This window comes from Papaver somniferum, chromosome 7 (genome assembly GCF_003573695.1).
Source record: "Papaver somniferum cultivar HN1 chromosome 7, ASM357369v1, whole genome shotgun sequence".
Classification (NCBI taxonomy): domain Eukaryota; kingdom Viridiplantae; phylum Streptophyta; class Magnoliopsida; order Ranunculales; family Papaveraceae; genus Papaver; species Papaver somniferum.
In genome coordinates, this window is record NC_039364.1 from 135,138,789 (window position 1) to 135,210,877 (window position 72,089).

The 72,089-nt window shown below is 38.3% G+C and overlaps 2 protein-coding genes across 8 annotated transcripts; one reads left to right on the forward strand and one right to left on the reverse strand.

The window, feature by feature from the left end:
• Nucleotides 1–30,000: 30,000 nt before the first annotated feature.
• On the forward strand, nt 30,001–35,975 carry LOC113298502 (probable E3 ubiquitin-protein ligase ZFP1). 7 transcript variants are annotated; one of them, XM_026547269.1, is made up of 9 exons: nt 30,002–30,110; nt 30,220–30,297; nt 30,715–30,889; nt 33,414–33,562; nt 33,657–34,451; nt 34,592–34,992; nt 35,162–35,260; nt 35,357–35,494; nt 35,604–35,975. In XM_026547269.1, the coding sequence occupies exons 4-9, from the start codon at nt 33,463–33,465 to the stop codon at nt 35,739–35,741; spliced, it is 1,671 nt and encodes a 556-aa protein (XP_026403054.1). In that variant the 5' UTR covers nt 30,002–30,110; nt 30,220–30,297; nt 30,715–30,889; nt 33,414–33,462; the 3' UTR covers nt 35,742–35,975. The 7 variants fall into 7 exon arrangements, with proteins under 7 accessions (XP_026403055.1, XP_026403054.1, XP_026403050.1 ...); XM_026547265.1 differs by adding an exon at nt 31,406–31,562 and having other exon boundaries at nt 30,020–30,297; XM_026547266.1 differs by adding an exon at nt 31,420–31,562 and having other exon boundaries at nt 30,020–30,297.
• A 465-nt stretch (nt 35,976–36,440) lies between these two features.
• Nucleotides 36,441–38,891, reverse strand: LOC113298504 (probable ubiquitin-conjugating enzyme E2 C). The gene is made up of 6 exons (XM_026547271.1): nt 38,494–38,891; nt 38,363–38,390; nt 37,694–37,924; nt 37,502–37,565; nt 37,357–37,416; nt 36,441–36,942 (listed from the first exon to the last, which is right to left on the reverse strand). Exons 1-6 carry the CDS (start codon nt 38,616–38,618, stop codon nt 36,887–36,889), a joined length of 564 nt encoding a protein of 187 aa, XP_026403056.1. The 5' UTR covers nt 38,619–38,891; the 3' UTR covers nt 36,441–36,886.
• Between the last annotated feature and the right edge of the window lie 33,198 nt (nt 38,892–72,089).

A 72,089-nucleotide genomic window follows, 5' to 3' on the forward strand; every position in this document is an offset into this window, starting at 1 on the left:
CTGATTTAAGATTCAAGCTAATATCTTTCCGCCGTTAGATGGTTTTAGCTTGTTACACAGAAATCAAATATACCTTCATTTAGATATGGGTAACCATACCTAAACGTGTATACTGAGTTGGCTCAATAACAATCAACCGAAGTTATCCGTATGAACACTTTTGTCTTAACCATGTTCATCTTAACACTTCCATAAAAAATGATAATCAAATGAATCTAATTGTGTTACTCATAGAGTTGTTCAATTGTTTATATTCTCATAGAAGTATACAAGACACAATTGAAGCAAAGTCGGATTGATTCAAAAGAATCAGATCATGAACATTTTAGCCACGGATTGCAAAGATTGCATTCCTTAATTTATAAATGTATTTTTTCATAAGTATGAAATCATACTTAACTGATTTTAGAACTTAACCACATGATTTCGCAAACGGGTATGCAAACTTAAGTTCCAGACTTTGATCTTTTTCGACAGTTCGCAAACGGGTACATATACTGTCGTTCCAGACCGAGTTCAAGTGAAACAGTTTGCAAATGGGTACGCAAACTTAGTTCCCGGACTTTCACAGTTAAAACCGTTCGCATACGGGTATGCATGCTTGGTTCCCGGATCTGAATTATACTTACAACAGTTTGCATACGAGTATGCATATTGTGCTATATCCAGAAAATGATTAATTATTCTAAACTCCCATTCAATCATTGAAACATTCTTAGAAGACGATGATAGCCGTCTCACTAACTTCCTATTGTCTGTTTGTCACTGTGATAATAACTTCAGGGTTATGGTGAAAGATTTCATCAGAAAAAGAAATGATTTAAAATCTCAAATTGTTTTATCTTTAGAAGAAATATCTCACTATGAAAAAATGTTGTCTCTAAAAAGAACACTTTGTATGGACTGAAAAGAGAACTTAGTGAGTTAACTAATATTTTTGAAGATTTGGAGGAATTGAATGATCCCATTATCAATGGGTTTTTCAATAATGAGAAGGAATTCTCAGTAGATGCCCTGAGAAATCTCTACAATGTCTAGGAAACTTCTTATGAGAATTTATTCATGTGTTCTTAAGAAGGATAACTAGGGTTTGGAATATCAATTATTGTGAGTACACATAGCTATTGCCAACGTTTTTATCTTGCAATGTTTTTATATTTATTTATTTAAATTCTAAGTTATTTGGAAGATGATTTTTGCAGTATTAATCTTTATGGTTTTATATATTGCAAATTGTTATGGGATATGTTGTTTACATCCGTGAACCTTGACTGTCCCATATTTGTTCAAAAGTTAACTCTATTATATGTCGGTATGAAAGTATCGATAAAAGATAGTGAACTTTTGACTACAAAAGTTAAGCCTATTATGTCATTATGCAAATATTGATGGAAGATAGGGTGAACTTTTTTTTCAAAGATTAAGTCAATTATATGTCATTGTGCAAATAGTGATGAAAAATAGAATGATTCGTCCGCAGTATTGGTCTTTCCCCGACCCACATCTTTGTGTATGTATTGTGCGGCTCCCTAAGTTCTCTTATGTTAAGAATGGCCAATTGAATTGATCATTCTCCTTGTGGTTAATTCAATTGAGATTTTTGGATATAAATTCATGTTCATGTGATTTGTTAATGTCCAAATAAATCCTTCTTTTCTTGTGAAAGTAAGGTCGCTCTTGTTGTTCTTTCGGGAATGACATTTTATGGGGGAGAGTTCCTAATTGAACTTGTACTTAATTTCCAAATCTTTGTGGGGAGTGCGGCTGTGGAATATTGTAGGAGTTATCTTGTATCTTTATAAACTCCTTGATAAACACACTAAGTTTTGACTATGTGAAATCATCGAAACAAGTTGGTATGTTGTTCTCTTTTGGTCATGAAGTATCTCTATGAAAATTTCATGAGGATCCCACTAGTTTTCGTACCTTTTCCAATTTATATTGACAAAAGGGGGGAGAATTAATGTGTAGTTCACACTACAAATACATATGGTTTACAGATCATTATGTAAGGGGGAGTGGTTTCATGTTGAGATGAAGTATTGCCTAAGGGGGAGTGATACATATCACCATAGTATTGTTGTCAAAGTTGTGATACAATTGAACTTTCATGCTGTGTAATAATATTATGAACCTGTATAACAATGATTGAGAGCTACTGTTTTCTCATTGTTATAGCTAAGGATCTTCAACAACTATGATGCTGAGTTGAACACATTTAGAATCATTGGAGTACTTGGAAGTGACGAAGATTTCGAGTAATGTTGAAGAACCAAGGAGATAAGGCATTTGGATGAGAAGCTACAAAGTTTATTTATTTTTTAATCCATGTGTATTGATAGTTTTGTCACTAAAATTGGCAAAGGGGGAGATTGTTAGAGCACTGCTCGGTCGAACTCGGAAGCATTGCTATCTCAAGCTTGTTTGTGAATGTTAGTGATCAAAACTATAAGTCTTGATTTCTTGTCTACTTATAGGAATGTCTCGGACTAGGATAGATTGTGTAGTTGAGCATTAGACTTCACGACGTTCATCAATTGAAGACGAAGAACTACTAAGGAGAGCTTGTGGAACTACATTAACAAAATGTATGTAGAGACTAAAACTCATCTATCACTTGGAATTCTATTTCGACTCTACCTTCTATATTGAGACAAAAGTCGTATTACAATTTTGTATTCGATTATGCACATTTGAGATTTCGAGCTGAGTTTAACTCGCTTACGTATTTCTCGAAATATGTGTTGGTAAGCTTTCGCTTCAACCAAGTTCATATTATATTCTTGACGAAAGTCAAAATATGATCTTGTAAAAATCGCTGAGTAACATCTTACATGGTTTGTGTGATACAATCATTTGGTGTAGACTTGGAATGTTTCGTTATGATTATTTCAATAACTTAAAAATTGCTTTGATGCTAATGGTGTATGAAAACGGCTATTGTCATCCTCTAAAAAAGTTTCAATGATTGAAATAGAATTTAGAACACTTAACCAACATTGGATTATAAACATGTTATGCACTCTTGCGTATATGTAATCCATGTCCGGGAACCATAGTATGCAAACACGTATGCATACCAATTGGTTTGAGAAGTCCGGAAACCTAAGTACACGTACCTGTACGCAAACTGGCATAAGGTTCGTGTCCGGGAAATTTTGCTGGGTTTAGAGGTATGCGTACCCGTTCGCATACTGGCGAAAACCAAACTTGATCCGTCTACTTAAGTATGAATACCCGTTTGCATACTTGAGTGTTAAAGTTTTAAAATCGGTTGTGACATGAACTAATACATTTATATAATAAGAAAAGCATTCTTTGCAAACGTGGCTATTTTCATGAATTGATTCAAGTGAATCAAACCGATTTTGCTTCAGTTGTGTTCTCTTATACTGCTATGAGAATATAGAAATTGAACAACTCTTTAACTAGTTTCATGTGAGTCATTTGAACTAGTTGTATGAATAAGGTTGATATGAGAGTGTTCATATAGATAACCTCGGTTAACTACTGTTGAGCCAACCTAGTGTACACGTTTAGGTAAGGTTACTCAAACCTAAATGAAGGTACATTTCATTTGTGTATAACAATGTAACACCCCAATTACTTATATGTTAGTGATTAGACTGCCCTTATAAGAAACTTATGTTTGGATAACACATATATATATGTATTAGCTTAGTTGAATAAAAAAAAAAAAAAAAAAAAAAAGAAACCCAGTTCTTGTTCGTCTAAAGAGAAGAAGAAACCGGAAGGAAGAGGGAAGCAGGAAAACCAGAGGAGATTCTAGGATTTTATCTCAAGTCAAAGGCAAGTTTATTCTTTCTTTATCATTTACTATTAATAGTATTAAGTTTCAATTGTTAATCCTCTTGAAAACCTAGGTTAAGAGTTGAATTTCTAAGTTAAATTTCGAGTTAGGGTTCTTCTGCCACATAAACGAATGAGTACTGTTTGAACCGTTAATTAACATCTAACCATTAGATCTTTGTGAAGTTTGATATGTTATACCTTTAACTGTCATATAGTGTCTGTAAAAATTTCAGGACGATCAGAATTGAAGTCATGATAGAAATACTTGTAGTTCAAAGAACTTTTCTGCAGAATTTATGAATCCGAACAATTGTGAAAACCTAAGTTTATATAGTTCTACTTCTTAGAATTATCTGAAATTGTAATATGAGCAACCCATTCAGATCATTAGTTTTCTGTAAAAATTTCAAGTAAAGCTATGTTGTAGAGGTATCTCAACCAACAAACATTTTGTAGTTATGCCTATAAAATTCAGATAGGTTTAGCGAATAGAATATATCATAATATGATATTTCATCGTTAGTTTTCTTTAAAATTCTTACATAATGTTCTTGAGATTATTATGGTTGTATGGTAAAAATTTCGTTATGATTAGATTAGTATAAATGGTGTATTTGATATGTACAATAGAGTTATAGACATGTGTTTGCAGGGTAAATTATCGAATTGACCTAGTATGTGGTTGGAGTTTGAATTGAGTTGTGTGTATGAGTTTGAAGATTACTATGTACTGATTTCAAGATGATTTAAATGGTCTTTTATGTGTTGGAGTATTGTTAAGATATAAATCCTTATTTGACGGTTCGTTACACTTGAATACTAATTCTTATTTATCTACTTGCTAAGAGGTCAGGTCCGCAAAGCTATCAGGCTTGTGAGAACCTATGAGCAGTAGATGTGTATGTTGATATATGTGTTGAAATTTATATGCTGAGATCAGGTATCATAATATCTATCGCGCTTATGAGTACCGGTGTGGCCACAATAGCTATCATGCTTGTGAGCATACACCAAATATGGGGTTGTCGTAGAGTTTGCCGAGTTCAGGGACATCACTGTTCAAAAGTGTGTCACGGTGGGAAGTACATGCAATTGTTTAATTTGTGGTATGTGTGTGTGTTTTTAATGGTTGGTGAAAGACTGAAAGTGAGTGTTATGTTATTTGATTTTAAAACTTAGTGTCCTGATATTCTTACTGCCACAATTTAGATGTTTATTATTAGTTGATATTTTTGATACTTATATGCTTATCGGTGTATATGATGGATTAAGAGTGAACTTGCAATTCAAGGCTCTGACCTTGTGTTGATTTTTTCCCTTTCAGGTAGCAGAATAAGTAAGTGGGTTAATCGTGGGGTTTTCTTGAGTTTTCGCTGCAGTATTTGACAAGATGTGAAATATCTTCTTTGATGTAGTTTTATGTTGAATTTGTTTTCTCTAAATCTCAACAAGGTTATCACATTGATATTTCCTTCCATAGTTTGATCATTTTAATTTTGGTATTTAACCATTTAAGTCTTTTGAATATTATATATCTATTTAGTAACGTTTATTGGATTTTCTTTCGTAGTTCTAAGTTATTCTTATTTTAAAAATAAAAATTTGGACCTGCGATAGTGGCACAGCGGGATTCTAGACTCGGTTTTGGTGCTATAATTCTCGGGTTGTTACAGTTGGTATCAGAGTAGGCTATTTGCGACGAGTCACCCGATTTATTGTCTCCACGTATTAGACCCAACGAGCCTACACGTGAGGGGGCGTGTTGAGATTATTTGTTTAGACCCAACGAGGCTACACGTGAGGGGACGTGTTGAGATTATTAGTCCCACATTGTTGGGAAGTCTAAGATCCTGTGGTTTATAATTCTTTAGGGCCTCTCCACTCATTTCCAATTGGTTTTCAGTTGGGTGCATGTATTCTAAGTTGGTATCAGAACACGGTTCTGATTTACTTGGACTGTGCGTGTGGACTTACCTATTTTGAAAGCATTGTGTATAAAAATATGTTTTTATCGTATGATGATCTATTCTGGGTTGTGATCTTTAAATTTTTCTATCGGTTTTATTTTTGTCTTAAAATTTGACTATTTGATTTTATGATTTGGCTTTTGGGGATGGGGGCGTACAGTAAGTAGTTAGAGTGTTTAGATTTTCTTACTAAATTGTTTGTGCTTGACATGGTTGGTTTCAGTTTCATGTTTAAAATAATATCCACTCTTGTTCTACTTTGAAGTATGTTCATTACGAGGACGAAATCTTTTTTTTTTAGGGGGGAAGAATGTAACACCCCAATTAATTATACGTTAGTGATGGATTAAGAGTGAACTTGCAATTCAAGGCTCTGACCTTGTGTTGATTTTTACCCTTTCAGGTAGCAGAATAAGTAAGTGGGTTAGTCGTGGGGTTTTCTTGAGTTTCCGCTGCAGTATTTGACAAGATGTGAAATATATTCTTTGATGTAGTTTTATGTTGAATTTGTTTTCACTAAATCCCAACAAGGTTATCACATTGATATTTACTTCCACAGTTTGATTATTTTAATTTTGGTATTTAACCATTTAAGTCTTTTGAATATTATATATTTATTTAGTAACGTTTATTGGATTTTCTTTCGTAGTTCTAAGTTATTCTTATTTTAAAAATAAAAATCTGGACCTACGACAGTGGCACCGCGGGATTCTAGACTCATTTTTAGTGCTAGAATTCTCGGGTTGTTACAAACAAGCTAAGTTCGATCTAACGGTTAAAAGATATTAGCTTGAATCTAATCAGATTTTCATCTAACGGTGAATATTGAATGCTTTGTTACCAAGGTAACTTAGATTGCAAACCATGATTTGAAAACTATATAAAGGAGAACTCTAGCGACTGGAAAACCTAATCCCCACACCTTTTGTGTGATACTAGTTGCGATTAGAGTCGATTCTCCTTTAACCTTAGATTTTTCACGAAACTCTGTAGGTTAACAACTTGAAGACTTCATTGGGATTGTGAAGCCAGACCCAACTATTTTCTCTGTAGCTGCGTGTTCTGATCTTACTTCTACTATCGCGATTGAGTATTATCTTTTCTAAGATTTGCTTGAGATTTATCTCCGATAGGTAAGATTAAAAGTAGTCACAAACATCTTCATCTTATCGTTTGTGATTCCACAATATCTTGTTTCGCTGCCATACGATTAAGATTATTGTGAGGTGATTAATAATACTAGGATGTTCTTCGAGAATATAAGTCTGTTTTATCAATTGGTTCATGTGCACCTGGATTTATCAAAAGACGAAACAAAACTCGTAGATATTTCTGTGGGAGACAGATTATCTATTTCAATAAACTTTTCTTTGTGAGACAGATTTGTTTATCAAGTCTTCGACTTTGGGTCGTAGCAACTCTTGGTTGTGGGTGAGATCATCTAAGGGAATCAAGTGCGTAGAATCCTGCTAGGGTTCGGAGACATAAGGAGTGCAATTGTACCTTTATCAGTGTGACATTGATTAGGGATCAACTACATTCCAGTCTGAAGTTCATTGGTAGTAGGATAGTGTCTGTAGCGGCTTAATACAGTATGGTGTTCAAAGCTGGACTAGGTCCCGGGTTTTTCTGCATTTGCGGTTTTCCTCGTTAACAAAATTATGGTGTCTGTGTTATTTCTTTTCCGCATTATATTTTGTTATATAATAGAAATATCACAGGTTGTGCGTTAAGATCAATCAATTAGATAATCCAACCTTTGGTTATTGATATAAATTGATTGACGCTTGAACATTGGTATTTCGTACCGTTCAAGTTATTTCTATTATTCAATCGGGCTCGCAAATTCCTATTTGTTGATTGCAGATTGAATTGAGAAATTGAGATATAAACTCTTTGATATACTTTTATCTAGATTGAGTCTGAGTGTCTAGTTAATTCTCTTGAAAGTGTATTGGAGTTTGTTTATTCAGATTGCCGACCAAAATATTGGGTGTGGTTGTTAGACCCCTCTTTTTCACTTTTAACATATATGGGACAATCATAGTTCACAGACATAAACTGAAAAAGCGGGGGTACAACAACCACACCCAATATTTCGCTTAGCAATCTGTATGGACAAACTCCAATATACTTTCTAGAGAATCAACTAGACAGTCAGACTCAATCTAGATAAAAAGTATATCAAAGAGTTTATATCTCAATCTCTCGATTTGATATATACTCAAGCAAATAGAAATCTGCGAGTGTTTATCAAATACTAGAGAGATAACTTGGATGGTACCAAAGACCAATATCCAAGTGTCAATCAATTTAAATCAAAAACCAAAAGGTCGGATATTCTAATTGATTGAACAATGCACAACCTGTGATGTTTCAATTATATAACGAAATATAATGCGGAATAGAAATAACACAGACACCAGAATTTTGTTAACGAGGAAACCGAAAATGCAGAAAAACCCCGGGACCTAGTCCAGATTGAACACAAACTATATTAAGCCGCTACAGACACTGGCCTACTACACACTAACTTCAGTCTGGACTATAGTTGAACCCCAATCAATCTCACATTGATCCAAGGTACAGTTATGCTCCTACGTCTCTGATCCCAGTAGGATACTACACACTTGATTCCCTTAGCTGATCTCACCCACAACTAAGAGTTGCTATGACCCAAAGTCGGAGACTTAATAAACAAATAGGTATCATACAAAAAAGTCTATAGGATTGAATAAATCTTTCTCCCACAGAAATATCCAAGAGTTTTTGTTCCGTCTTTTGATAAATCAAGGTTAACATGAACCACTTGATAACCCAGACTTATATTCCAGAAGAACAGCCTAGTATTATCAATCACCTCACAATAATCTTAATCGACGCGACGAAAGAAGATATTGTGGAATCACAAACGATGAGACGAAGATGTTTGTGACTACTTTTATATCTTGCCTATCGGAGATATAAATCTCAAGCCAATCTTTGCGATTGTACTCGTACGATAGAAACAACAAGATCAGATCACACAACTACGAGAAAGTAGTATCTTTTGGCTTAACAATCCCAATGAAGTCTTTAAGTCGTTAACCTGGTTTGAGAAAATAAAACCAAAGGTTAAAAGAGAATCGACTCTAGCTTACACAACTAGTATCACATGTAAGGTGTGGGGATTAGGTTTCCCAGTTGCTTGAGTTCTCCCTTATATAGTCTTTCAAATCAGGGTTTGCAATTAATGTTAGCTTAGTAGCAAAGAATTCAATATTCACTGTTAGATGAAAACCTGATTAGATTCAAGCTAATATCTTTCAACCGTTGGATCGAAAACTTAGTTTGTTTCACACAAATGAAATGCACGTTTTTAGGTTTGTGTAACCGTACCCAAACATGTACATTTTTAATAATAGTTAACCAAATGGTTAGCTATATGGGAACTTTCATATCAACCATATTCTTCTTCACCATAACTAGTTCAAATGACTCAAATGAACTAGTTAGAGAGTTGTTCAATTGCAAGGAAATATTATGTACTACACAAGACACAATTGAAGCAAAAACGATTTGATTCACTCGAATCGTTTCATGAACTTTATACCGCAGTTTGCAAATAGCATTCCTTAGTTTATATAAACATGAGTTAAAAAACAAACATTTTTAGATATAACCAAATTGGGTTTGCGGACTAAGTTCCCGGAAGGAGTTCACAAACTCCAGCAGATTTTCTCGGTTCGAGAACTTCCGCCAGTTCGCGGATTGAGTTCGCGGACTTAGCTCACGCCACTATTCCGGTTCTCTTGATCAATAAAGTTCGCAAACTTCGGTTCAAGGAATAAGGACTTAACATATATGTGTTTCCACAACAATGCTTATATCCATCAACGGTTATATAATCTAAACTCTCATTTCAATCATTGAAACATTCTTAGAGGACGTTATATAGTTGTTATTCACAAACTATTTTTCGTCAAAGCAATTTTAAAAGTGATTGAAACATAACATGACTTTCGTCACTAGGTAAAGATGAATTTGACCAAAGCAAAATCTTACCAACACATATTTGAAGAAATAGATAGGTGAGATAAACTCGGCTCGAAATAGCAAATGTGTATAATCAAAGTCTATATAGCCAAACGAATTTTGTCTCAAGATAGGAGATAGAGTAGATAGACTTTTGAGTGATAGATAAGTTCAAGTCTCCACATACCTTTTTGTCGATGAAGTTCCACCAGTTCCTTGAGTAGTTCTTCGTATTGTATGATGATCCGCCATGGAGTTCTTGAGATCAACTACACTTTCTATCCTAGTCTGAGACTTAGCTATAGTAGACTAGAAATCAAGACTTATAGTTTTGATCACTAACATTCACAAACATGCTTGAGATAGCAACGCATGCGAGTTCAACCGAGCAATGCTCTAATATAAACACACATATCCCATAACATTTTTGCAATATATAAAACAAATAAAGATTAACACTGCAAAATCATCTTCCAAATAACTTAGAATAAATAAATCTAAAACATTGCAAGATGAAAATCGTTGGCAATAGCTATTTGTAATCACAATACTTGTTATTCCAAACCCTAGTTATACTTCTTAAAACACAACAATAAATTCCCATAAGAAGTTTCCTAGACATTGGGATTCTTGATTTTTTTTTATCGTCCCCGAACTCCTTGTCGTCAACAGACATTGGAACATAAGGTTCATGAAGAAAGAAGTCAATTCCAACGAACCTTCTAGACTGATGACGAACCAGGGCCTTCTGAATTTCAAAAGTTCTTAAACAATCGCCTTTATTTGTTGAATTTCCTTCCTTGTTTCCTTCAAATCTTCTAGAACACCAGAAAACTTCTGAAGATTAGAGGGGATAACCCTTGGTTTCTTCATATTCTTCCCTTTTCTCTTAAAAGTTGTAGAGGAAGGAGATTTACCTTTTTCCTTCATGATTGATGGATTAACAATCATATTAGCATCTTTTCTATCAGAAGATATGATGTTTGGATTCTCCATTCAAATATGGAATTATGCAACAAATACACAATTCAAGCTCTACAAGCAATCTTGTGATAGAAAGAGTTTTCAGGGAAGGAAAAAAGGAATGTAGGGTTACAGAGCCTATATACAGAGTAGGATTCACGTACGACCAACTCTTAACCCTAAAGAAGGTAGAATTATCGATTTTAACCCTCTTTCAATGATCAAAAAAGGAAAAACCTTTTCAATACCAATTTAGGATATGAAAAGATCAACAGAATTCCAGAAAACAAAAAAAAAATAAAAAAATCTTTTCTTAAAGCCTGATTTTTGCTAACTCTTGTCTCTTTGAAATCAGGCACATGAGACAAGACTTTCAACACAGTTAAGCTATGTTGGGATGAACAATAATCTGTCCACCATACAATTCTTGTACGGAATTCTTAATACCCCTTTTCATAGATTGTTTAGACCTTGTTCCTTTTTGTAGAGGTCTATCTCTTCTTTTTTTTAGAAATTAACTTCTTTAGAGAAATGTTGAGTTAACATACCTCAGATGAATTCGACTTCTGAACATCTTTGAGTTTTGTTAGAGCATAGCTCGGTTGAACCCACCAAGCGTTTTTATGTCAAGTTTGGTTGTCATATTTTAGTGAATCAAAACTCATTTAAAGAGTCGCTTGATTATGTACTAGAGACAACTTCATATAGGTTAGACTAGAAAGATTAGGATTATGATACATACAAGTATTACTCGAAGACTTGAAGAATGTGAAGAAGTAAGAAGCTACAACGACGACATGATCCTTCCTCTTAAGGTTAGTAATATTTTGACTTTAACTGTTTCATTCCTAACGTATCTTTCAAGTCGTGCTATATTGAAAACATAACTGCGAAGCTGTGAATGATTATACTCTTATCTTTTGAACTTCGTATATAAGACATCGACATAATCGTAAGGATGCTATTGTGATTATGTGTATGGGTAAAGGTGAAGATTTCATCATAGGAAATAATGTTTACATTTGTTTAAAGGAAGTACATTCATGAACTTGTTTTATGAATAGAAATGGAAACCGCTAGGCTTATTGGTATTGTTATTCATTGCATATCTTTGGATTACCAATATGTGTGAGTTAGTAGAACAGATAACAACTTGTTATGTATCTTGGTAAAACTAGTCACAGTGCCTGACTTATGTATTGGTATGACTTTTATTAGTGTAACCGATCCTAAGTAATCACCTAAGATGGTATGATCGATATTTGTAATTGGTGTGACCGATCACAAAAATATTGTGTAATCGATCTTTGTAATTAGCGAAGCCGGTCCTAGTAATTAGTGTAACCGATCCTAGTGACTTGTGTAACCGATCACAAGTAATACCATGAGAATATGGTAACCGGTCCTGGTAATTGATGTAACTGATCCTGGTAACTGATGTAACCGGTCCCAGTAACCATATGGAGGTAGAACCGATCCTTGTGTTTGGTAAAACCGTAAACCCGTGATTAGTGAATTGATATTTGATTAATCATATAGTTGTCTTAGAATACAGATGAACCAATTTTAAACTTGTTTGGAAGTGTGGTATAATCGGTTCCAAGATTGTAAATATGAAACGGGATTTACATAAGAAAAGATGTCGACATACTTTGAACATGCTCAGTAATTCTCATCTTTTATTGTTCAAAGATATTCTTTAATATCTCAAGAAGATCCCAGACCGAAATAAATTAAAAATCTTTTAATTAAGGTTATTAGTTTTATGTGCTTTTACACGCATATCTCTGGAGAATTTTTTTTAGTAATGTGCATTTACTAATTTGAGATTTTCTAGTGAGATTTCGGTAATATTGGACAAAGCATTTCCAGGGATTTTGAAAACCGATTTGGGCATATATTGCATATCTTGAGAATATTCGATTTTGGAAATTTCTTGGTGTCCAAACTTCCTTGGTCTATAAATACCCAAGTTTTCATTTCGAACAAACTATCCTAAGAGCCAGAGAAACTACATCTCTTTGTTAGTTACTGGTGGATCCGCCTATCCGGAGAGGAAAGTACCCTAATTAGGCGAAATCTCTTACGATCGCTCGTTTAAAGACTTTTATGGGATTAAGAAGCTCTACGAGTACCATTGGTGGGAAACTAGATAATTGCAGTTTATTTTAGTTTTCGATTGATTTGATTGACTAACAGTCGTTGAACTTTGATTGCACCTAGTTTGTTTATTCTTGAGAATCTTCTCTTCTGATATAAGATTCACTCAAACTAGATCGAAGTTTCAATGGGATCTTCAGAACTGTTTAGATCTAAAGACGTCTTGTGATAATACATTGTTAACAGACTTTGTTCTGTGCGTAATTAATCACACGAGATTCAAGTTGTGTTGTGCAGGTGTTTATTGAAGATTAAAGAAGATTTGAAGACAAAGAGGATTTCTGATTTGGTTTCTATATCTTTGGTGTACACAAAACTTGATCAGTTGGGATCCAACTAATATCGGATTTATTCGATTGATTAGTTGTGTGAGATCAGTAACAATAATAGATCTGTTGAATTCTATTTGATTGTTACAAATCCGGATCTTATTACTTCGGTAATTGAAGATTGGATTGATCTAACCAGGCAAAGGAGTTTATTGGTTAAACGGAAGAGCCTTTGCATATGACTTGAGATATCTTCGTTGGAAAGAATCAATAGAGTTGTTACCAAACAGATTTGTTGTTCCTTTACTGTTTGGAACACGATCCAAAGGAATTATTCCAGTGCGTGCACTTATTAAATGTCGGAAGCGCAGGGATACTGAAGAAACTAGGTGAACTATATGTTTAGTTGCTTGGTCTCAACTATACGAAGTTAGTGTTAATTTTTTATAGCGGCTTAATTCTGAGAGTATTCAATTCTGGACTAGGTGCCGGGGTTTTTACGCATTTTTGGTTTCCTCGTTAACAAAATCTAGGTGTGTCTTTTACTTTTCTATTTCCGTAATTATAATTAGAAGTAAAATACACAAATGTTAATTCCGAATATACTTGATAGTGATCCTATAAAGTTTGGTTAAGTCCGAACCTATTATCAAGTATCATACTTCGTTGTTGTATTGTCCCGATCTTGTATCCATAGTCAATCACACAAGTTATCTTGTTATCGTATTGTCACGATCTCGTATCCCTAGACGATCAGACAAAGTGTGAACCGATTCGTTGTATTGTCTCGATTCTGTCCATAGATAATCACTTTCGGTAGAGGACTTATAGTTGGATGAATAAAAGATTGTGCTGTTTTGGGTACCCTCGTCTTTTCAATTGGTATCAGAGCAGGCAAACACGAAAAGATCTAACAATCTGTGTTTGGTGCGATCCAACCTATAAGAAGTAATTCTAATGTGTGATTCAGTTAACGTTATGCAAGAGTATGAATACTCAAATGTTGAAGATGTTACTACTTCGTTAACTCATGATCCAGGAGTTACGAAAACATCCGAGTCTATCTCTGATGGAAAATAAGATACTGATAAAGAGTTGGTAAAACTCCTAAATCCAATAAGACCTCTGTCTACACAGATGTTAATTTTAAAGACAAAATCTAATCTTCTTAATAATAAGATAAGAGAAAAAGACATTCAACTAAATATTCTAACCAAAGAGAAAATGGATCTCACTATCAAATTAGAAGCTATTGGTAAATCTCTTACTCAAGATCAAGAGACTCATCCTGTGACTCTGACTGATGATGTTGTTTAAATTTCTTCTGATAATGAGGAAACTAAAAGTCCTTGCTCGACCTTTAAAGATTATGATAAAACCGGTTTAGTCACATCTGAAACAGATCATGATGATGGTAGTCTGCCTAACTACATCAAGTCAGAAGAGGATGAGAAACCACCTTCTATATCCACTGATGGTCAAACGAAATCTTGTCCAAAGGAAACTTTGAACCAATTCCGTGAAAGTGATCTTAAGGATTACAACTTTTAGTCACTTAACATGAAACTTATACTTCTTCAAAATACAGTGGTAAAAGTATTGAAAGAAGTTTCTTGTCTTAAAAACTGAAAGATCATTCCTCAGTAGAAAGACAGAATATACCTCAATCCAACAAAGTCAACTTAAAATAATCAGGAGTAAGAGTTGATAATCTCTTCTGGAAAAAGGTTTCTCCACACTCATGTCGAAAAAGCCCTTGTTTATATCAAGAACGGTTCCAGAGAAAAAGGAAAGAGAGAATCTCTGCCGAAGGACACAATCAGGAATTTCCGATAATTGTTTCAAGTAATCATGCTGATGTGAATCATAAGGAAATCCTTAGAATGAGAAAATCTTATGAAAATCTCATTGACAAAATTAAGAGAGATTTATCTATCTCTGAAAACATCAGTATTGTTTCTCCACATGATCATTTCTTTAGATAAAGGAAGGATCATCTTCTTGGGAGAAAATACTTTGGGCAGAAATTTTCGAAGAGAAACGTGAACTATGTTTCTGATACTCGTTGTAAGCAAGAAAAGGCTACTCCGATGCAACCTAGTTGTATGGAGACACTGCACTCTCATCCTTGTTCGTTCTCATACTTTTGAGATGAGAAGCACATAAAAATAAGAGCACAATTTTTATGTATAGTTTGTATCAGAAAAAAAAATTATGTGACAATCACTGGATAATTGCGAATCCATTTTTGTGTAAAATCTGTTCATGTTTACCATGATCTTCCAAAAATAGGTTTTATTTGAAATTTTCGAATTTTTAATAAACCTTCCAGCATGAGAAGTTCGAACAAAGGAAAGAAAATATATTCTCTGAATATTTTCGGAATTTCCTATGTATTTTCGGTTCGAAAATTGTCTCTTCTGAAGAGAAACAATCTCTTGCTTGTATTTTGAAACCCTGATTAATCCTTTTAAATACTTGAGCATGCCCCCAATAACTCGCAGTGTTACAAAAGTCAATAAGGAGGAAGCTCAAAAGGTTAAGGATTTTCTAGGAATCAATACAGAAAGGAAAAAAAAATAAAAAATTCTTGTCTGATTATGATTCTAATAGTTCTGCTGGATCACAAGATGAGTCATGTTGGCTTACAACCTTCAAGATCCAACAAAAACCAAGTGGATACGTTTTGATAGTATGATTGACTATATCCAAGGTTTTGAAGAACTAAGAACCAAACTCATAATGACAGTTCGAAATCAAGATTTACTCAAGGATAAGATTGAGGAAACAAAAGATGATCTTGCTAATATGAAGGTTCAAGTTGAAAAGCTTGAAAAACAAGAAGTGGTTGCAGACAAGTCTCTCGAGACATGCTTCAAGAGTTTGAACAATGACGAAACTTCAGTGAACAATAAGAGCATCACTAGGGATTAAGTTACATGCTGTAATACTTAATCCAAGAAAAATAGACATCAGTTTTTGATTTATTTCAATTATTGTATAAGGTCTATTTATGAATAAAACTATCTATTATTATTGAATAAAATTATTAGTTTATAATCTTTCTTGTGATAATTTTTCAATTATATAGCATGTGCTTTCATGCTTTATTTTATTGCTATGTGTTTATGGGATGTTTGATTTCGATTTTCATAACCCTAATATTCGATCTCATATGTTGTGAACCCTTATGCTTTGTGTGGCTTTTTAATTAGCGGGATTAAGTTCTAGCCCGTGTTGGTAGGCTTTATCAAAGGATCATAAGGTGTTCCGACTGAGACTCATATGTAAAAAGTCACAATGTGTTGAATCAAATTGTGTTTACATGAGTTGTGTTTAGCATAAACATGTGTGTTTCGGGTTTTTAACTTTTGTTATCAGCCCGTAATAGTTAAAACCGATTCAACCTTTCTCTGGTAAAGGTTGTTGTTGTTGTTGTTCTTTTGTTCTTGCGAGAGGATGACAACATAATGGGGGAGAGTTCTAACTTGAACTTGCGCTTAATGATATATCTTTCTGGGGAGAAGAGGATGCGGAATCTGAGGTAACAAATTTGTTAGTTAATCGTTTTCCTGTTTAAGAAAAGCATGTTTATATTTCATATATTTTACTTTTGATCAACAAAATTTCGGTACAATTGATGTTTATTCCATTGTTTATGTACGGATGTGTGTATGTGTGATTCAATTGTTTCCGGTTAAGAAAAACTATTGTTTGATATCTTTATTTATTGTTTGGTGTCAATTGTTTTTGGCTTAACAAAATTTCGGTGCAATTGCGGTGCTATAATGTCTATGTTTGTTTCAATTGCTTCCAGTTAAGAGAAATAATTGTGCAAGTCAATTTTCTTTTGGTTTGTATGCATTGTTTATAGCTTAACAAAATACGAGATCATTTGTTTACTCCAATTCGACTCTAGATAAGAGAAACTAAGTTAATTCTGATCTTAGTTAGACTTATCAAAGTGAAGGATTCGGTTATTCAAGTCCAATCGAATGCCTTGACAAGAAATACTAGTCAACTAACCTAGTACTTGTCTTGTCTAAAGAGAAAGGTCTAAGTTATTGTATGAATAATTAGAACCTGATGAGAAAAATAAAGTTAATTCTGATCTTTATTTTGGTCTTATCGAAATAAGCGATTGTATTTGTGCAATCGGTTTAGCAATAGAAATAAGTTTCTTAGTCAATTTGTTAAACTATTAAGGCAAATTGCTTCGGGAAATTTTTTCCTAGATAACATATTAAAACCAAATTACTTGTAGTTTCGGTTTTGATATTGGTTATCTAAAATGGTATGTGGAACCTTCGTGCTTAACTCTTATAGGTTGTACAAGTATTTTAGATTTCTAAAGATCCTTTCGGTTTGACCTTTATTTGCTCGAACCTTTGTCATTTTGTGACAAAAAGGGGGAGAAATATATAACAAGTGATTTGCAATCACTAAGGAAAGGAAAATTGTGCTTAAACATTATATCTAACGAAAGATTAAAGCACAGACTAAGGGGGAGTAACATATCATATTGATACTTGTAGTTCTTGACTACAAAAAGGGGAATAACAAAGATGTGTGGATTGAAAATCTACCTATATTACCTTTGGGGGGAGTATTAGCTTTGTTATTCAAATGTCAACAACGAGATTTATGTATTGATTGTATACATGTTATTGTTCTGTTGAAACTTGGAATCAAGCGTATGTGTAATGAATTCTTGTAATTTGTTTATCCATATGTATTAAAAGTTTTGTCACTAAAATTGACGAAGGGGAAGATTATTAGAGCATAGATCGGTTGAACCCACCAAAAGTTGGTATTGCAAGTTTGGTTGTCATATTTTAGTGAATCAAAACTCAATTAAAGAGTCGCTTGATTATGTAAAACCGTAAACCCATGATTAGTGAATTGATATTTGATTAATCACATAGTTGTCTTGGAATACAGATGAACCAGTTCTAAACTTGTTTGGAAGTGTGGTAATAATCGGTTCCAAGATTGTAAATATGAAAGAGGATTTATGTTGTATTACTACAACACATTAACAAACAAAAATGGAAATGAATGGTGTAAACACCTCCTGAATCGGTGATCCAGGCCAATATCTGGCTTTAAGAAGCGCAACCAACAAACTCTATTTCATTAAAAATCATGATGAAGGGGATAACCCTTCTCTTATAGCTGATAACAACCAATGATTAACCCTAAGGTTTACTCAATGGATGACTGACACGTTACACAACATCAATGGACAATAACAAAGTACTAAAGGCACTCTACTCCTCGCTTAAGGCAACCAGCGTATCTCTCATAAGTGGACTAAGAAGTGTGATGTTGCGCAACATAATGCAACATTTCCTTCCCCTGAAGAGAATCCTTGTACTCAAGGATAAATCTAGGGTAATGAGCTTTGATGTTGGAGATCGCTTCCCAGGTAGCCTCCTCCAGTGAAGAATTTGTCCATTGAATCAAAACCTGTTGCACCAGCTGTTTTCCGATGATGATAGTTCTTGTCTGCACACTTTCTCAGGCAACATAATAACAGTTCTAGTTGGATCGAAAACTGGTAATACAGAAGAAGGAGTATGTTGGAGACCAATGTGTTTCTTCAAATGTGAAACATGGAAAACAGGGTGGATACGAGAACTAGATGGAAATTCCAATTCGTAAGCTACATTACCAATCTTCTGTATTACCTTGAAAGGGCCATAAAACTTTGCTGAAAGTTTAAAGTTTTTTCTTAGGGACACAGAGGCCTGCTTGTATGGTTGAAGCTTCAGATAGACAAGATCTCCTACCACAAATGATCTTTCAACTCTAGAAATGTCAGTATAGAGTTTCATACGTTCTTGAGCCTTACTCAGTGATTCTTTGAGCAAATATATCATATTAGCTCTGTCCTTTAAGTATGATTCCACTGCATCTACAGATGTGTTTGAAGTAGTTGTAGAAGCCATGTGAGGAGGTACATACCCATATAGTGCTTTAAATGGTGACATTTTCAGGCCTCTATGAAAGCTGGTGTTGTATCACCATTCTGCCAGAGCTAGCCATTGACCCCAGCTGCTTGGTTTGTGGACACAAATACACCTCAAATAATTCTACAAGCAGGAATTAACTCTTTCAGTTTGCCCATCAATTTGAGGGTAATAAGCAGTGCTCAAGTTCAGTTCAGTTCCCAAGTCTTTGAACAAATCTTGCCAAAAATTGCTGGTGAACACCTTGTCTCTGTCTGAAATAATGGAGGAGGGTAAACCATGTAATTTGAACACATTAGTGAGAAATGCTTGTGCTACAGAAGAAGCAGTGTATGGATGCTGCAGAGCAATAAAATGAGCATACTTTGTGAGCCTATCAACAATGACTAAAATGACAGATTTCATGTTGCTGACAGGGAGGCCATCAATGAAGTCCATGGTGATGTGTTTCCATGCTTGATCTGGAATAGGTAGAGGTTGGAGTAAACCAGCAATAGTTGTTTTGTCACTCTTATTTCTTTGGCAAATATCACAATGGGACACCCACTGTAAAATATCCTTAAGCATTCCTTGCCAATAAAAATGGCGCTTAGCTCTAATATATGTGGCCTATATACCAGAATGGCCACCCACAGCAGAAGCATGCAAAGAATCTAGGAGTTTATGTCTGACCTGACCACCAGTGCCAATGTAGAGCATGTTCTTGTATCTTAAGATGCCTTCCTTGTAGGTGAAGTGAGGAACACTATCATCTTGGAGAAGTAGCTGTGAAATAAGTTGTGCTACTTTGTTATCTTGTTCATAGCTGTGGATGACATCATGTACCCATGATGGTGTAGAAAGAGATATTGCATTGCAATCAGCTTCAGGTATTAGTCTTCTAGATAGAGCATCAGCAACAATATTTGCAGTACCTATCTTATATTGCATTTCATAATCAAACCCCAAAAGTTTAATAAGATATTTTTGTTGCAGAGAAGTAGTAATTTTTTGGTTAAGGAAATACTGAATACTTTGATGATCTGTTCTGATGATAAACTTGTGGCCTTGTAAATATTGCCTCCACCTTTGCACATCCAGAACAATGGCTAGGAATTCTTTCTCATAAGTGGAAAGTGCTCTAGCTCTAGGGCCTAATGGCTTGCTGAAGTAAGCTATAGGTTTACCTTCCTGATGTAAGCTATAGGTTTACCTTCCTGAAGTAGTACAACTCCAATGCACAGGTCACTAGCATCACTTTCAACCACAAATTGCTTGGTAAAGTCTGGTAAGGCCAAGACAGGTGTAGTGCTCATGGCTAATTTAAGTGCCTCAAATGCAGTTGTAGCAGCTGAGCTCCATATGAATGAATTCTTCTTGAGAAGGTTGGTGAGTGGCTGGATGATAGCTCCATAATGCTGCACAAACTTCCTATAATATCCAGTGAGTCTAAGGAAACCCCTCAGTTCCTTAAGATTTTTAGGTACTGGCAAGACTGCATACAAGCAATTTTTGTTGGATCTGCAGAAACCCCTTCAGCTGTAACTATATGGCCCAAATATTCCAATGAAGGTTGCCCAAAACAACATTTAGACATCTTAGCAAATAGATGATGTTGTCTGAGTAAGGAAAAACTAGACTTAGATGATCCAGATGTTCACTCATGCTGTGGATGTAGATGAGAATATCATCAAAGAACACCAATACAAATTTTCTCAAATATGGCTGAAAGATTGCATTCATCAGTGCTTGGAATGTAGCAGGAGCATTGGTGAGGCCAAATGGCATGACTTTAAATTCATAACGTCCTTGATGAGTTCTGAATGTTGTTTTGTGGATGTCTTGATCATGCACTCTTATTTGATGATATCCAGCTCTAAGATCAATTTTATAAAAAATGACAGACCCTTGTAGTTCATCTAGGAGTTCATCTACAATGGGTATATGAAACTTATCTTTGATAGTAATGCTGTTGAGTTTCCTATAATCAACACAAAATCTCCATGTGTTGTCCTTTTTCTTGACCAAAAGTATGGGAGAAGAAAATGGACTGTGGCTTGGCTGGATGATTCCAGTATGGAGCATTTCTTTAATGAGTTAAACTACTCCCTTCTGGACATATGGGCACGTATAGGCTCTTTGGTTTACAAGTGATGAAAGTTGTTGTAAGGAAATTGAATGATCAAGACTTCTTTTAGGTGGGAGTGTAGAGGGTTCCTGAAAAATATCAATGTATTCTTGTAAGAGTGGAAGTATAATTTCTGGAGTGTTAGGGGTTGTGGAGGTGGAGGACATGGAGAATAATTGAGCCACTAAGCCATGAGAATTGTTGTAGAAGTACTTTTTCACTGCTGCACCACTCATCATCAAGAATGAATGAATGTTTAGGAGTTGTGCCCTATAAAGTGATCTTCTTATTTTTGTAGTGAAAAGAAATACTGAGTTTTGCAAAGTTGAAAAGCACATCACCTAATTTTTTTAACAAATCTGCTCCAAGCACTATGTCACAACCCCCTAGTGGAAAGACTCTTAAATCTTCTACAAATTTGTGTCCCTGCGTGCTCCATTGTAGCTTAGAACAAATACCTGAGCTTATTGTTTGTTCTCCATTAGCAACAGTGACCATCATAGGTGGAGTTGGTGTGACAACACACTGAAGGGAAGAAACCAATTTACTATCAATGAAGCTTGTGGTGCTACATGTGTCAATAAGGACAAAAACAGTCTTCTTGTTGATGAGACCTGGTATTCTTATTGTCTCACCAGTGGCAGAGCCAGTTAGAGCATGGAGAGATATTTCAACATCAGATTGTAGGGGAGATTCAGGTGCTTCCTCAAAAATTTCTTCTTCTTCCTCAGTATCTTGTGATTCAGGAGAATCCATGTGAAGCATATAAATCTTTTGTTTCCCTTTAAAAAAATGGTCTGGTTTATATACCACATCACAATTGTAACACAACCCTTGTGCTCTTCCTTTGTCCATTTCCTCCTGAGTAAGCCTTTTAATGATAGGAGGTGATGGTGCAGACCTTTGTGGAGGTGTGAAAAAAGATTTTGGTGTTGTAGGGTTGGATTTAGGTGAAGTGATAATTGGTGTATGTGGTAAAGTGCCAAGAGAGTATGTTCTATTGGAATTGTAAGGGGTATTGAAGGATTTTGAAAATGGCCTGGGTGATGGGGTCACTAATTGAAGCTTTTGTTCTTGTAGTCTAGATAATGAAAAAGCATCAGCCAAAGTTTGTGGGTGAAACATGGACACAGATTTGCCAATATCATCCTTCAATCCACTTAGAAATCTCATAACAAAGTAGGATTCACTCAAAGATGGGTTCATTCTTAACATTAAAGCCTTGAGTGATTCAAACTCTTCATAGTACTCATCTACGGAATTAGTTTGCACTAATTTATTGAAACTGCCAACAAAATTCTCCTCCACGGGGTTTTCAAATCGAGCACAAAGATGAGTAGATAAATCATGCCACGTAATTCTATTTCTATTAACTTGAAAATTTAGAAGCCATTTCTCGGCCTTACCTTCAAGGTAGATAGCAGCTATGTCAACCTTCCTGTGTTCCTCAATGTCGTTGAGTTGAAAATAACGTTCACTCTTTTGGATCCACCCTCTAGGATTTTCTCCATCAAATCTTGGGAAATCGAGCTTTGGAATGCGATGGTGGTGATTGATAAAGTTAGAATGATGTTGATGGAAGTAATTAGAGTTGTCATCATCATGGTTCTGTGAATCACTTGCATCATCAGGTCGATTAGGAATGTTGGATTTACTGAATAATTGAATGAGATTTCGATTATTCTCTTGTAAATGTTCCTTGAAACTGGTCTTCACTGTGTCAATCTGAAGAGTAAGATCTGTGGAAAGTGATTTAAGTTCAGATTTAAGTTGAACGATAGCAGCTTCATTTGCAGCGGCTTTATCAGCAATATCCTTGATCGTCATTGAAAAAACATTGGTGGATAAAACGGCTCTGATGCCAATTATTGTATTACTACAACAAATTAACAAACATAAATGGAAATGAATGGTGTAAACACCTCCTGAATCGGTGATCCAGGCCAATATCTGGCTTTAATAAGCGCAACCAACAAACTCTATTTCATTAAAAATCATAATGAAGGAGATAACCCTTCTCTTACAGCTTATAACAATCAATGATTAACCCTAAGGTTTACTCAATGGATGACTGACACGTTACACAACATCAATGGACAATAACAAAGTACTAAAGGCACTCTACTCCTCGCTTAAGGCAGCCAACGTATCTCGCATAAGTGGACTAAGAAGTGTGATGTTGCGCAACAGAATGCAACAATTTACATAAGAAAAGATGTCGACATACTTTGAACATGCTCAGTAATTCTTATATTTTATTGTTCAAAGATATTCCTTAATATATCAAGGAGATCCCGGACCTAAATAAACTAAGAATCTTTTAATTAAGGTTTTTAGTTTTATGTGCTTTTACACGCATATCTCCGGAGAATAAAAATTGGTAATGTGCATTTACTAATTGGAGATTTTCTAGTGAGATTTCGGTAATATTGGACAAAGCATTTACAGGAATTATGAAAACCGATTTGGGCATATATTGCATATCTTGAGAATATTCAGTTTTGGAAATTCCTTGGTGTCCAAACTTCCTTGGTCTATAAATAACCAAGTTTGCATTTAGAGCAAACTATCCTAAGAGCCAGAGAAACTACATCTCTTTGTTAGTTGGTGGAGCCGTCTATCCGGAGAGGAAAGAACCCTAATTAGGCGAAATCTCTTACGACCGCTAGTTAAAATACTTCTCTGGGATCAAGAAGCTCTACGAGTACCGTTGATGGGAAACTAGATAATTGCGGTTTATTTTAGTTTTCGATTGATTTGATTGACTAACAGTTGTTGAACTTTGATTGCACCTAGTTTGTTTATTCTTGAGAATCTTCTCTTCTGATATAAGATTCACTCAAATTAGATCGAAGTTTCGACGAGATCTTTAGAACTGTTTGTAGATCCATTGTTAACAGACTCCGTTCTGGGCGTGATTGATCACTAGATATTCAAGTTTTGTTGTGCAGGTGTTTATTGAAGATTAAAGAATATTTGAAGACAAAAAAGATTTATGATTTGGTTTCTGTATCTTTGGTGTGCACAAAACTTGATCGGCTAGGATCCAACTAATATCGGATTTATTCGATTGATTATTTGCGTGAGATCGGTAACAATAATAGATCTCTTGAGTTCTATTTGATTGTTACAAATCCGGATCTTATTACTTCGGTAATTGAAGATTAGATTGTTCTAACCAGGAAAACGAGTTTATTGGTTAAATGGAAGAGCCTTTGCATATGACTTGAGATATCTTCATTGGAAAGAATCAATAGAGTTGTTACCAAATAGATTTGTTGTTCCTTTACTGTTTGGAATACGATCCAAAGGAATTGTTCCAGTGCGTGCACTTATTGAATGTCGGAAGCGCAGGGATACTGAAGAAACTAGGTGAACTACAGGTTTAGTTGCGTGGTCTCAAATATACGAAGTTAGTGTTGATTTTGTATAGCGGCTTAATTTTGAGAGTATTCAATTCTGGATTAGGTCCCGGGGTTTTTCTGCATTTGCGGTTTCCTCGTTAACAAAATCTAGCCGTGTCTTTTACTTTTCTATTTCTGTAATTATAATTGTTTTATTAGAAGTAAAATACACAAACATTAATTCCGAATATACTTGATATTGATCCTATAGAGTTTGGTTAAGTACGAACCTATTATCAAGTATCATACTTCGTTGTTGTATTGTCTCGATCTTGTATCCATAGTCAATCACACAAGTTATCTTGTTGTCGTATTGTCTCGATCTCGTATCAATAGACGATCACACGAAGTGTGAACCGATTCGTTGGATTGTCTCGACTCTGTATATAGACAATCACTTTCGGTAGAGGACTTATAGGTGGATAAATAAAATATTGTGGTGTATTTGGGTACCCTCGTCTTTTCAAGCTTGTTTGCTAATCGATTTGCTCTCCGTTGAAGTTTGTTGACATATCTTATTTTATGTTTGTACTTGAAACACTTAGAGAGTTCATGACCCTTAAAAGTACAATAAGAACATGTCAATGTGGAGGATGGTTCAGACACAGCTGAGAATGCTGCTAAAAAAATTGAGGTACCTGAAACATGTGAGATAGAATTTTCAGTAGACAGGGAAAAATCCATTTCATCCTCCAAAGTGGTTGAGGAAGTTTCTCCTAGATGAATATCAATATCGATGTACGTATTGCTACAATTATCAAAATCAATATTTTCACCAAGGAGCGCAACACTTGACTTTTCATCTTCATTTGAATCATAGTGATCAGACATTTCATCAAGAGTTGCAGCAAGACCTTTGTTCCTAGTGTAGTTTCTACGATTTGGACACTCATTAGAAAAATGAAAAAAACCTTTACACTTGAAGCACTATGGCATATCCTCATCATCTGTATCGACAGTGTCCCTGTTTTTAGGAGGGGCACGGTCATGAGGTTTGATTGATGACCTGGGTTTATCTCTGACGAACCGTTTACTTCTCTTCAAAAGAATATCTCTAAACTATCTTGTGATCAGTGAAACTAAGTTTTCAAGATCTTCATCTGATGAATCAGTCTCAATAGGATCAACAACAGAGCTGCCGATACTTTTGCTTCTGTCAAGCAATTTAGTGTTCTTTTGTGCTTTGAAAGCAATATCCTTCCCAGGTTTGGATGTTTGCTCATCATCAAAGATATTGAACTTCCCAACAAGAGTATTTCTGGAAAGTGTATCAAGGTTATTTCATTCAACGATGGCATGTTTCTTAGAATCGTATCTAGCTGGAAACGATCTGAGAATTTTCACCAAAGTGTCCTTTTCAGGAATAGTCTTACCTAATGCAAAAGATGCATTAACAATTTCAGACACTTTGTGATTAAACTCATCAAACGAATCTTCATCAGCCATATGGAGTTTTTCCCAATCAGAATTTAGGTTTTGAAGGCTAGCTTCCTTTTCAGAGGTATTCCCTTCAAATACGGTTTATGAGGTCTTTAACGTGTTTGCCTGCCCTGATATCAATTGAAAAAGCGGGGGTCTAACAACCACATCCAATATTTCGTTTAGGTAATCTGTATGGACTAACTCCAATATAATTCCAAGAGAATCCACTAGGCAGTCAGAGTCAATCAAGGAAATATATCCAAGAGTTATATCTATGTTTCTCAAAGTAATCATCAAATCAAACATATAGAATCCGTGAGCCTGATTATTATGAGAAACAACTTGAACAATATAAAAAACCAATCTTCAAGTGTCAATCAATTTCAATCAACAACCAAAGGTTGGATTTACCAATTGATTGAACTACGCACAATCTATGATATTTCAATTATATAAACAAATATAATGCGGAAAAGAAATAACACAGACACCAGAAGTTTTGTTAACGAGGAAACCGCAAACGCAAAAAAACCCAGGGACCTAATCCAGATTTGAACACCACACTGTATGAAGCCGCTACAGACTATAGCCTACTACAAGTTAACTTCGGACTGGAATGTAGTTGATCCCTAATCTCACACTGATTAAGGTACAGTAGCGTTCCTTACGCCTCTTGAACCACGCCGGATTCTGCGCACTTGATTCCCTTAGCTGATCTCACCCACAACTAAGAGTTCCTACGACCCAAAGTCGAAGACTTGATAAACAAATCTTTAACACAGAGAAAAGTCTATTGAATAGGTAAATCTGTCTCCCACAGAAATACCTACGAGTTTTTATTCCGTCTTTTGATAAATCAAGGTGAACAGGAACCAATTGATAGTCCGGTCTTATATTCCCGAAGAACATCCTAGAAATATCAATCACCTCATAATAACTTTACTATATTGTAGTAGAACAAGTTTTTGTGATTACTTTTTATATCTTACATATCGGAGATAAATCTCGAGCGAATCTTAAAGAAGATAACACTCAATACGATAGAACAAGTAATATCAGAACACACAACTACAGAGAAAATAGTTGGGTTTGGCTTCAGAATCCCAATGAAGTCTTCAATTCGTTAACCTATAATGGTTTTAGGAAAATTCTAGGTTAAAGGAGAATCGACTCTAGTCACAACTAGTATCATACAAGAGGTGTGTGGATTAGGTTTCCCAGTTGCTAGAGTTCTCCCTTATATAGCCTTCAAATCAGGGTTTGATAACTTTGGAACAAAGCAAATCAATATTCACCGTTAGATGAAAACCTGATTTAAGATTCAAGATAATATCTTTCCACCGTTAGATGGTCTTAGCTTGTTATATAAAAATGAAATATACCTTCATTTGGATATGGGTAACCGTACCTTAACGTGTACATTGAGTTGGCTCAATAACAGTTAACCGAAGTTAGCCATATGGACACTTTTGTCTTAACCATGTTCATCTTAACACTTCTAAACCAAATGATATCTAATTGTGTTACTCATAGAGTTGTTCAATTGTTTATATTCTCATAGAAGTATACAAGACACAATTGAAGCAAAATCAGATTGATTCAAAAGAATCAGATCATGAATATTTTAGCCACGGTTTGCAAAGATTGCATTCCTTAATATATAAATATATTTGTTGATGAGTATGAAATCATACTTAACTGATTTTAGAACTTAACCACATAAGTTTGCAAACGGGTACACAAACTTAAGTTCCGGACTTTGATCTTTTCCGACATTTCGTAAACGGGTACGCATACTGTCGTTCCAGGCCGAGTTCAGGTGAAACAGTTTGCAAACGGGTACACAAACTTAGTTCCCGATCTTTCACAGTTATTCGCGTACGGGTATGTATACTTGGTTCCCGGACCTGAATTATACTTACAACAGTTTGCATATGGGTATGCATACTGTGCTATATCCAGAAAATGATTAATTGTTCTAAACTCCCATTTCAATAATTGAAACATTCTTAGAAGACGACAATAGCCGTCTCACACAAAATATTAGCTTATAAGAAATTTTCAAGTGATTGAATGATCAATACGAAACATTTTGAATCTACATCAAATGACTGTCTCACACAAATCGTGTAAGATGTTACAAGGTGATTTTTACATGATCATCTTTTGACTTTCGTCAAGAATAATGATAAACGCAGTTAAAGCAAAAAGCTTTCCAACACATATTTTGAGAAATTATAAGCGAGTTAAACTCATCTTGAAATATCAGATGTGTATAATATTAAAGTCTATATAGCTATACGAGTTAGTCTCAATAGGAGATAAAATAGAATAGACTTCCGAGTGATAGATGAGTTCAAGTCTCCACATACCTTTTGTTGATGAAGTTCCTCCAAGCCCTCCTCAGTAGATCTTCATCTTCAATCTATGAAAGCCGTGAAGTCTAAAGCTCAACTACACATTCTATCCTAATCCGAGACATAGCTATAAGTAGACTAGAAATCAAGACTTATGGTTTTGACAACTAAACTTGACAAATAAGCTTGAGATAGCAACGCTTGCGAGTACGACCGAGCAGTGCTCTAACAAAATTCACTTACAGGTCCGGTACAAAAGAAGCAAAATCTTCATGACTGCATCAGTTGTGTATGTTAGAAATGCTTAATTTTCTGTCTCCGTTTTTGTTACTTGATATTCAAAGTGAATTGTTAGCTTTTCTTTTTCTTTTCTGTTTGTTTCAGAAAGAAATCTCAATAAGATAATTCTATTGGTGGATACTATTATCAGGGTAGTTCATAGATAAAGTCATCAAGAATCATAGTTGTTTCTAGCTTCCTATATATCTTTCTTATTGATAAAATCTATCATATTCACAAATCTTTTACTTTATGAGCCTACTGTATTATACGATTTCTTTGCTTGCAGGACGTGGATTGGTTGTTATAGATCGAATGAAAACTTTGTCGTTGCAAGATGTTGGTGTACTTCAGCCAAATCAGTGATAGAAGCTGAAGCTGAAGGAAAATCTCTGCTAACATCCATAGAATGGGTTAAGGAGTTCAACAAAGAGAAAGTTTTGTTTGTATCGGATAATTTCTTTTTGGTGAACGTTGTAAAGGATGGAGACTCTTCTATTAGCTGGAAGCTATTTTCCTTGGACACGTACTTTAAAAATGGATTTACTTTCTTTTCCCAACCTCTTTGTAAATATGTTAAGCGTATTTGTAACGGGACAACAAATAGTTTAGCTAAATTAGCCGGACAAAACTCTATAGGTAAGTGCTGGTTTAATCAGCCTCCTCCGTGTATTTTCGGAAAAACATTTTCTTTTCTATAACGTTTAGTTTCTGTTAATAAAACCTCCGCTCAAAGAAGAAAAAAATTGATATCCGGGAATTCATATTTATTAAATAGGACCAAATCATCCGGTCCGAAAACAGAGATATGAAACCCTTTGTTTATACCAATTCCCATGCGACATTCGGAAGGTTTTGATTTCAACTCAAGTATTTTAGTATTGTAGTTGTAAAGAGATTGGGACTCCCAGATCTTAGAAGAATGATAAGTAAGAGGTAATGCATAGTATCACAAATATTATGAGAATGTATGAATCTCTACATATGAGAGCATCCGTGTCAAAATAAAAATACAAGTGAGCATCAATAGAGTTTCCTTCTCCCACCAAATTCTTATCCCAACCCAAACATGCTAAAAAAGAAAACACAACAGGAAACACGTCCATGTTGCTCGACATCCAATTGTGGCCGTCCCAATTTCAGCGTGTCAACTGCGTAGTTGCCTTGGCTAGTATATACTATATAGTACAGGTGGGTGTCGAACGAAAGAAGCGAAATTGGGTCAAATTTTAATGCGTGGCTATAAAACGGAATCCCAACACCTGGAGTAGAATATCGCGCTAAATGAGAAAAGTTACAAAAGTATGAATGAACAAGGAAGAAAAAGAAGGCCAAATAAAATAAATTTGCTTAAATTCTATCGGTTTTCTCTCCTTTTTTCTGGTACGGTGGAGGGCGTTTCTTGTCAAACTTAAATTCTCTCTATCTCTTTATCTTCTTCGTTTTCATTCAACAACAACAACACCAACTAATCAAACCTCTGATTTCCCAGATTTTCATCTCACTAGTGAAAAATAAATTCAAAATTGCTTGAAATCAGGAACTTTCTGGTATTGATTGCAATCTAAAGGTATAATTCCTAGTTTGTTGATTTTATGATTTTGGTTTCATAATCTGTATCCTGATTCATCAATATTATTCACAATATGTTTATGCTGTTGATGTTTTGATGCAAAATCTCTTGTATGATCATGGTTATGTGGTGAGAATTCTGTTCTTTTGAGCAAGTCTTAGGGTTTTTATATGTTTTAATTTGCTAGATCAGTCGTTAATATTAAGTATTTGGTCATTTAACTGAGGGTTTATGGGTTGATAATCTCTGGTAGGATATGATAGATAAAAAAAAAGCAATTTTGATATCTAGATATATTTGGGTGTTTATTCTGGCACCTCTTTGAGTTTATTTTAGATCAGTTGTTGGATCTCGATTGGTAGGTTTACAGAGGAAAATAAGATGGAGATGGTATTTTTTTCCTTCCTTTTGCAGATGGGGGTTGAGTCCTGATTGGAGGTCATTAGAAGAGATTGGAAATGTTGGTTTCTGGGTAGACGATGATCATAGGTGCGGTGCTCTTAATGGAGAGACTTAGCTCTATTAACCTTGTCACGGTTCTAACACTGCCGCGCCGGCAGTAACGGAATTGTGTTTTTGTCTAACTAAGGTATTAATCTAACTTATGCATTGGTGATTTAGTGGTATTTAAACCAAGTAGAATTGAAGAATGTGTTAGCTTCTTATGTTTATAATCTTCGTGAAGATAACTTGGCCTCCTTCTTGGGTTCTATTCTCTATCTTCACTAGTTATGCCTATGCCTTCTTGTCTAACCATTTTAACAGTTTTCATACTTACGCGTTCACCTCAACATGATGCTCAATACTCCAGTTCTTCGCTATTGTTATCCTTACGAAATGTGATTTTAATCTCATACTTTCACTCTCACTATTTCCGCTTTACTGATTCATGTGCTCAAGTATACCTACCCTTAAACCCAGTACTATCTATTCCGTGCATAATTTTGTTGTCAGTTGTTAAGACAGGTATTCACTAAAAAAAAGCCTGCAGGTAACCTTAAATTCCTTTTCTGTTTCATATGTTGCTGCCTTTCTATTAAATGTCTCCAAGAGGACGTGCTCAGATTAGCTAAATATTCTAATCATGTTCCCTGCAATTCCTTAGGTATAGTGGGTTAGTTGAATATGCAGGTACATGACCAAATACGTAATCGACCAAAAAATCGAGGTGGTCGAATATTGCTAGTCATCCTTACTCAAATTCGACTTCTCTGTGGCCCCCTTGTTGTGTATCATGTGTGGGAGGATTCTTGTATACACAGGTGAGAAATAGTTCTTAGGATTTAATTCTCTTTCTTTCCCTCTCTATTGTCTTTCTGTTTTTTATGTGCACTAGCAGTGCCAACTGATTTTAGTGGATTAACTATTACCTAGCGATCTTGTCACTGCACTTGGGTAGATAGGTTAATGAAACCAATGTGGACTTTCACTTCGTTTACTTTTGTCCATTAAATCATCCAACTCCTTGATTTTATAGCACACTTCAGCTGGATAACAGCAGAAACTATGTTCCTCGCTTTCCTTCATTTATTACATTGGGGCCAGTAGTAGAGTTCCTTATTTTAAGCGTAGTGCTTGGTGGCTTTCTTATTTGCAGTCTTTGGTTTCTCCTCAGCTACAGAGGAAGGGATTCCTTCTCTGATTGAGCCCAGGTCAAGGTTTTCTAGGTTATTCCTAGGAAGGTGGACGGTGGAGATCAGTTAATTATGTCGTTTCAGTTAGTTGCCATGTTGGCATACAATTCATTATGGCCACCTTGTTTTTCTGTCTTAAAGGATGGTCCTTTCTTAACTGGCATTTGCTAAAATTCCACTCCAAAGCAAGTGGCTGGCATTCAGTGTCAGGCTACAATGTTTCTTGTGTGAAAGGTTCCATGGATTTCTTAAGTTATGACAAGCTCAGTTATTACTGCCATATGGCCAGAGTTATGCAAATTCAGCCGAGCAGTAATTTAAGTTTGATATTACTGCTATATGGCCAAAGTTATGCAAGCTCAGTTATTACTGCCATTTGGCCAAAGCTACGCAAGTTCAGCCGAACAGCAATTTAAGTTCGATATGCCATCTTGGCGGAGAATATGCTTATAAGAATATTTTGATGGGATTCATAGGGCAGAAGTATTGCTATTGCATAATTTTGAGCTGGCAGAGGCCTAGATAGAATTAAAATTTTGCAGCTGTTCTTCTGTTTTGTTGGATAAAAATTATTAAATAGCTTAAAAAAATAGAACTAGGTTGCAAGGTTCTGCCTCATGCAGATGGTACTGGATACCATATTTGGAATTTCAAGCTGGAAAGCTGACATTACAGTAGAGTTGGTGTCACCATGTCTTGTCATTGTCCTTCCTTGAATGTATATGTGCTGGTTGACTCCCTGAATGTAATGAGCTACTACTATACCAGAAGTTTTTTCTCTGGTGAAGCTATCCTCACTTGATATCTAAATATTGCAAAGATGCTTTATAAGTTCGTGGTCAATTATGAATGTTGAATAGTCACACTCAACTGTTCTAACATAACAAAAACAACAATATATATGTTTCCGGGGTTATTGCTGGTCCATTGAAGAGGAAGTAGCTTTCACCATGGAATAGAGGTTTAAGACGCGAGCCTCGTCTATGAGATGAGATTATCACAACCTGGCCACATGGATTTTGTGTTTGCATATGTACCATCTCAGGGTCTTCTTTCCTGAGATAAAGAACTGATGATACCAGTACAAGAAATTAGCAGGATTATAACTTCATGGTGTAGTTTTGCATCTTGTCCTAGCCCACCTCAACTATTATCTTCAAACGCTATCAACTGTTAGATTTATGCCAAGGGAAGTATTTTAGCTGCTCAGAATGACTATGTTAGCAGCAAGTAATACTAGTTTTTTTTTTACATGAACTTTACCAGAAAGCTAGTGTGGCTTGTTATTTTCTGATCATGTCTCGTACTACATAGCTCCTCGCCGTGTTGTTTCCATAGCCTTGAACTTTTTCCTCGTTAGTTTTGAGTGAGTGGGAGCTGCTTTTGCGGTTCTGCTCATGTTTGTCTAGAGTTCGTACCAGAGAAACATGTGGCAGGATTTCCTTTTTGAACTTATTGTTTGCTTCGGTTTGCATGCAGGTCGTTTATTCTTTCCTTTGGAGCATAACGAGACTTCAATCACATAGTTATGGGGCATAGGCACTTGTTCGGCACTCCCCAAATGTTTGAGATGGACAATGATCAGAACCCAAGTCCTCTACATGCTGAGCATTCTTTAATTCCCTTGGGTACTGTCTGACCTCATTGCCAAATATTTGACATAATGATATGTCTAATCCTCATAGGTTGGTCTGTATCTTACTTCTAATATTTTTATTGCAGGTTGGACAGGGGCTGCAGATACTGGTGGTTCAGTATTTCCTATAGAAAATTTACCTGCCGGAGGAATCAATTTTACCTCTCAGAGACGAAGTTCAAATGAGTACTCTTCATCAAGTAGCAGCACTGAATCCTCCCACAGAAATATTGGGCAAAGGGGAAATGAGTACTGTTCCACAAATATCACAATGGAAATTCCACATCATCAAGTGACTACTTCAGGGCCAACCTATGATCCGACCTTGCATCCCACAGCTGGTGGAAGCACGTGGCCTGCTCCACATAATTATGCTGACCAGCCTTCTTCTAGTCATCACAGACATTTAAACCATGGATTTGGTAGCAGTAGCGTTACTCCTACGATAGGTGACATTAGTGGGCCGTGCAAAAGGAAAAGGGCAGAAGTTTCCGCGGTCTTTGAAAACGGCAGCAGTAGCAGACACTATAACGCTACAAATACCCCTGATGTTTCTTTATCTCTTGATTTGCCATCAGAGAAACCTCAACATTGGGCTTGGGATCCCATGAGTGCTGCCTCCACGTATGGAGGAAGCAACCTTTCAATTGGCGAAGAGCATTCTCAGAGGAATGTTAGAGGCCGAATTGCACTTGACTTGGAACAAGACCTACCTCAGCTGCATTTGTTAAGCAACCCATCTCGTCGTCTTCCTTCAACAGGCAGACCTGTAGGCCAGAACGGCACAGTTGACTGCACTGGTGTCAGTCGTGGTGCAACCGCTCATGAGTGGAATTATATCCCTGTTTCTTCCGCTGCTCAAGGGAGACTTATACCTTCAGGTAAGATTTCAGTATCCAAATTCTTGGAAATTTTAATTAGATTAAGGAATTATATAATAATGAATAACTAAAATAGGTTTCTTTGTTAAATGAGTATGTTACTGTCGTTTTTCTGACAAAACTCTGTGTGGAAGTTGCAGATACTAGTGGCTTCAGTCATGTAACAAACCAATTTTCTGTAGGAAGCAGTAGTTCTAGTATTTCTCAGGAGATTAGTGGGTACAATCATGACCAACCTTCCAGGAGAACTCCTATTGTCCCTCTGCAAACCCATAATCTCCCTCATATTCAAGGTGTAAGAGGACGCAGTAATCTTGCTCAGAGGACATTTCTTGCTTATGAGACCGCATCTACTCACCCGCATAGGGAATACGTCCCAGCTACTGAGAATACTATGCATTCAATGTCAGATAATCATTCCAGACATATAAGGTCTGCTGTGGGATGGCGTCGACCTGATAGGAGCGAACGATTGGGGATACCTCATCCAAGATTGCACTCAGCTACTGGTGGGATAGATGCCCATGCTCGTTTTGTTGAGGTATGCTTTTCTTCTTAAAAAGAAAACCCAGAGTGTTGTGCCCATGATCTAGTTACCTGATAAAATTCTTGCAGGAATGTCTTCTGGGATCTTTCCCCTTCTGAATAGTGCAATTGCGTCGTTTCCCACTTATGTCCTCTGAAGAAGTCTCCATGTGTTTTATGTGCAGGGGATTTCTATGTTAGAACGCTCAGTCATGTATGGCTCAAGAAGTTTGCTTGATCAGCATAGAGACATGAGGCTAGACGTAGATAACATGAGTTATGAGGTTATTATTTCGATCCATGTTTTAGTTTTACTCTTTCATGTAACTGATAGATTCTTAAAATTAAGCTTGATAAGCATTTGATGGTTGATGATGCAGGAGCTGCTTGATCTGGGTGAAAGGATTGGAACCGTCAACACAGGTTTGTCTGAAGATGTGATCTCAAAGTGTTTGATTGAAACTATATGCTGCTCTTTTGATCAAAGCCAGGATGAAGGATCCTGCGCAATATGCCTGGTAAGATTCATCAAACTGCAACTTTTTTATTTTAATTTGTTTGTTTGTTGAATTGAGTAAATTAGTTAATCTGTATCTTGTTTGTCTTTTTGGAACTGAAAATGGACAGGAAGATTACAAGGACAAGGAAGTGATTGGTGCAGTGAAGAACTGTGGCCACGATTATCACATAGGTTGTATCAGAAAATGGTTGTCAATGAAGAATGCATGCCCTATTTGCAAGTCTCCTGCTGTGAAAGACGAATAAAAAAGCCTCAGATGTTTCTTTTCTTATTTAGTTCTCTCTATTTAACTTGTGTAAATATTATATCCAGATAAACAACTCTCGGAGGAGTGGTTTAAGAGACAACTTGTACATGGGGGGCAGGGGGATGTTCATTTATCATCTTAAACTGGTTCTGAAATATTTATGATTTAGTTACCAATTCATTCAAAGGACAAACTTTACATTTCTAATGATATATTAAGCTTATCATCTTTAGGCTAAATTTTCTGCCTGGTGCATGTCTCACAGTGTACTTTGAACTCTAATATTATATGTTCTGGGTCTTCTGTAAGGAACTTTACACAACAAAAGTTGGATGCTCACTCCTTATACAAAGAAACTTTCTGGTGTGAGATTTATAATTTACTAGTAGGAGGTCAGGTGAGGATATAACTGAAGATTAATTTTGTACTGCATACGTAGCAAATGAATCTTTCTCTAAATCTAACATTTCAGTAGTTCAATACTTTCATGTTGGAATACTTTCAAAATAAATAAATAAATAGCTTGAGTATTTCTCTAAATCTAACATTTCAGTAGTTCAGTACTTTCATGTTGGAATACTTTCAAAATAAATAAATAAAAAGCTTTCGTTTTAGGTTGTGCAAGAGAAGTCTAAAAAATATAAAACTTGCAGGGTATGATGGAACTTTTGAGAGCACACATGCAAGCTGCTGATAGTTAGAAAAAGTTGGCTCATTTACAAGGTAGAGAGATGAGTCTTGTATTAACAAGTATAAGCAAGGAACTGCAATAAAAGGTAGCTTGAATAATTCAGCCATACCCCAGACAGACTTTACATCCCTACCGGTAATGTGTTTTTTGCACGATCCCAGTGACATCTGACCCTATTCAACTGTAAATTTTTATATTTCACATTATTCAGATGTTTATACAAGAGAAGCACGATAAGGAGAAAAAAGAAAAGAAGAAGCAATTCCTTGATGAGTAACAGGTGATGGAAACAGCCTAGGTGCGGGCACTAGTTCAGCGACAATAAAAGAACATGAAGTTAATATCTGTTGCCTACTAAAACAAAACATCTTCATTACGAGCATTATGGAGAAATGTGCCCCTGCTACTTTGAAGTGTATGGACAGCGATCAACATTCATATGCGCTGCTACATCAGCTTTCAAATTCGATTTCATCCATAAATTGCTTCCGAACAATTTTCTTGTAGTCTGCAAATAAACAGAGAAGGAAAAGCAGCAGATTTCATCAAGCTGCCAACAGTCACTTGAACTGCTACATCAAGGAAAGGGTATAATGAAGCTTCTTCAACCAACGGCAGGAAGATTAAAGATTCACCCCCTTAGACATCATATCATATATAAGTTCCTTGGGGTTGTCTTTTCTTATTTATTTCCTATCAGCTACTACAAAATAAATAAATTCTTTATAACCGATAATGGCAAGGGAACGATAGCAAATGGGGAACACATAAATGGTTGAGGAAGGGAGTCTACAGATGAGTCAACTTGAACATGTCCAAACCAAAAACTGCAGCAGATGCGGAACACTAGCCATAGAAAGAAATGAGAGTATGCAAGAAAGAAAAAAAAAACAAAAAAAAAACACAATGTATTAGCCCATACCTTCTTGGTTGTTCCATAGTGATGCAGCATAACTATTGAGAGGACTCTCATTATTTGGCTCTGATAACATACACACTGCAGTGTTAACCAGGGACACAGATAGATTAAGTTACCAAATCAAATATACGACACAAGGAATAAGTACCTCCCAGCAAACTTTGAATGGATATAAGGATGGTTCTGCAATCGTAAGCTGAGGACCACTTGTCCTATGACAATTCAAAAGGAGATATTTTTCAATTCTTAAAGGAAAAATATAGCACGGAATACCAATTCTTTCATTTATCTTGAATTTTGGGATTCACCATCTGTTAGAAGCTTTCAGTTGTAAAAATACCTGAAGGATGTCAAGACAAATGTTCCCATACTGGTCAACATTTGGATGAAAACACATTGTATCAAACTTAACAGACGGAGCCTTAAAAGGGTAATCCAGAGGAAACCGTAGCGAAAGCTTGTATGACAAATCCTCATACGGAGTTCCTTTGCCACCTTGGATAGTACCAATCCACGAAAAGATGTTCTCATTTTCAGGAAACGCCGATACCCCAAGATCACCCCCATTCATCTGTCCAGCAAAACATCAATTACTTAAGGAGCTATCCCTTATCATATCATAAGGCTAGCTCGCCTATTGATAGGTTCCTTTTTTTTTTTCTAAACTACACTGCTAGTTCTAGACTTCCTACTAAGAACAAACCATAGTTGCAAACTTGTGTGAAAATAATTTTGATAACACGTACAAATGAGCTGTTTCCTATTTAATCACGGAGAGTGGAGCCAACAAATTGAGAAAATCAAGTAACTCATGACTTGACAGAGTAATTGCGTAAATAGTGAGTGAACCATCCTCTGATATGGTTATAAATTGATTACTTTTAAAAGACCCAAAATCGAGCAAACAAATAAAAAGACCCAAAATGAAGAGAGTGTAGAATTCAACAAATACTCAAAATCAAGACAGTTCTTTTACATAAGATAAGAAGAGCAAGAGACAAAGGGTTACCATGAGAGACATTAATTCTTTCTGTAACCTGCAAAAACCAATCAAATTTATCCAATCATAAACTCCACAGTTGAACTGAATTTGAATTACTCATTAAAAAAAGAAAGGCATACTGAGAGAGGCAAGAGTACCTGAGAGTGACAGAATTTGTATCAACTGGTTTAGAAGAGGGCTTAATTTGCTTGCTATTATTAGGGGAAGGAAGAGGATGCTGATGCTGAGATGGTGGTGATGTGGTGGTGGTGGTGGTGGTCATGTCTATCCCATTATGATTCCCCCTGCATTGTTTCGAACCTCCATTTCAAGCTCTTCCTCGAACCTGAATTATTATCTCTATCTTCTTATATACCTTGTGTTTTATCTAATTTAACAGTTGTAGTTGTGTTTGACAAATTCTGCAACAACTGACAAGAATTTACATTGTAGACAGAGACAACAGATTACAGATGGAAAGAAATAGATAGATAGAATAGGTGAATGATTAAGATTTTGGATTATATTTTGATGAAGAGATGGGATCTCTTTAATTTGTCGTTTCTTTCTCTTTCTCTCTCTCTGTTACTGAAGCAAACAGCAAAAGAGGAAACGTCTTTTCGAGGGAAAAAGTATTAAAAGGAAGTGTAATTCACTGCAACTGCAGTTCTGCTGCCCTTCTGTTTTTCTTTAATGTGCTCGTTTTGGTTTCACATGGTCAACTTGCCCTTCTTTTTCTTTAACCCAAGTCGGGTAACTTTTTACCAAAATGGCAATTTCATAAATTTTGGAAAGTTTTCTTTTTATTATTGTTACTAGCTAAACCATACATGCAATGTACATGCTTGGATTTTACTCTTTCAACTACACTAAATTATAACAATTGATATTTTTTTCGTAAAATAAAATTTTATGTTTTTATTATACTCATTACGTAGATGATTCAAGGAGCTTTCCACAAATGGTAATTGTTGAGGGGTGATTTTAGTTTTTGGTTCTACCAAGATTCAAGGAGCTTTCCACAAATGGTAATTGTTGAGGGGTGATTTTAGTTTTTGGTTCTACCCGTACTAATCACACCAAATGACCTCACTTTTCTAGGAATAGTATGAAAGAGAGTTGCATTTCCATTGTACCTTGTCCTTCCTTATATAGACTTTCCCAAAAATCTCTCCTTTTATGACATCATGACACATGTCATAAATCTCCTTAATTACTTCTAATGCCATTCCTTAATATAACCTCTTCCTTATCTATTAATCCATTCCTTGTCTTTCTTATCTCATGGGTATCTTCTCATTGGGCTTGGGCTTAGTCCCCAAGTCTCCACATCTCATGCTAGGCTTGCCTCCCCTCTTGAGGGTGTCCCGAATCAACTAAGGGGTATCATTTTTCATGTATCAACATTAGTCCCCTGACTATTGGATCAATTACCAAATGACCTGGTAGTCAAATCTCTTTACACTCTCAGCCACCACGTGTCACCAGAGGCAGGGCGGTTATTACATCATTTATGATGATGCTTTCCTTATATAAGAGTATCATGCTCCCAATCCGATAATCGGTTTTGAGTGCATCATTCCCATTTTTACCTTTTCCTGTCGACTATCTCGTTTAGATGGCTCGCTCCCTTCACGGATATGTATTAACACTAGCGGCAGTCCCCGTGCTGGTTTCGATGTTCAAGGAGCCGGAGTTGGCGCGTTTATCGCTGGTGAAGGCCGAGGTTGAGGCGCTCCATGAGCACAGGATGGCAAAGAGGGATTCTATGCACGCTCGGTTTGCGGAGTGTTATTGTGACTACTAATTTTCCCATAGTCTACTAATGTATACAACTCAGAGAATCGGATACGAAGTAGTACTGATGCCTCTGTAGAACTGATAATGCTAAGTAATAAAAGATATTCGAGGTCACAGTAATAACGAAGAACACAAATATAACGTAAAGCTAGTAAGTTATCATGAGACACAAGTGATTACGTGGTTCGACTTTCGTCTACGTCCACGGGGTAATGAGTGATTGTTTGTATTAAGTTGTGGTGGTTACAAAGATCTTAAATGCTTCCCAAAGTAATAGAGAGAACTCAAGTTGAAGTAAATACTTAAGTTCTAAACATTAAATAGGTATAAGCTTAAGACTAGATCTTCTCTCCTAGATATTGAATGCCCTTAATTTGTTGGTGAAGCTTGGTATTTATAGTCCCTTCTGCTCCAGGTATATCTCTCCTGTCTTTGGGTCCATCGATCCCTTATATACCTTATGTACAAATGGTACCTTCGTTCACCGCGTGCTTTCTCCAGTCGGACTATGCCACCTCAGCTGACCCACGTTCCTTTGTGAACTTTCCAGCCTCAGTACAGATTGTACCTTTGTTCACCGCTAGCCTTTGCCAATTAGATTCCGCCACATCATCTCTCTCCACGTGCTTTGGTTATGCATGTAGATAAGAGATTTGTGCATTTAATGCTGATTAGATATGTCATCTACCTCTGTTCCTTCGCCAGCTGTCTCTCTCTAGACTAGGCTTTACTGTCTCCATCTTGGACGTCGAGGTATCCCTTCTTGGGATGAGATAAAGTAGATCTGTGAAGGTATCCTCTGCTACTCAGGTTTCTATGTATAGCGAGGGCTACACAGTTATCCTGTACGCAACCACTAAGATCCTGACACCTGCTCCGCGGAATATTCGTATTCACAGTTTGTCCATTTTCTTTCATATTCTACCATTTGGCAGGATTGGAAGAAAAACTCTCGTAACGCCGCCATTTTTGCACGTACCGATTGGGTAGTCCCCATATGTCTTTTCATGCAATAAATTCCCCTTGAATTTTGGGACATCCAAAATTTTGGATTCTCCAGCCGCCTATAAGAAGAGAATAAAGAGAAGGAATTTTCATTAATTCCCTTCTTTCTCCCCGAACTGTCGCTCTCCATCCCTTTCTCAGAGATTTTCTCCTACTTTTAACTGTTGGTCTTCCATCGATTCCCCAAGGCTCTGTTTTTTCATCACTTGATCATCACACACAAGTAAGTGATCGTTTACTTCTTCTCTGGTTGTTCAAATTTTTACCCTGGATTCGCCTTGCTTCAATTTTTGCTACTTGTTGTTGAATACCATTGATGTTCTTGGATGTCTGCATGCAGTATTTGCAACTTTTGGTGTGTTCTCTGTGTTGTTTGAGAACATGGATTCACTTCCTTTTCGTGTTTTTCATCATGAATGTACCATGATTTTTTCGTGTCTGCAAAATTTTGAATGTGTTTGACCGACCATACTCTGTTGTTTGCTTACTGGGAGGATGAAATCATTTTCTTTGGTTGGTTTTTGCTAAACCCATGCCCAAGGTACTATCATTTTTTCCCCAGCTTTGTTTCTGGGTCAACTGTAATTCCAGTCCGCCATTGTTGATGGACTGTTCTTCCTGGTGATGTTAGTGATCATGAGACTTCCGAAGAAACCTGTGTGTAGAGATCCTAAGCCTAGGTCGTCTACTGAGCCACCTCCGCGTATGGATCATCCTGATGCGCTACACCTTCGCCACCTCCTGAGGATGCTGAGGTACCTGCTGGTACTGAGATGGATGTGGTCCCTGAGACTTCTGCAGACCCTAAGGTTGATGAGGTTGCTGTTGAGGATCTTCCTCCTCCTCCGCCTCATTATGAGCTTCAAAGGCTGCAACTGCGTGACAAAGATAGATACGCTCACTTGTCCTTAGCTGAGAACACCAAGTCTTTTCGCCTCCATAAGTTTGAGATCTTCTTTGTCAATGGCCCTGATGTTCTCACTGAGTCCCTAATCCGGGATTTTCCTTACGATGAGAACAATCTTTTGATTAGTGTTGTCCAGTTTTCCGCAGGTATGATCATTCTTTTGTTTAGTAGAAAGGATCCCTTCTACTATGACGTTTTTTCTACCATGGATGACCCAGCGAACAAGACTCAGGTCCGAGGAGTCATGCAATACACTAGTAATTACTGGCGTGCCCTTCGTGAGTGCTGGTACCGTAGTAAGGAAAAGACTACTTTGAAGTCTTATGACCCTTATGCTGCTGGGAGGTCTAAGCAACATGATTACACCCCTTCCAACTTCAACGCTACGTACGCTGATGCTATTTAGAAAATTAATCTTCTTCTTGGAGTGTTGGCCCCCGTCGTATCCATGTTATTTCTAAGCAGATTAGGGAGGGTAACAACCTTTGTATGTTGGAGGAGATTGATAAGACTGGTCTGACTGTTATCCCTTATTCTGCTAAAATACTTTTCCCGAAGCCTGACCACATCCGTCTTGATCATGATGATCGTTGGGATCGTACTCCTATTCGTGTGGTGGTTCCTTGGGCCTACGGATTTACTATCGCATATCCCAACGTCCCTCGTATATCTTTCTCCTTGCCTGAGAAGTATGATGGATATCATCCTTGGGTTTTCAACCCTGCCGCTTATCGTGAGGTAACCTTTGCTTTATTTGGAGCTTTTTAATCTTATTTTTTGCTTTGCAATCTTTGTTTGGTATTCTGATGGCCTTCTTTTGTAGTCTGCCCCTGCTTCTTCTGCTGGAACCGCCCCGGGTTCTGTTTTTAGGACTGCTCCGGGCTCTGTTGGTAATTCTGTAGCCACTAGGACCAGTAAAAGAAAGGCTTCGGTGACGCAGCTACACCAACACCTGCGGAGGTAAGGATTATAGCCTAGCCATACCATTGTGCTTGTATGCTTTCCTAGTATCTTGCCCCTGATCCTTGGCCTGCGCATGTGTTTTTCCACAGTATTCCAAGAGAAAAGGCAAGTTGAAGGCTGTGATTAATCTTGAGGAATCCAATGAGGATCCAAAGGATGGTGAGGAGGTGCCGTATGACGAAGACATGGAGGACGTTGAGGATACTGCCTTTAGTCCCCTTTTGGACGATATTGAGGAAGATTTTACCAAGAATAGCCCCAGTCATATCTGTGCTGGCTCTGTGGAGGGTGACAACCTCCCAGTTGGTGGTGGTACTTCACTGGTAAACCCAATTAGTGTTGAAGCTGCAAATCCTGCTTCGTTTCCTAAGGTACCTTAGTTTTCTTCTCCTAGCGATATACTGCCTGTTGTCTCGGCTACTACTGGTGCTGTAGTTGTATCTTCCAAGAGCAGCTTGTGGGTGAAAATTCCAAGATTAACCGTCTTGAAGGCCAAATATCTTCATTGGAGATATCTCATCAGTTTGATGCCTCCGCTAAGTTCAAGGCTGAGTCTCTCCAGCAGGCTAACGATCAGCTTAGAGCTCAGATGATGGAGCTTCGTCGGAAATCATCTTCGGATCTGGAGGCTCATTCCTCCCAGATGAAGGTGCAATTTGAGCGTTCGGCCATTGACTACATCAACAATGCCTTTGCGGAAGCCGATCTCCAAGCTGGGGGAGTTGTGTTTCCTCGTCTTCCTTACCCTTGATTCTGTCGTATCCAACTTAGTTTAACCATACTCTTTGTTGTACTATGTCCTCAGTTGAGGTGCCCTTGTGTTGTCTCCTTTCTTTGAAACAATGCTTTGTGATGGTTTGAACCTTCTTTATCTGCAACTTTTAAGACATGTCAGTCGTATTTTGGTAACATTATTATTTTACCTATGTTACTGCATGTACATTTTTTTTGTAGACGTATTGTGTCTAATTGATTGCACAATTAAGTTATCACAAGGTGCTAAGGTATGTTTAACCTTTGGTGGAACATTCATCGTCATATCTAAGTATCCTTTGGCCAGAAGGTACCGTGGTGGCGAAGGTTCCTACGTGAGTAATAGTTTTCCTGTAACCCTACGCATTCAGCGCGAAGACTGCTTTGCTTCGACAAGGTATCTCTATAGGGGATATCTTACTTTTTCTTATTTCCTCATGAAGGGAGCTATTGCTCCGAGGATACGAGTATTGACATATGCACAGTTATGTCTTGCCTTGTCTCATCGTTAATCCTGACGGAGGGTGTCTATTCTAACCCAATTATATTAATCGAAACTATCTTTTTAGCAAAAAGTTTCTTTCATTGATTAGTAAGGTTCATAATACCTTTGATCAGGGATAGATGGGTCATGGCCCGTTCCTTTCTTCTCCTGAGTAATCACCATTCTCTTACAGGCAATACTTTTTTAGGTACATTGCATTCCAAGGGTGTTGTAATACTTCACCTTTTGGGGTTCTTAGGTAGTAAGACCCTTTTCCGACGATGTCATGTATGATGTACGGCCCGTCCCATGTCGGAGCTAGCTTGCTCCACTTATTCTTTCTTTGATATGGTGGTATATGACATAGCACGTATTCCTCGACCACAAAGTTTCTAGGGATGACCCATTTGTTGTATTCCAGTGTTATCCTTCGTTGGTAATTCACCATCTTTTGCAAAGCTACTTCTCGTCTTTCTTCAAGATCATCCAGATTTTCCAACATCAAGTATGTTGTTAGATTCTTCTCTCATGCCTCCGTTTTTGTTGTTGGAAGTATTATCTTCATTGGGATGACTGCTTCAGCTCCGTAGGTCAGCAAGAATGGAGTTTCTCCCGTAGCTGACCTTCTGGTAGTTCTATAGGCCCATAGGATGTTGTGCAGTTGTTCGCACCATCTCTTCTTGTATGCTCCTGAGCTAGCTTTAGGTACGATGATAGCACTGGATCCAGAGTTTGGTATTTGAGCTCGATTTGTCTAATGACCAACTGTGAGTCACTAGTCAACCGAACATCTGATAATCCTAGCTACCGTGCCAAGCGTACACCATGTATGACCGCCTCATACTTTGTGATGTTATTGGTGTATTGTTCGAATTCTAACCTGAGATGAGTCGGTATCCGGTGGGGGTTGTTATTACAATCCCAATGCCTGCGTCTTCTCCATTGGAGGAGCTATCTACGAATATCTCCCACCTTCGTGAATTCTGAGGTTCCAGGAGATCTTCTGGTTCTTGCTTGTCTTCCTCCATTCCTGGGATGTCGTCTATCTACGGTTCGTCGCTGGGAGGTGGGTCTGCTAAGATCTGTGATTTCTCAGCCTTCCTAGTTTCAAAGATTATGTGAAACTGTTTGATCACGACATTCCATTTTGCCACCCTCCCATTTTTCTCCGTGTTATCGAGGATTTGACCAATCTGAGCCTCCGCGAAGACTCGTATGGTATGTGCGTCAAAATATATCCTTAGTTTTTGTGTTGACACTACTAAGGCATATATAAGTTGCTCCACCTTGGTGTAGTTACGCTCCACTGAGTGTCTTGCTGATGTAGTATATGGGGTTTTATCCTTGGTCTTGGTCTCGTACCAATATTGCGTTCATAGCGTAGCTTGTTGCTTCTAAGTATAAGGTGAGTATTTCACCTGTCTCCGGATTTTGTAGGATGGGTACTGAAGCCAAGTATTCCTTGATCTTTTGTAAAGCTTGTTCGCACTCCGTGGTCCACATGAACCTGATTCCTTTCCTTAGCGTATCGAAAAATTCTTTACATTTATCCGATGACCTTGCTGTGAATCTTCCCATGGACGCTAGGATTCCATTTATCTTTTGTACTCCTTTTAGCGTTTGTGGAGATGTCATTTCCATTATTGCTCTGACCCTTTCGGGTTCCACTTCTATTCCTTGCTTAGTCACCATGTATCCTAGGAATTTTCCTGAAGTTACTCTGAATATGCATTTCTCCGGGTTTACTTTCATGTGAAAGTTTCTCATGACTTCGAATATTTCCTTTAGGTCTGACAGGTGGTTTTTCGACTCTTTGCTCTTGACAAACATATCGTCCACGTAGATCTCTAGTATCTTTCCTATCTATGACTTAAAAATTTTGTCTACCAATCGCTGGTATGTTTCCCCCGTGTTCTGTAGTCCAAAAGGCATCCTTGTATAGCAATACAAGCCTCGTGGGGTAAAGAACGCAGTATGATCCTGGTCTTCTTCTGCAAGGGCGATTTGGTTGTAACCGGCGTATCCATCCATGAAGGATGGCCTCTGGTGACCTTCAGTTGCATTGACCATTTGGTCAATGTTTGGCAGCGGATAGCTGTCCTTAGGGCACGCTTTGTTGAGATTGCTAAAGTCGATGCAAATGCGTACGCTTCCGTTCTTCTTAGGCACAATCACCATGTTGGATATTCAAGTGGGATACTTGACTTGTCATATGAATCCTGCTGCTAGAAGTTTTTGCAACTCCTTTTCTACTACTTCCAGGTATATATCCGCCACCTTGCGGATACGTTGCTTGAATGGTGCCATTTCTGGTTTGATCTGAAGGTGGTGGGAGACCAGATTCGGGTCAATCCCTGGCATGTCTTCCATTGACCATGAAAATATATCTACGCAATCCCTTAGTAACCTTTTGTTGATGGTGGTTTTTAGAATAGGGCTAAAATTGTAAAACCATGTATTTAATGCGTTGACGCCTTGCAAGGGTATAAATCCATTTAAGAAGTGATGAGTGCAAAAACCTCTTCACTCATTGAGCAATTCAATATGTATGGTATTCATTCAGAATGGTGCAAAAATCCTGAATATTATATGAATTTTCCTAGTAGCATTATCCATTTAGTGCATTGTTTGCCTAATATTTTCTGTGCTATGTTCTCAGCTGAACTCTCTTTATTGACATGACATAACGATTAAGTGTTCACTCTCAGCAGAGTAGCATGAATCTCCCGAAGTGCCAATATTGAGATACGCATGAAATACCCACACATGCTACATCACTTTCTGACAAATAGAGTTTCGAGTCGATGCGCTTTTAATTAAAGACAGCTCGATCGAACATGTTTAATTTCCTTAAAGGAAATCTAGACTGTCCATATCAGTCTCAGAAACAATCACAACCACACAAGTTGGCCGCATGATTTAACAAGCCTAGCCAAACCCTGATAGAAATAGGAAATCACTGCGATGACCACCGGCGGTCCCGCCTATGCCCTATCCGGTCGAACACCACGCTATACCCCTAACGCATGTCAGACGACGGTTTCAAAGAGATATGGCCGCGTTGCTTTGGGGAAGGCTCAAACGAGCAAGACCGTTCAAAGCAGTCTTAAAATCATCATGATCGTCCAACTTCACCAGCCTGGTTGGACAAACTAGATCATCCCACGATTGATCAGTGAAGCGCTAATGCACACATTAGCGGGCCCACTCCTCACCCACCGGATCAGTTTTCTCACGACCTAGCCCTAGAACAATGAACGCTTGCTCGAAGTATGGCTGACGTGATGCTTAAAGGGTCGCGGAAATCCCACTAGCGTCCTAAATCGATCACAGCCATCCAACTTCGCCAGCATGTTTGGATGGCTTAGATCACGCCTAGGACCATCGGGCAGGAACACATAAGTTCACCGTCGGCCCAACATGGGCCCCGCAGGGTCGGTCTCCCCAAAGGAGGAGCATAGCCTGCCAAACCATTTGGCCAAAGTTGCGCACGCGTGACTGATCCAAAATCCTAATTAGGGTTTGTGGCATTACATATATGTCGCAGTTTGATCATGACCATCCATCTTCGCCAGCTCGGATGGAGGGTATAGATATAGACTAAGGAGGTCCGGAGAGCATCAACATGATCATCGTGGGACCACCTGCGCATGTAACCGGTCGTCCAAGGTGGACCATGGCCAGGCGCCTCGAAACGCGTGTCCAAAGATGGCATCTCGTGGCCCCCTAAAATCCTTTGCGGCAAAAGATTTCTATCGCAAATCAATCACGACCACTCACCTTTGCCAGAAAAATTGAGTGGCCAAAATCGCACCTCCGCGAGACAGAATGGCATGTACTTGTACACCGGCAAGTCGTCTACACGCATGCCCGGCCGGTCCCACCAAAAACTTTGTCCATGCTTGATTTCGGTCAAGCTAAAGAGTGATGCTTGCGCACCTCTTTAAAACCCTAAAATCCATCAACGGTCGCAAACATGTGTCGCAGATCATCTCATCCGTCCAACTTTGCCAGCTTGGTCGGACATCTTAGGCTAAGATTTAAACAGCCAATGAGGCACCTTGGTGATCACCATCCGTCACTCTACCACATGGAGTGATCGGCCAAGGGATGGCCCGCCCATGCAGCCTTCAAACGATCCCTTGAAGATGTTTGAACATGCTGCTATTTTAAGACGCTTAATCCGCGACTTACTCTATTAAGCTTTAAAACAGCGATGCTTCATACATATTGATCATATTCGATGCATTACACACATAGAATATACACGATATTTTATGAATATCGATTTCTTAAATAACTTAGTTATTTAACCTAATAGCATCACGTGATATTTCCTGCGGGTCCCACAACTCGACCCACTTACTTGAGACATCAAACATGTCATAAACTGGGGATACTTATTGGGGTATTGGTCTGGAGGTTTACAACGTGCGGCTTGCAACGCGCCCATATATAAGAACGTGTCAGGAGGCATGAACGGTTAATATGATGAGGGAAGTGGGATAAGACGTGATCGTGCAATCACCTACACGACCTCACTACTCCATCACTCAACTTCCTCCACTTCCTACGATATGAGGGTTCGCGCCCAATGACTTGTATAAATAGGTCCTTCTCCTATTTCCAAACAACATCAACAAACACGAACAACGCAAGTGTAAACACAAGTATCCAGAAAACTTCAAGAGCTGATAGCTTCCATTCTGCAAGGCAGTTCAACATTCTGATACAAGTCATAAACAACCACACCTTCATAATTCAACATTTTGATCTCAAACATCTTCTTCGCTTCCCTCCCTAAGATCAACCCTTCTCTTTCACTTTGTGACCGAATTGAATCTGGAACGACCATTTCTTGGTTTAGGCCAGAGTCTTACATATTGATCTCTCGAATCTAAAAGTACTCTCGTGTAGTGCATTTGTTTAGGGTTTTAATTCGTTTCTCATCAACACATCCCAAATTTACCAAAAAACAGCAGAACCAGTTTTTACCTTCAAACACCTTTGTAGTTGCATTTCCTCTTCCTCTTCTAGTAAAGTTCCAATGTTGATCATCTTTGGCTCTGCCTATGTTCCGATGTTGATTTTATTTGTTGGTTCCATCGGAGAGAAGGTTTTCTTTTGAGGTCGTAGAGGAGTGCATTTTTGTAATTATCATTTAGCAGAGACATTCGCTCCCGGAGTGGCGGAGGTGCTTTCTTCCGGAACTAAAGTGGCTTCGGGTACTAGAAAGGCCCCGTCCTTTACTTCCTCGGTGTTTTCTTTTCGTCTTTTCCTTTCGTGTTGATGTGCAACGGCTCTTTTTTCGTTGAGTCTGTCCTATGCTAGATTGCATATCCTTGCATCCTATTGATCATCTTTGATTTCCATTTCACCCATAGGTGTAGGGAATCGAAGGTACTGGTGATATGTCGAAGATGTTCCTCGTAATCGATGGACCCATAGTCTTCCCATGATTACGTTGTAGGGCGAAGGTGCTTCCACAACACAGAACCTTGTATTGGTTACTAAGGGTCCTGCGCGTACCTGTAAGACAATTTCTCCTTTTGGTCTATAGACTACTCCGTTGAAACAATATATTGTGCAAGTGGATGAATCCATTTGCTCAGCTGTCAAACCCATACATATGTAAGGCTCGTAGAACAATACATTTAATGAGATGCCCCCATCAATGAGGACCTTTGTAACGTTCAATCCATGTATTGGAAGAGTGATACAAGTGGATCGTTGTGCATCTCGACCTCCTGGTTGACGTCTCTTGTTGATAATGCGTAGCCATTACATTCTTCCCAAGTACTAGTAGGTGGTCCACTTAGCTTGAACACCTCGTGGGCTTCTAGCTTTCTTCTGTTTCGAGCTAACTCGAGAATGTCTTCGAGTAGCTCCTCCCGGCCTCCGTTGGAGAAGGTGATCATGTTGATGTATTTGCTGTCCTGAGGTAGTTCTACCCTTTTATTGAGGGCTGACTCAGTATCAGCTGGTTGTATCTGCATGTACTCCATGAATTTGCCTTCGTCTATGAATCTCTGAATCGTGTTCCTTAGGTGATAGCATGTATCAGTTGTATGCCCATAGTACTGGTGGTACTCACAGTACTCCTTAGCCTCCTTTGTTTTATTCGGTTGCTTTCCCCTAGTGTTAGGGTACGGAAATCCCGGCTTCGCTCCTTCCTTGCTTAGAATGTGAGAGAATGTGGTGTTTAACTTTGTGTAGATCTTATCTACAAAATTTTCTCTTCCTTTCCCTTTGCCTTTGCATCTCCGTATTTTGATCTTTTGTCTCGAGAGCTGGTTCTGCCACCGGATTCATTTTGCCTCTTAGGTATCTCCGGAATTGGTTCCAGAGAGTTGGTTCGTTGCGGAGCTGTTGTTGTATTTGCTTGCGCCATGGGGTTGTCCTTCTGAATTTCTTCAAGTCTGATGTAGCGATCTTGGACAACCATAAGCTCTAATTCGGTGTCAAGGGCTCGGTTGTGGAGCTCCACGAAGATATCTGAGGTTCTATCAAGTCCGTACTTATAACAATTAATGCTAATTTCTGGATTGACTTTCCCGATTGCTTAGCATGTCTTTTGCCACCTGTCTGTGTATTGCATCAATGTTTCGCGGGGTCCGATAGATAAAGCAAATAGCCTATCTAACCCTGCCTTTGTTGACTTGTTATACATGTATGTCTCCAAAAACATCGTAAAAAATTGCTCAAAAGATTCAATTGAGTTTGCTGGTAAATTTTCATACCATGCCAATGCTGATCATGTCAAGCTTGCAGGAAAGTACCTACAAAAAACTACCTCAGATCTTTACCAATGGGCAAGGACACGAGTGTAGTATCGTAGGTGGGCTGCTGGATCATAGGTACCGTTGTATGCCTGAAATGTAGGTACTGGGAATTTCGCAGGGATAGGCTCCCTCAAAATGCGAAAAGACAACGAAGATGTTGTCGCTTCCTGGAGCACCTCTTCTAGCCTTTCTCTTGCATGACCGGTTTTCAATCCTTGTATCTCCTTCTGTATTTTCTCCATGACCATGTTCACATTGTGAGCATCTCTAGAAAATGTATCATCATAATAAGGATGAGAGGGCTTGTAAGTTGGATCCATTTCGTTTGGATCATGTTGCGTTCTCCTGGCTCCCCTGGTGGGTTAGCCTTTGGTGGGTTAAGATCCACCCTTCGTCTTCCTGAGATATCTCCGTTCTCATTAACGGAGGGTGAGTTTGGGAACCTTCGATCTGTACATCCAGCATACCTTTTAGGTTCTGGTTCTCCTGGTCCATGATGTGCATTGAATCCTCATGCTCCTTGTTACGGAGTAGCAAAGCTGCTACTTGTGCTGCCATTTGATTTTCATTGTGGATTCCACCACCCTGAAGAGTGTTGTCGGCCGGATCCTCAGAGTCGTCCACTCCTTCTTTTATTACCGGAGCGTCGGGATCTAGCTGGATTGGAGTTAGGTTTCCCAACCCCCACCATGTAGGAGCTAAGGTTCTGGGTAACCCTGCGTTGGCCGCAGGTGGCTTTGTTATATTAGGATGTTCCGGTAACGGCATGCCGTAAAGTGGTTGAGCTCCCGATGTTTGCCCCATCCCTTCAGCAGGAATGAGTGGCTTGTTAGCAACCGTTCTTCTTGCTTTCCCGTCCCCTGCCTCTGTTCTTTGATTCGTTTGAGATGTCTTTTGAGATCTTTCTCTCGTAACTGCTGGTCGTGAGCTTGTTGGTACATCAATTGGTTTCTGCATGCCCGTGGTCACTGAAAAAATGACGAAATCTGCTACTTGGGTACCTTTGTTAAAAATTAACAATTAATGCTCTGATACAGTAGACGGCTAAGCAGTCTTTTCAGAAAAAGGACTGAAATGACGCCTGGAAAGACAGGTATTAAATTTCTTATGACACCCTTGGAAAAAAAACTTAAATTTTGAAAAAAATTGAAAAATGTGTCAATTTTTTTCGAAAGATGGGGTATTAAATGCTTGAAAATATTTTTGCTTCCCTAAATTCTCGCTGAGATTTCCCAGTGCTCAGAGGTACTCAGATCTGAGGGATACTCTGTCGGAAAAGGTTGTTTTTAGTACAAAACAAAAGTTTTAACGTTATGTGAGTGCGTTTTTGCAGAGATTTTTGTAGATCTGTAAGATTGCGAGTCTTTAGTGTTAGAGCATTGCTCGGTCGACCTCGCATGCATTGCTATCTCAAGCATGTTTGTCAATGTTAGTGATCAAAACTATAAGTCTTGATTTCTAGTCTATTATAGCGAAGTCTCGGACTAGGATCAAAAAGTGTAGTTGAGATCAAGGACTTCATGGAGATTCATCATATAAGAAGAATAAATACTCAAGGAACCGGTGGAACTTCTCGACAAAAAGGTATGTGAAGACTTGAACTTATCTGTCACTCAAAAGTCTATCTACTTTAGGATTCGTCATATCTTGGTTCTAGTTTTTTGTTGCCTAGTATGTCTTATTTTTGGTTTAGTTGGAAGAATAACTAGTGCTGGAATAGCAATGATTGTGACTACACATAGCTATTATTTTTTCATCTTCTTGTTTCCTTTTTAGGTTTTTGGGTTTAAAATTCTAAAAATATTTGGAGGATGATGTTTTTGCAGCATTAATATTTGTGATTTGTTATATTGGAATTTGTTGTGGGATATGTATGGTTGCGTCAGTGAACTTGAAGGTCCCATATATTGTCAAAAGTAAAGTCGTTCATGAATTGGTATTCACTATTGATTAAAGGATGAATAGACTTTTGACAAATACAAAAGTTAAGCCTATATTGTCAATTCTTTGATGGAAGATAGGTTAAAATCTTTTGTTTTCAAGGATTTTGTCTATTAATGTTGTTATGAATATAATGATGGAAGATAGAATGAATCCTTGTGTATTTCACAGTAAAGATCTTTATTGATCCATATCCTATGTATACTGTGAGGCTCCGTAATGTGTCTTATGTTGAGCATGATACAACAAAGTTGATTATTTTATGATTGGCTTTGTTGGTTGTTCCGTGAGGTATGTTATGTCGAGTATTTTGAACTAAATTAATCATCTCGTTTGGTTATTTAGTTATTGCTCCTTAAGTTCTCTTATGTCGAGCAAAACAATTGACAGTTAAATTGAATTACTTTCGTGATTAGTTTGATTGTGTATTCCAATTAGATTAATTATGGGTTCTCTTGTAATTAGTCTAGTTGAGTATTCATATATTCCATAAGCCTTTGTGTTGAGTATATGAACGACTATCCTAATCATTGTTTAATGGTTATGTTAGTCATATGTTCCGTAAGTTTTCTTATGTTGAGCATAATCAATTAAGTTGATCATCTTGTGTGCTTAATTTAATTGCGTATTCCGATTAAATTAATCATGGGTTTACTTTGATTAATCTGATTGAGTCTTTGGATATGGGAAATAATTCTCATAGTTTTTTGTGTCCAATAAAATCCTTCTTTTCTTTTGAAATTAAGGTCGCTCTTGTTGTTCTTTCGGGAATGAAATCAAATGGGGGAGAGTTCTTTTGAACTTGTGGTTAATTGCCATATCTTTGTGGGGAGTGCGGCTGTGGAATATTAGAGGGGTTATCTTGTATCTTTAAACTCCTTGATGAATGCTATTAGCTTTGGCTATATGATTGCATCTAAATTAAGTTGGTATGTATTCTTCTTTTGGTCATGAAATGTCTCCTACGGAAATTTAATTATGATCCCGCTCTTGTACCTTTGCCAATTTTGTTGACAAAAAGAGGGAGAATTAATATGTAGTTCACACTACAAATACATATGGTTTTAGGATCATTGTGTAAGGGGGGGGTGGTTTCCATGTGAGATGGAGTATTGACTAAGGGGGAATGATGCATATCACCATAGTATTATTGTTGAAGTTGTGATACAATTGGACTTTGACACTGTGTAATAATACTATGACACTGTATAACAATGATCGAGACCGATACTTTCTCATTGTTATAGCTACGGATTTTCAAAAACGGTGATACTAAACTTACAACCTTTTGGATCATTGGAGTACTTGGAAGTGACGAAGATTTCGAGGAATGTTGAAGATTAGACTATGGGATAGGAGCCACTAAAGTTTCTTATCTTTTTTGTATTCCATATATATTGATAGTTTTGTCACTAAAATTGACAAAGGGGGAGATTGTTAGAGCATTGATCTGTCGACCTCGTATGCGTTGCTATCTCAAGCATGTTTGTAAATGTTAGTGATCCAAACTATAAGTATTGATTTCTAGTTTATTATAGCTAAGTCTCAGACTAGGATAGAAAAGTGTAGTTGAGCTCAAGGACTTCATGGCGATCCATCATACAAGAAGAAGAACTACTTAAGGAACCGGTGGAACTTCTCGACAAAAAGGTACGTGAAGACTTGAATTTATCTGTCACTCAAAAGTCTATCTACTCTATCTCCTACTCTTTGAGACAAGAAGTCGTATGCTATATATATATAAACTGGATTATACACATTTGGTATTTCGAGCCGAGTATACCTCGCCTATCTATATCTCGAAATATGTGTTGGTAAGCTTTTCGCTTTGATCAAGTTTATCTTTACCTAGTGACGAAAGTCATGATATGTTTCAATCACTTTGAAAATTGCTTTGACGAGAAATGGTGTAACAACTGTATAACGTCCTATAAGAATGTTTCAATGATTGAAATGATAGTTTAGATTACATAACCAATGGTGGACATAAACATTATTGTGGCAACACATTTATGTATAAGTCCTATTCCTTGAACCAAAGTTTGCGAACTTTGTTGATCAAGAGAAACCGGAGAATGGCGTGAGCCAAGTCCGTGAACTCAGTCCCCGAACTGCCGAACTTCTCATCCCGAGAAATTCTGCTGGAGTTGAGGAACTAGTTGCGTCCGCGAACCGGCGGAAAGTCTTTGCCGAGATTTTCTGCTTGAGTTTGTAAACTCTACCGGTTGCTTAAGTCAGCGAACCTAGTCTGAGAAAGGTTATATATTTGAAGATGATTTCTGAACTTAAACTTATAAAGACTAAGGAATGCAGTTTCAAACCGTGGCTATAAAAGTTCAAGAACTGATTCGAGTGAATCAAATCATCTTTCCTTCAATTGTGTCTTGCGTATTACATGAGATTTCCTTGCAATTGAACAACTCTCTTAACTAGTTCATCTGAGTCATTTGAACTAGTTATGGTGAAGAAAAACATGGTTGATATGAAATGCTCATATGGATAACCTTTTGGTTGACTATTATTGAACCAACAATACACACGTTTGGGTACGGTTAACAATCCTAGGGGCGTGTAGTTCAAGTGTGTATAACAAGCTAAGTTTTCAATCTAACGGTTGAGAAATATTAGCTTGAATCTAAATCAGGTTTTCATCTAATGGTAGATATTGTTTGCTTTGCAACCAAGGCAAAACCCTGATTTGAAAGACTATATATAGGAGACATCTAGTATTGTGAAAAACTAATCCCCACACCTTACGTGTGATACTAGTTTGCATACTAGAGTCGATTCTACTTTAATCCTCTGGTTTTTTTTCTCAAACCGGGTTAAACGACTTAAAGACTTCATTGGGATTGTGAAGCCAGGCCGATACTACTTTTATCGTAGTTGTATGATCTGATCTTGCATCTTCTATCATACGAGTACAATCATATTAATTGGCTTGAGATTTGATATCTCCGATAGACAAGATATAAAAAGTAATCACAAAAACCTTCATCTCATCGTTTGTGATTCCACAACATCTTGTTTCGCTACCATACGATTAAGATTGTTGTGAGGTGATTGATTAATATAGGATGTTCTTCGGGAATATAAGACCAGATCATCAATTGGTTCCTGTTCACCTTGATTATTATCAAAAGACGGAATAAAACCTTTAGCATTTATCTGTGGGAGACAGATTGATCCTTTGATAGACTTGTCTGTGGGAGACAGATTTGTTTATTGTTAAAGCCTGCGATTTTGGATCGTAACAACTCTTAGCTGTGGGTGAGATCAGATAAGGGAATCAAGTGCGCAGTATCCTGCTGGGATCATAGATGTAGGAGCATAACTGTACCTTGGATCAGTGGGAGATTGATTGGGGTTCAACTACAGTCCAGTCCGAAGTTAGTTTGGAGTAGGCTAGTGTCTTTAGCGGCTTAATACAGTGTGTGTTCAATCTGGACTAGGTCCCTGGGTTTTTCTGCATTTGCGGTTTCCTCGTTAACAAAATTTCTGGTGTCTGTGTTATTTCAATTTCCGCATTATATTGTTTTATCTTTATAATTGAAATAATACAGGTTGTGCATTAGATCAATCAATTGGAGAGTCCGACCTAACGGTTTTTGATTGATCCTTGGATATTGGTCTTTGGTACCATCCAAGTTATCTCTCTTTAATTGAGACTCGCAGTTTGCTTGAGTAAGATTAAGTTGAGAGATTGAGATATTAACTCCTTGAGATACTTTTACCTAGATTGAGTATGACTGTCTAGTTGATTCTCTAGAAAGTTTTTCGGAGTTTTCCATACAAATTGCTAAGCGAAATATTGGGTGGTATTGTTAGGCCCCCGCTTTTTCAATTGGTATCAGAGTAGGCAAACACGTTTAAGACCTTACAAGTAAGTGTTTGTAGCGATCTGACTTTATGGACAAGAGTACTATCTCTGTTAACGCAATACCAGTTCAGAGACGCTCTGTTAAGTTTCAAAGTTCTGAAACTTCTGAGAAAAACTCTAATCCATGTCCATCAACTGAATCTACATTTGACTGGAAAAAATCCCTTGATGAACAGCTGGATGATCTTTCAAATGATAGTGATTCAGAAGAAGGACAGAGTGTTGATGAGGAAGTCTCTCAATATATCAAGTTGTTTGACAATGCATTAAAAGAAAAGAAGTCAACAACTTACTTGAGGAAATACATGGTTCCTCTCTGTCAAGAAAATAGAAAGTTGAGAAAACTCTTTAAAGGATATGATGGTGGATATAAACTCTTAGAATCTACCGCTAAAGATCATAAGGAAGAGGTTTGCTCAAGAAAAATGAATGTGATAATCTTCTTCGTAACCTTTTCGTGTTGAAAGAAATACTTGCTGAAACTGAAGCAAAATGTGAATCTCAACAGATATGTTTTAACGACAAAGAACGCAGTTTTCTTGACAAAGAAAAATCCTTGGAAACGAAGCTTACAGCTGCTCTTGATAAAGTGAAATCACTGGAAGAAAATCTAAAAAGTTTTAGTTCTAGCTCTACAAAATTATCTTCGATACTTGGAGTATGTAAAGAACATCGTAACACACATGGTCTGGGCTATAAAGGAATAGACACTCCAAAATCTAGTAAGATTAATTTTGTTAAAGCTGTTGATAATTTTCCATGTAAAAGACCTTTGGCAGATTGCAATGTTTCTGGAAATAAGGATACCACTCCTTCTAAATCTGCTCATAAGAGAACAGTAAAATTTAAGTCCTTTAACTGCTACTACTGCGGGAACAAAGGACATTCTGAGCAAAGGTGTCGTCTTCGTTTGCGGAATGAAAAACTTCATAACATTCTTACATGGATGTCTAAGGAAGTTGTTAAACCAGCTTCACACATTTTTGGAATAAAAGGAAACTCCTATCCTCAAGGAATATACAATAATAATTCATTTGTTAACTGTGTTGACAAAACGAAGATTCCCTTCAATGGCAGAAGGAGGGGTGACAAAAGTGTGACTGTGAATCTTTCAGGAAAGAGGAAAAGGCATAGAAGAAAGAAAGAAGAACTGAGTTCCTATGCTCTCATCAAATAAAGGGGTAAAGCCAAGACTTCCAATTCATAAACAGACTCAGACGGAATATCAAGAAAATATGGAAGGCTGTTAACTGAGGTACTCCTAACTCTTCTCTAGATAATGCTTCTTCAACTAAACCAGGTAATTCGTTAAATACCGTTGAAAAGAGAAAAGGAGAAGTGAATATTGATGAGCAACATGCTCATCTTATTACACCCTGACAAGTTCATGATTGAATCTTTTTATAGTAAAAAGGGATGCTCATGATTCTCAGGATTTTCATCTTGAGAAAGCTGTCAGGATTGTACATTGTTCTGGTTGTTCCGTGAGGTATGTTATGTCGAACATTTTGAACTAAATTAATCATATCGTTTGGTTATTTAGTTATTGCTCCGTAAGTTCTCTTATGTCGAGCAAAACAATTGACAATTAAATTGAATTATTTTCGTGATTAGTTTGATTGTGTATTCCAATTAGATTAATTATGGGTTCTCTTGTAATTAGTCTAGTTGAGTATTCATATATTCCATAAGACTTTGTGTTGAGTATATGAACGACTATCCTAATCATTGTTTAATGGTTATGTTAGTCATATGTTCCGTAAGTTTTCTTATGTTGAGCATAATCAATTAAGTTGATCACCTTGTGTGCTTAATTTGATTGCGTATTCCGATTAGATTAATCATGGGTTTACTTGTGATTAATCTGATTGAGTCTTTGGATATGGGAAATCATTCTCATGGTTTTTTGTGTCCAATAAAATCCTTCTTTTCTTTTGAAATTAAGGTCGCTCTTGTTGTTCTTTCGGGAATGACATCAAATGGGGGGGAGTTCTTTTGAACTTGTGCTTAATTGCCATATCTTTGTGGGGAGTGCGGCTGTGGAATATTAGAGGGATTATCTTGTATATTTAAACTCCTTGATGAATGCTATTAGCTTCGTCTATATGATTGCATCTAAATTAAGTTGGTATGTATTCTTCTTTTGGTCATGAAATGTCTCTTACGAAAATTTAATTATGATCCCGCTCTTGTACCTTTGCCAATTTTATTGACAAAAAGAGGGAGAATTAATATGTAGTTCACACTACAAATACATATGGTTTTCGGATCATTGTGTAAGGGGGAGTGGTTTCCATGTGAGATGGAGTATTGACTAAAGGGGAGTGATACATATCACCATAGTATTATTGTTGAAGTTGTGATACAATTGGACTTTGACACTGTGTAATAATACTATGACATTGTATAACAATGATCGAGACCGATGCTTTCTCATTGTTATAGCTACAGATTTTCAAAAACGGTGATACTAAACTTACAACCTTTGGGATCATTGGAGTACTTGGAAGTGACGAAGATTTCGAGGAATGTTGAAGATTAGACTATGGGATAGGAGCCACTAAAGTTTCTTATCTTTTTTGTATTCCATATATATTGATAGTTTTGTCACTAAAATTGACAAAGGGGGAGATTGTTAGAGCATTGATCTGTCGACCTCGTATGCGTTGCTATCTCAAGCATGTTTGTCAATGTTAGTGATACAAACTATAAGTCTTGATTTCTATTCTATTATAGCTAAGTCTCGGACTAGGATAGAAAAGTGTAGTTGAGCTCAAGGACTTCATGGCGATCCTTCATACAAGAAGAATAACTACTTAAGGAACCGGTGGAACTTCTCGACAAAAAGGTACGTGAAGACTTGAATTTATCTGTCACTCAAAAGTCTATCTACTCTATCTCCTACTCTTTGAGACAAGAAGTAGTATGTTATATATATATATACTGGATTATACACATTTGGTATTTCGAGACGAGTATACCTCGTCTATCTATATCTCGAAATATGTGTTGGTAAGATTTTCGCTTCGATCAAGTTTATCTTTACCTAGTGACGAAAGTCATGATATGTTTCAATCACTTTCAAAATTGATTTGACGAGAAATGGTGTAACAATTGTATAACATCCTCTAAGAATGTTTCAATGATTGAAATGAGAGTTTAGATTACATAACCAATGGTGGACATAAACATTGTTGTGGAGACACATTTATGTATAAGTCCTATTCCTTGAACCAAAGTTTGCGAACTTTGTTGATCAAGAGAAACCGGAGAATGGCGTGATCCAAGTCCGCGAACTGCCTAACTTCTCATCCCGAGAAATTCTGCTGGAGTTAACGAACTAGCTGCGTCCGCGAACCCAGTCCGTGAACCGGCGGAAAGTCTTTGCCGAGATTTTCTGCTGGAGTTTGTAAACTCTATCGGTTGCTTAAATCCGCGAACCTAGTCTGCGAAATTGAGAAAGGTTAGATATCTGAAGATGATTTCTGAATTTAAACTTATTAAGACTAAGGAATGCATTTTTCAAACCGTGGATATAAAAGTTCATGAAACGATTCGAGTGAATCAAATCATCTTTGCTTCAATTGTATCTTGTGTATTACATGAGATATCCTTGCAATTGAAAAACTCTCTTAACTAGTTCATCTGAGTCATTTGAAATAGTTATGGTGAAGAAGAACATGGTTAATATGAAATGCTCATATGGCTAACCTTTTTTTGACTATTATTGAACCAACAATACACACGTTTGGGTACGGTTAACAAACCTAGAGGCGTGTAGTTCAAGTGTATATAACAAGCTAAATTTTCGATCTAATGGTTGAGAAATATTAGCTTGAATCTAAATGAGGTTTTCATCTAACGGTGGATATTGTTTGCTTTGCAACCAAGGAAAAATCCTGATTTGAAAGACTATATATAGGATACATCTAGTATTACGCAAAACTAATCCCCACACCTTACATGTGATACTAGTTTGCATACTAGAGTCGATTCTCCTTTAACTCTCTGGTTTTCTTTTCTCAAACCGGGTTAAACGACTTAAAGACTTCATTGGGATTGTGAAGCCAGGCCGATACTACTTTTATCGTAGTTGTGTGATCTGATCTTACATCTTCTATCGTATGAGTACAATCATATTGATTGGCTTGAGATTTGATATCTCCGATAGGCAAGATATAAAAAGTAATCACAAACACCTTCGTCTCATCGTTTGTGATTCCACAATATCTTGTTTCGCTACCATACAATTAAGATTGTTGTGAGGTGATTGATTAATCTAGGCTGTTCTTCGGGAATATAAGACTGGATTACCAATTGGTTCATGTTCACCTTGATTATTATCAAAAGACGGAACAAAACCTTTAAGGTTTATCTGGGGGAGACAGATTGATCCTTTGATAGACTTGTCAGTGGGAGACATATTTGTTTATTGTTAAAGCCTGCGATTTTGGATCGTAGCAACTCTTAGTTGTGGGTGAGATCAGCTAAGGGAATCAAGTGCGCAATATCCTGATGGGATCAGAGGCGTAAGAGCATAATTGTACCTTGGATCAGTGGGAGATTGATTTGGGTTCAACTACAGTCTAGTCCGAAGTTAGCTTGGAGTAGGCTAGTGTCTGTAGCGGCTTAATACAATGTGTGTTCAATCTGGACTAGGTCCCGGGGTTTTTCTGCATTTGCGGTTTCCTAATTAACAAATTTCTAGTGTCTGTGTTATTTCAATTTCCGCATTATATTGTTTTATATTTATCATTAAAATAATACAGGTTGTGTGTTAGATCAATCAATTGGAGAGTCCGACCTAATAGTTGTTGATTGATATTGATTGATCCTTGAATATTGGTCTTTGGTACCATCCAAGTTGTTTCTCTTTAATTGAGACTCGCAGTTTGCTTGAGTAAGATTAAGTTGAGAGATTGAGATATTAACTCCTTGAGATACTTTTACCTAGATTGAGTATGACTGTCTAGTTGATTCTCTAGAAAGTGTTTCGGAATTTGTCCATACAGATTGCTAAGCGAAATATTTGGTGGTGTTGTTAGACCCCCGATTTTTCATTTAGAGGCTATGAACTCCAAGAACTTGCGAAAACAATGGATGAATGAATCACTAGAAAGTGAGATTCATCTTTGTTGAACTCAGATCTCTTCGTTAAAGATGATGCGTAAGTTAAAATAAATGACGGAACATAAAAACTCAAGCTGGTTGAACTGATAATTCTAAGTAATAAAAGATATTCGAGGTCACAATAATAACGAAGAGCGCAAATATAACGTAAATGCTACTAAGTTATCATGAGACACAAGTGATTACGTGGTTCGACTTTCGTCTACGTCCACGGGGTAATGAGTGATTGTTTGTATTAAGTTGTGGTGGTTACAAATATCTTAAATGCTTCCCAAAGTAATAGAGAGAACTCAAGTTGAAGTAAATACTTAAGTTCTAAACATTAAAGAGGTATAATCTTAAGACTAGATCTTCTCTCCTAGATATTGAATGCCCTTAATTTGTTGGTGAAGCTTGGTATTTATAGCCCCTTCTGCTCCGGGTATATCTCTGATGTCTTTGGGTCCATCGTTCCCTGATATACCTTCCGTACAAATGGTACCTTTCGTTCACCGCGTGCTTTCTCCAGTCGGACTCTACCACCTCAGCTGACCCACGTTCCTTTGGTAACTTCCTAGCCTCAGTACAGATTGTACCTTCGTTCACTTCTAGCCTTTTCCAGTCAGGTTCCTCCACATCATCTCTCTCCACGTGCTTTGGTTATGCGTGTAGATAAGAGATTTGTGCATTTAATGCTGATTAGATATGTCATCTACCTCTGTCCCTTCGCCAGCTGCCTCTCTCTAGACTAGGCTTTACTGTCTCCATCTTGGCCGTCGAGGTATCCCTTCTTGGGATGAGATAAAGTAGATCTGCGAAGGTATCCTCTACTACTCATGTTTCTCTGTATAGCGAGGGTTACACAGTTATCCTGTACATGACCACTAAGATCGTGACATGTGCTCCGCGGAATATTGGTATTCACAGTTATGAAGCGCATCAAGCTGCTCAAAAGGCTGAGCCCTCTGGGCTCGTGACATCCGCGATTCAGCATGCTTTAGATAACGTTGTCACTGCTCGGTATGCCGCTAATTCACTACTTATAGAGTCTTCGGTAATGATGACGACTATAGAGCGCGCCATCGTTGATTGTCGTTCGTATACTTCTGGTCAAGTGACCCCGCGGCTTCCTGGGAACACTTTTTCTATGGCGGTTGTTTCTGCACTTGTAAGTTTTTCCTACCCTGAGGATGAACTCACGCGCATATTGGTGCTGAGGGAGGAGGTGGTTGTATTATGGACTCTCAGGCGGATTCGTCAAGACAAGGCGCGTGGAAAATATGACGAACATGAAGGTACTCTTGCACTTTCTCGTGGGGCAAGGGCTAAAGGAAAAGTCATGAAGGACATCCATAGGTTGGTGGGCGAAGCAGATTGGGAGTTGTCTCAAGCCGACATCCAGTATGAGGAAGGGCGTCTAATTGCGGAAACTGTGGACATGAACATTACCCGCTGACGCGCGTTGATAGACGGCTAGGTTGTGTGCTGTTTTGGGAATGGTTTACTTTGTTTTTTTTTTTTTTTTTGCAGTTGTTCTAAGGTTCTGCCTCTTTTGATGATTTTCCTCGACGTTTGTATTGTTCGTTACTTGCTGCTGGACTTTTCCTTGTTGACTCTTTCCTTATTCCTCTTGTCTCATAGATGTTGTCATACTGGTCTTGGGATTTAGTTCCCGAGTCCCCAGGGTTCATATTAAGTTTGCATTTCCCCTTAGGGGTGCTCTAGTACCGCATAGGGAGCGTCGTCTTTCGTGTACCACCATTAATATGGGTCGACACGTATCTTAACATGCAAGGAGAGATATGAATGGTTGTTGCATCGTAAACTGCGTCATCTTCCTTTATATACAGTTCTCCTTTCTTAGTTCGGTCGCTCGTTTTTCTTTAATCTTATTTTCCATCCTCTGTCGGTCAACACATCGCCTGCATGGCTAATTCTGTTCACGGATATGTGTTGTCTTTAGCGCATGTTCCTGTGTTGGTCTCGGCGATGTTTAAGCATGATGAACTGAAGCGACTGTTGCTTGTGAAGGCTGAAATTGAAGTGCTTCGAGAGCAGAGAATGACGAATAGGAATACCATGCGTGCCAATTTTAGGGAGCGGCACGAGGCGTACCAAGATGCCCGATAGTCTGAATCGTCAGGCGCCTGTCATTAGAGATCCAGCGCGCATTGGATGAGTCTGTTACTGCTCGCGATGCGGCTGACCAATTACTCGCGGATTCTTTGATAACGATGGCTATTATAGATCGCGCTATTTCTTATTGCCGTCTCTGAGTTTCCGACCACGCAGGTCCACCACTTCTCGGGCACATTATGATCTTAGCGGATGCATCTTCGCTTGTGTCTCATCCCTACCTCGAGGATGAGTTAGCGCGTTTGTTGGTTCTCAGAGAGGAAGTGGACCTGCTATGGATGCTCAGGTTGATTCGTCAAGATAAGACACGTAAAGAGTATGATGAGCATGAGGATACTCTCACGCTTGCTCACTGGGCCGAGGCTAAGGTTAAAATTATTCAGGATATTTACAAGTTGGTGAATGAAGCTGATCAGGACCTTCTCTTAGCTACCGCGCAATGTGATGATGGGAGTTTGATGGTAGAGGATTTGGACGTGGATATTGCTTGTTGTCGGGTATTAATGACTGATTAGGTTGTGTGTCTTGCGAGGACTGTCTTTTCTTTTATCTTAATGTCCCGTTTGTGGATCCGTTGTTGTTCATTTTATGTGTATGCTCTGAGAAAATTGTGAATAAAGTTTTTCTTTTTAGGTGTTTATGGGTGAAAACTATTTCTGCTGGTTTTGGTAATTTTGGGTGTGTGGATGAGAAATGAATCTAAACCCTAAACAAATGCACTGCACGGGAGTGCTTTCTGATTCGAGAGATCAATCTACACAATTCTGTCCTAAACCAACAAATGGCCGTTCCAGACTTGCTTCGGTCACAAAGTGAAGAAGATGGGGTTGATCTTAGAGAGGGAAGCAAAGAAGGTGTTGAGATTGTGAAGGTGTTGGATGTTCATGACTTGTATCAGAATAACGAACCGACTTGCAATAATGTAAGCAATCATCTCTGGTGTTTTCTGGACACGATGAAAACACTTGGTTTTCTGTGTTCGTCTGTGTTGGAAAATAGGGAGGAGAACCTATTTATACAAGTCATAAAGCACAAACCTCGTCTCTCGTAGGAAGTGGAGGAAGTGGAGTGATGGAGTAGTGGGGTCGTGCTGGTGATTGTCACACGATCAGGTCTAAGCCCACTTCTCCCATCATCGCTAACCGTCCATGCCTCCTGACACGTTCTTATAATGGCGCGTTGCGCGCTGCACGCTGTAAACCGCCAGACCAATACCCCAGTAAGTATCCCCCATTTTGTGACATGTTTGATGTCTCGAGTTTGTGGATCGTGGGACCCACATGAAGTAGCATACGGTGCTAGATTAAATAACTGAGTTATTTAGGAAATCGATATACATGAAATATCGTGTATACTCTATGCATGTAATGCATCGAATATAATCAATATGTATGAAGCATCGATGTTTTAAAGCTTAACGGAGTAAGTCACGGATTAAGCGTCTTAAAACAGCTGCATGCCTAGTCATCTTCGAGTGACCGTTTGGAGGCTGCATAGGCAAGCCTTCCCTTGGCCGACCACTCCATGTGGTAGAGTGATGGATGATGATCACCACGACACCTCATTGGCTATTTATCTCCTAGCCTGGGCTGCCCGATCAAGCTGGTAGAGTTGGACGGACGATATGATCTGTGACGCTCATCTGCAACCGTTGATAGAGTTTTAGGGTTTTGAAGAGGTGCGCAAGCATCACTCTTCAGCTTGACCGAAATCAAGCATGGGAGACACTTTTGGAGGGACCGACCGGGCATGCGTGTAGACGGCCTGCCGGTGTGCGTGTTCGTACCCCTATGTCTCGTGAAGGTGTGATCTAGGCCACTCAATTTGACTGGAAAAGAGGAGTGACCGAGATTAATTTGCGATAGGAATCCTATGCCCCAAAGGATTCAGAAGCTGCACGGCATGCCACTTTTGGGCGTGTGTTTCGAGGCGCTCGACCATGGTAGGCCTAGGCCGATCGGTCACACATATAGGTGGGCCCATGGTGATCACGTTGATGCTCTCTGGACCTCTTTAATATATATCTACACCTTCCATCCAAGCTTGCAAAGATGGATGGTCGTGATCGAACAAGGGAAGTTATGCAACGCCGCAAACCCTAATTAGGGGTTTGAAATAGTCATGTATACATGAATTTGTCCAAACGGTTTCGTAAGCCACGCTTCTCCTCTGGAGAAATCGTTCGTGTGGGACCCACGTTTGGCAGACGGTGAGCATGCTGGTACCTGTCCCACGGTCATAGGCTTGATCTAAGCCATCCAAACATGTCGGTGAAGTTGGATGGTTGCGATCGATTTAAGACACTAGTGGAATTTTCCGCGACTCTTTAAGCATCACGCCGTCCATATTTCGAGCAAGCGTTGGCTTCTCCATGGCTACGCCGTGAGAGAGTCGGTCAGGTAGGTAGAGAGTGGGCCCGTCAATGTGTGCATTAGCGCTTCACTGATCAATCGTGGGATGATCTCATCCGTCCAATCAGGTTGGTGAAGTTGGACGGTGGTGATGAATTTGAGACTGCCTTAGACAGTCTTTCTCGACCAAGCCTTTCCCAAAGCAACGCGGATATCCCTTTTTGGGGTCGGCGTTTGACAGGCGTTAGGGGTATAACATGGTACTCGACCGACTAGGGAATTGGTGGGCCCGCCGGCAAACATCACGGTGATTTCCTGCTCCTGTTAGGGCTCGTCTAGGGTAGTTAAATCATGTTGCCAACTTGCGTGGCCGTGATCGTTTTTGAGACTGACATGGGCAGTCCAGATTTCCCTTGGGGAATTAAACACGCTCGATAAGGCCAATTTAAGCATGTTGATACGAGATTCTCTTTGTCAGAGAATGGTAGGGCTTACGGGTATTTCGTGCATACCTCACCATTGACACTTGGATATTTGTTTTATTCTGCTGAGAGTAGACACTCAGTCGTCATGCCGCAACAATAATGAGAGCCTTGCTGAGATCAGCACAGGAAATACAACGCAACTCATGCATCAATTAATAATGCTATAAATACACATAATATTTTGGATTGTTGCTACATGCATCATTCTGAGTGAACTTTGTATATTTATTGAATTTCTTCGAATAAATAAAACGAGAGGATTTCTGCGCTCATCATTTATCAAATGGATTTACCCTTTGCAGGGTGTCAGCACATTAATTTTGGTTTCACAATTTTAGCTCTGAACTAAAATCCACCGTCAACATTAAGTCCCCTGCCTAGCACATAATGATTTCATTATTGTGGGGTAGGCATGAGATGGTGATAGTTCAAATGCTAGAGCGATTAAGCTCAAGTAAATTCATATTTACCGCAAAGATGAAGATCGCCCTATGCCTCAAGCGCTTTGGGACTGGTCAAACCATTCCCTTTTGGATATCCAGCGGCCTTTCTGATCTTGATTAGGGTTTGGAAGAAAGCACGACTTGGTTAGTGTTGAATCCTTATCCATCGGGTAGACCTCGCTACAACCACTTTGGTCTTCTTTTAGGGTTTCCTCGACATATATGTATATGCAGGGATTTTGAACCATCCTTTACCACTTCCTGATAGGGTTTTCTTGCAGAAACTCCATTTCTTGATCATGTCAAACAGCAGTAGATCGTCTTCTTCATACCATCCAGGGTCTTCTGCTAAACGGGCTTGTCCTGCATCTGAGGTATGATTCCGAGCCATCTCCTGATTTTAAAGACGTTATTTTCTACTTTATCTTTACTTCTGTTATTTGTATTTCAGTGTGAACCTGAGCTTCGTGATGAATCCCCTTCTCGTGTTCTCCGAGTCAAGAAGATCATACCGGTTCGTTCCCCTTTTCCTTTTCTTTTCTAAACAGCTGCTTGTTCTTCATGATCAGGCGAATAATCCTCTTTGTTTTTGCATGGATACCCTACCGGAACATGCGTGACGTTTATCGACGACGATGACTTAACTAGTCCTCTTCCTTCAAACTCAAACATGCCTTCCCCTGCAGATCTTGAAGATGCTGATCTGGGTATCTCCTCTTATGAATACCCCAACGCGGGTCTTTTATTTGATATCCATATGAAATGTCTATCTTCCAGCTACGGAGCTGTCGGTGGATTCTTAGTGCGGAAGGAGTTTGTGCCTCTATACACAAAGGTATGAAGAAAGTATGGCCACATCGCAACCAGGAATGTAGTTCGGCACTGTTCATCTGCTTTGGTCACCACAGTAAACTGCCTTCTTCCCATGATTGCTGAGATGTAGAATATATCTATCCGCAACGTTGCTGAATCGAACCTTGAGAAGTGGTAGAACATGGTATCTACCTGCGAATCCATGGAGTTTAACGTGGGATGGTTGCGGGAGCGTCTTGACATCATCAAGGTTGATCGGGCTGGTATCCTCATGAATATAGTCCCTGCTGCGAAAGCTATCTTGGAGGAGGAGAGGGCCCTGGATGCAGAATCTGAGAAGGTGGAGCAAGCAGTTCAAAACTTGAAGAATATGATGGAGAGATACCATACTAGGCTGAAGATGATGCTCTCAAGGAACTACAATATGCTGGATGGCCTCTTCTGAGCTGCGCTTCTTTATTGCTAATGTTCATGTCATCATTTTTTTTTTGAACATTTTTGAGAAATGAATTGCATTGGTTTTTCGGTAGATGGATGAAGTTTTACATTAACGTATTTTTTGAATAAATTGATAATTCAAATGTGTAATGAAAAATGCATGTATTGCCATGTCATGCGACAGTAGCAGGACAATGATCAAGCATGGTATGCCTTGAGCCATTTTCCGTTAATGATTGCTTCTAACTTGCCTCCATCCACCTTAATGATTTTGTAGTAGACGGTACTGTAAGCCTTGGTAATCACGTAGGGACATTCCCACTTCGGAGATAACTTTGGTGTGGACATGTCTTGCTGAATGTGCTTGGCCGTCTTCATGACTAAACCTCCTACTTTAAATACACGTGGCTTCACAGTCTTGTCATATTCCCTGGAGATCCCATTTCTGTACACCTAGGAACGTTCCTATGCCTTGCTCCTTATGGAATCCAAAGTGTCCATCTCAGCGATTCTTGAGTTAGATGCTTCAACCTCGCTCCAGTGGACTCCACTTGTTGCTGCAATCCTGGCTGATGGTATCTTGATTTCTACTGGGAGGATCGCGTCCGCGCCGTAAACAAGTGAATATGGAGAAACCCCAATGGAGATTCTAGGTGCCGTCCGATATTCCCATAACGCCATTGGCAACCGTTCATGCCACTCTCTAGGGTTGTCATGTACTGTTCGACTGAGAATCCGAATTAATTTTTTGTTGGTGCTCTCAGCCTGTCCGTTTCCTTGAGGATAGTAGATGGTGGAGAAGACCTGTTTAATCACATATTCTTCAAGCAGCTCTTGTACCTGTTTGTTGGCGAAGAGGGTGCCGTTATCAGTGATAATGTGCTTCGTCACACCAAAACGACAGATGATGTACTCTTTAATGAAGGCTGCAATCGTTGCTCCCGTAGTTCCTCATAGAGGAATAGCTTCGACCCATTTGGTGAAGTACTCTATCGCGGTTATGATATACTCGTGCTGCTTCGATGACAGCGGATTAATCTTCCCGATAATGTCAAGTCCCCATATATAAAATGGCCATGGACTTCTTATCGAGTGTAAAGGAGTGGAAGGTGCGTGAATAAGGTTCCCATGGATTTAACATTTGTGGCAGCTTTGAACAAATACAGCTGCATCATCCTCCATTGTTGGCCAATAGTATTTCTCATGTACCCGGAGAAATAGTTTTCTCTTCCCTCGATGTTCCCCTTCATGCATTTCCTTCAACATAACTGGAATCTCTTCCTCAGCCAGGCATCGTAATAGGTCACCTCCAAAGCTTTTGCGATACAGGATCCCTTCGTGAAACACAAATCGTTTCGCTTTTTGTTTCATCTTGACAACCTCCTTTTGATTAGCGGGAATTACTCCGTCGCGGAGATAGCGAACATACGGCCCCAGCATAACTTATGTTGAAAACCTCCTGTTGGTGTGGCAGTGCTTGACAATTTGAACAATACTTTTGGAGTAGCCGGGATTGAGTCTCCATTTCTGGCCAGTAATACCCCAGGCGTTGAAGACGTCGATAAAGCGTTACCACCAATGTTTGTCCACAAATTTCATTGTGAACACGGCTAAGCTGTAGTTGTGTTTCATCGTCTCCGAGACATCTTGACAGGGAGTCATCCAGGTTTCTATGAAATAGCACACCATGGAGTATGAAAAATCTTTGCAAGGTTTTGAGACTGACCTTTCCTTGAGAAGCGAGCTGCTAAGCTCCTGAATTATCGGAGTCCGCCAATCGTAGACTCCAGTGTCTTTGCATTGTGAAATCCACGTTGATTCTACCGTCCTTCTCTTCACCGTCAGGGTTTCTTCTAAACCTTGGAACTGTAATTTAGATGCTAGCGTTGCTAAACAATCGGCTTGTTTGTTGTTGCTGCGACCAACATGGATTATGGTTGCATCAGCAAAGTAGTTTAGTAACCTTTGCGCTTCTGATCGGTACGGAGCTAGTGTCACCTCCTTCAATGCATATACTCCATTCATTTGATTTACTAGTAACTTAGATTCACCTCTTATTTCCAGGCGTGTGGCCCCTGCTTGTTTGGCTATTGCCAGTTCTATGAGGAAGGCTTCATACTCTGCTGAGTTGTTGGTGCATTGAAAGTACAGCTTGAAGGAGTGCGAGAAGACTTCGCCGGTTGGAGATACCAGGACTACACCTGCCCCTCTAGTGTTATTGCTAGGGGTGGCAGAGCCTTCAAAATATAGCAGCCATACTTCTTCTTCGACAACGGAGATGTCTGGAAATTCTCCAGGAAGATCCTCGTGTAGCGCAGTAGTGCATTCTCCAGGGAATGATGCCAGTAAATCTGCAACTGCTTTCCCTTTGGTAGCTCTAGGTGATTGACACGTTATGTCTAACTCTGACATTTGGAGAAGCCACTTGGCCGACCTTCCCATCAGGACCGGTTTTGAAAGCAAAAACTTTGTAGGATCAGATTTAGATATGAGTACCACTTTGTTGGATAGCAGGTAATGCCTGAACTTCTGAATGGAATGCATTAGATCTAAGCATGCCTTCTCTTCCTTGGGATATCTGAGTTCAACATCTCTCAATATTCGACTGAAATAGTATATAGGATGTTCGATTCCCTCGTCATCTTCTTGAGCGAGCAAAGCCCCAACGGCGGTATCACTGAAAGCAGTGTAGAGACATAGTGGTCTTCCTTGGATGGGATACTTCATGATGGCTGGAGATGACAATATTCGTTGAATCTTTCGAAATGCTTCCTGTTGTACTGCGGTCCAAACGAAACTTGCTCCTTTCTTCAGCAAAGGGGTGAATGAAGCAACGAGCTGGGCTAAACCAGGTATAAAACGTCGAATGTAGTTCACCTTTCCCATGAAGATTTGGATTTCTTTCACAGTTCGCGGTGGCGTCATCGTGAGTATAGCTTGAGTCTTGGACGGGTCCACTTTGATCCCCTCAGCAGTTACCTGGAATCCCAGAAATTTACCTGAAGAGACGCCGAAAGCGCATTTCAAAGGATTCATCTTCAATCTATATTCACGGCACCTTTCGAACACTAGCCGTAAGAGTCCTATGTGATCCACCCGAGATTTTTATTTTACTACTATATCGTCCACGTAGTCTTCGACTTGCTTATGCATCATGTCGTGGAAGATTGCCGTCATAGCGCGTTGATACGTTGCACCGGCATTCTTCAAACCGAATGGCATTACATTATAATAAAAATTTCCGAGAGGAGTTCGAAAAGCTGTCTTACTTGCGTCATGCTCGTACATCCTTATCTGGTTGTACCCTCTATATCCATCCATGAAGGAGAACATGTCGTGTCCGCTGGTGGCATTTACTAACATGTCGATGTTGGGTAGAGGAAAATCGTCTTTGGGGCACCATCTGTTCAAGTCTCTGAAATCTACGCAGCACCTGATCTGTCCGTTTTTGTTTTTCACCGGAA

What these genes read in the sequence shown, in the direction of transcription:
- LOC113298502 (XM_026547270.1), top strand. Translation starts at nt 33,463, where the DNA reads ATGGGGCATAGGCACTTGTTCGGCACTCCCCAAATGTTTGAGATGGAC. An exon ending in CCCATGCTCGTTTTGTTGAG is followed by an intron (nt 34,993 to 35,161) that starts GTATGCTTTTCT and finishes TTTTATGTGCAG; the next exon opens with GGGATTTCTATGTTAGAACG. An exon ending in GATCCTGCGCAATATGCCTG is followed by an intron (nt 35,495 to 35,603) that starts GTAAGATTCATC and finishes GAAAATGGACAG; the next exon opens with GAAGATTACAAGGACAAGGA.
- LOC113298504 (XM_026547271.1), bottom strand. Translation starts at nt 38,618, where the DNA reads ATGACCACCACCACCACCACCACATCACCACCATCTCAGCATCAGCAT. An exon ending in ACAAATTCTGTCACTCTCAG is followed by an intron (nt 38,391 to 38,493) that starts GTACTCTTGCCT and finishes TGGTTTTTGCAG; the next exon opens with GTTACAGAAAGAATTAATGT. An exon ending in AAGAATTAATGTCTCTCATG is followed by an intron (nt 37,925 to 38,362) that starts GTAACCCTTTGT and finishes TTTGCTGGACAG; the next exon opens with ATGAATGGGGGTGATCTTGG.